At 37.0% G+C, this 70803-nt stretch overlaps 1 protein-coding gene across 1 annotated transcript; it reads left to right on the plus strand.

The window, feature by feature from the left end:
- Window positions 1-2667: 2667 nt before the first annotated feature.
- On the plus strand, window positions 2668-60581 carry SP3 (Sp3 transcription factor). The gene is made up of 7 exons (XM_045066938.1): window positions 2668-2806; window positions 3439-3587; window positions 4084-4206; window positions 11475-12834; window positions 49684-49876; window positions 55276-55472; window positions 58824-60581. Exons 1-7 carry the CDS (start codon window positions 2800-2802, stop codon window positions 59138-59140), a joined length of 2346 nt encoding a protein of 781 aa, XP_044922873.1. The 5' UTR covers window positions 2668-2799; the 3' UTR covers window positions 59141-60581.
- Window positions 60582-70803: the final 10222 nt, after the last annotated feature.

The raw sequence follows: 70803 nt of genomic DNA on the forward strand, positions 1-70803 counted from the left end.
TTGGAAAGGAGAAAGTATACATGATGCGAGCTTGGTGCTTCCCTTCCTGAGAGGCAGCTGCAGTTCTGGATTCTTATGTAATGTGGCAGTAGTTGCCACTGAGTCTGCCTTGGACTGAGAAAACGGCTATCTTTTCATTAGCACAAGCTGTACTTCAAGATTTGACTTCAGTACTGGAATAACTAAAAAAGGTGTTCTGTCCAGGGACTATCTTCATTTTCAGCATTAATACTCTTTAGTGTGGTCTGAGAGGGTCCTCTGAATTTGATTCTGTAGTAGTAGTACTTTTGGTACATGTATCTCTTAAGAGCATTGCATTAGAAGCAGAATAGTTAGCTGTGGTAGATTCTTTTCTTTTCTTTTTTTTTTTTTTAAGATTTATTTATTTGACAGAGAGAGATCACAAGTATGCAGAGAGGCAGCAGAGAGAGGGGGGGGAAGCAGGCTCCCCACTGAGCAGAGCCAGATGTGGGGCTGGATCCCAGGACCCTTGAGATCATGACCTGAGCCGAAGGCAGAGGCTAACCCACTGAGACACTGAGACTTCCCGGTAGATTATTTTCTTCTCAGAAAAATTAGATGAAGTGTTTTTGCATCTTGTCAGAATGGTTTATGGTACCAAAGAAGTTTGAAAAGGATTTCTTCATTCCATTTGTGAAGTATCTATGAGGAAATAAATTCCTGTGGCCAAATACTTTGCTCTCTATGGGTGCCTGGACTAAGACTTTGTAAGAGAGGCATGGAGATAGTATCTTAAGGCCCATAAAACACATCGCCGTTCCTGGAAAAACAGTTGATGAAAATGCCTGAAACCTCTCTTCTAGGGACAGAGCGATCCTCTATCCAACATATCTATGCCAGAAAAGTGATAACACTGTGCCTTCCCTTTCTCTCCCACTCATTTTCACTTCTGTCCTCTTCAAGCCTCCCATTCCTCACCTCTCCAAATCAGCTTTTTCTATGATGCTTTAATTTTCCTTTAAAGTTTAAGTGTAAAATTATACAGCATTTATGCTACTTACCTTTTATTCTATTTAAATATGAGATCAAAGTTCTTACTATTAGGCAAGATCAACCCCATTCTTGGGATCCAGAATTTCAAGCCTTGGTTTTTTTCTTTCATGTTTACGGTTTTTATTTCCTGGGGAAGTTCTGTCTTTTGTACAATTAAATGCCAAGTAACCACACAACATTTTTGATCCTATGTACATAGATCGCAAGCACTGAGGTGCAAATGTACTTAAGTGTCTCACAAATGGGCTAAGAATTCTTTTTAGTTAGCACACACAAAATCTAGTTCAGTTGCTTGGACTTTACAATGCAATTCCCCAGCACAACTTTATCACACAAAATACAATAATCACAATAATTGAAATGCAAATTTTTGAGTCAGCTTTCTAGTAAACAGGATTATTGTGGACAATATTTTCGCTTCTTCAATTTAACCTCTCTTGGCAATTAGATCTAAAGGTAATAGGCAGAAACGTCTCTGTTAGCAAAACACACACACACATAAAGCCTGAGCATTCCTCCCGGACAACAGCAAGGTATCAAGGATGAAAAGGGCAAAGGAGTGTTAAAGTAATCCAATATGTGAAACGAGATTTTAAAGAATAATTAAAATGTTTCAAGAAAAAAATAACTTCCCTGAGAATCACTAATTTAAAAAGCGTTGGCAGTTGTTGATGGGCTTTCTCAGATGTCGACTTGTTACCAAGGCGATCAAGAAGCAGGGAATAATATATGTTTGAGCAGCAAAATGATTGTGAATGGATTAAAAAAAAAAAGGATTCTGCCTCTTTGAATATATATACTTGCCACGTATTAAATGAAATATAAGTGCCCGCTTTGGTGCCACTGGCCAGAATGAAAGCTCTCCTCCAGTAAGTGAGGTGAACTGAGATTTTTGTTTTAAATGCCTGCCTCCAGGGTACGTACAAGTGGGAGACTGGTTGGAAACCTAGGGCTAAGGGGGATGGGAACGAGACGGTTCTGCCTGTGAATCTAAGAGCTGTTATGTGTGAGAGAAAATCCTCCTCCAGCCTCGGAGGGGGTGTCTCCCCCTATACCAGCTCCCTCCCCCCCGGGCTAGTGGGGCGGGTCTGGTTTGCTCCGTAGCTGCAGCGGCCGTAGCAGCAGCCCCGGGGCTGAGCGGCGGCGGCCTCCTGTTAGCGCAGGGAAGCGGCGGCTCCGAGAGCGCGAGGCCCTGGGGGAGATCCGGCGGAGGCTGCCGCCGAGATGGAGGAAGCGTCGAGTGGAACGGGAGCCGCCGGGGATGGATTTCCTCCCCAGCCCAGTCCCCTACAGCTTGGCTGGGCCTGCTCCAAGCACCTGCGAGGTGGAAGAGGCCTGCGTCTCGGGCCTGACAGCAGCCGGCGAACGAGGCGGGCACAGCGGGGTAACAGTTGAGCCGTAGCCGCTCTCGGGAACCTACGCCGCCACGGCCGCTTATTGTCTCTCCCCTTCCACCCGGGGGCAAACAGGAAGCGCGCCGGCAGGCCGAGCGACGGACGGGTATCCGGGCCAATGAGCACTGGCGACCGAGAGCGTGGTGGCGAATAAGCGCGGAGAAGAGAGGCGGGACTTCCGGGCGGGCTGTCACCCTCTTCCCCCCTTTTGGGCTGGAGGCTCCACCTTTTGTGTTTCCCGCACAGTCAATCAAAATAGGAAAAAAAAATCCCCGGACCGCTCCGGCCGTGTCCGCCGCCGCTTCCCGCATCCTCTCCCGCCGCCGCCGCCTTCGCTCCTCACCATGTGTAAGGCGGCGGGGAGCCCCGCCTGAGGTGCCCTAAACACACTATGACCGGTACGTAAAGCCGAGAGAGAGCAACCCTTGCTGCTGCCGCCGCCGCTGCCGCCGCCGCCGACCACAGCCAGCCCGGGGCCGCCGCCACCGCCGCCGGCTCCCGGCCCCGTGTGTGCGACCGAGTGTCTGTGAGAGGCAGAAAGCCGCACTCCCCTCCGCCTCCCTCCCCTCCCGGCCAGCCACCGTCCACCCCTTAAGCCCCAGCAACGCCGTGTCCCTGCCGGGCCCTGGGGCGGGCGGCCCGGTCCGCCGGGAGCGCATCCCCCCGTGTGCGGGCGCGGGCGGCGGGCGGGCGTGTGTGAGTGACTGACGGTGCGAGAGGAGCGAGCGCGAGTGAGAGCGAGCGGCGCGAAGGGAAAGGGGAGGAGAGGAGAGGAGAGGGGGCAGGGGCAGCGCGGGGAGGAGGAGGAGGAGGGAAAGAGGAGGAGGAGGAGGGTTACAGGCAGCGGCGGGCGGGGGCAGCAGCAGGAGGGGAGGAGGGATCCGCCGCCGCCGCCGCCGGGGGGCGGGTGGGGGAGGGGAAGGGGACTCGGTCCGGGCTTTCGGAGTAATTTCGCCTCGGCCCGCGGGCCCCCTCCCTCTCCTCCACCCGCCTTCCTCCCCACCCCCACCCCCCCGCGCTGTGCCTGCAGCTCCCGAAAAGCCCGTGAAACAAGAGGAAATGGCTGCCTTGGACGTGGACAGTGGCGGCGGCGGCGGCGGCAGCGGCGGCGGCCACGGCGAATATCTGCAGCAGCAGCAGCAGCACGGAAACGGCGCGGTGGCGGCGGCGGCGGCCCAGGTGAGGAGCGGCTGAGCCCCGGCCCGGCTCCCCCCTAGCGCCGCTTTCTCCTCCCCTCGCCTCTCCCCTCCCTCCGCGCCTCTCTCCTCCCCTCCCCCCGCCCCGGGAGCTGCCCGCCCGAGGCGCCAACGCTCCGACCCCGCCCGCGCTGCCCCTCCCGCCGTCTTTTTGTGAGTGTGTGTGTGTGAGTGTGTGAGAGAGTGTGAGCGAGCCAGCGTGTGCGCCCTCCCGGGGGTGGGTTCCGGGCGGAAGGTGGAGGCCCGGCGCGCAGCCCGCCGCCCGCCTTCCCGCGGACGGCGGAGTTGGTGTGCGTGCGAGCGGGAGGACGCGAGCCGGAGTCGAGAAGGAGGAGGAGGAGGAGGAGGAGAGCGCGGGCTGGCGCTCGCCGGGGCTCAGCCTGCGGGGACCGAGGCGCACTTCCTGTGCGAGCGGCGGCCCGGCCCTAACCGCCACCCCTCCCCCTGTCTCCCTCTCTGAACCCGCCCATCGGGGGTAGGACACTCAGCCGTCACCGCTCGCCCTGCTGGCCGCTACCTGCAGCAAGATAGGGCCGCCATCGCCGGGCGACGACGAGGAGGAGGCGGCTGCCGCAGCCGGGGCCCCCGCCGCCGCCGGAGCGGTAAGTCTCGCGCGCTCGGCCCGCCCCCGCCAAGGCCCTGCGCCCGCCATCCCGGGCCTGCGGCGCGCCCGCCAGCCCGAAAGGCCTCCTCGGCGCCCGCGCCTTCCGAGATCTGGACGGATCGCGCTGCCGGGGCGCCCTTTTGGGCTCCTTCGCATGCCTGTGTGGATCCGAGGCCAGCCCAGGCTTTCTCTAAATTGTCACTGCGGCGCCTCGATCCAAATGCACTACAAAATGAAGTCAGAGAGGGCGGGGGTAGAGGACTCCAAAATGGATGTTTGAGCAATTCATATCAGTGCTGAAAACTCCTTCGCTGAACACTACAGAATTTTCAAGCACAGCCTATCGGCCATAGATAGTATCAACTATAGAGGCAGTGTCTTTAGTTTCTAGTATCTTTGAACCTGGAGCTTTTTCTGCTGGAACTTACTAGGTCTTACTGATTTAATGCGTAAATTGCTAAAAAGAAACCAAAAAAGGAATGAAGGTTTACTCTTTGAATTACCCTTTTGTATGCAGCAGTGAACACTTTGTGAGTGCTTTTTTTAGAGGCCATTCTAAATTGTTGTATTTTAGTTTTTGCAGAAGACTCAAATTTGCAGGAGTTCTTCTTAAGTGGAATAAGTGAAACATTCGATTAGCGATCGTTGAAATTGGCGAAGTTACTAAAATGATGCATTGGCTTTTGAAATTGAGAATTAAATGCCAGTGTTAGAAACAAAAGTACGTGTAAGGAATTGTATTTACATGCATGCTAACGTATACCGTACTTACAGTTAAGTTTGGTTGGCAAAGCTGTATTTTCATCTTACTGCGATTACTGGTCTGATAAGGTTTGGTGGGATTCTGTTTGTAGGGTTTTTAGTTTGGGGGCGGGAGGCGGGGAGGAGCTGGTCAGTGTGTTGTATGAGGGCGTAACACAAAATTGATAGACAAAATTTTTAAGACTGTTAATTGTGATTTGTATCTGTGTGAATCATCGCTGTTGTGTTAAACATGTAGATGTGTTCACTTATTAAAATATTAAAAAGCTCTCCCAGTCACTTTTGGTTTCTTTTGAGGTGGATTATAGAATTGATTTGTGTAGTGGTATTTTGGTTGGTCACTATGGACAAAAAAGTATGATACTTGTTATAATCTGCAGGAAATTATAGGCATGTGAAGCTGATGTTAAGCTGTAAAATATTTGTAATTTTAGTGCTTCAAATTATACTGTAGAGGAATAGCTTTAATGTCTTAAAAGTATTCTTCAAAAGTACTGTGCTTTTGTAAGCTGATTAAAATATGAAAGTGTAAAATCACGTTTGTGAGAGGCATTGTTACTTCTAAACAAAACTAGCCCCACAGTGCCAAAACAAATTGTTTATCTTAAAAACACTGCTCAAGTAAAAGTGCAAAGCAGATTGCTTCTACTTGCCTTTTACAGTATTTTCAGTTAGGATGAGAAACTTCTTGTGACTGCAATTTAACAAGTTTATATAGCTCACTGATGGGGGCGGGGGATAAGTGAAGGAGGAAGTTATGGGTGAAAAATTTGTATGTGTACTTGTATATGTGAATCTCAGCCCTGGCAATAGAAAACACTGTCTCTGGTCTTATGCTACTGTGGTTATATACTTGTAGGGAGGTTGTTTCCATCCTCTTCAACTCCCTCTCAGCTACCAAATCTCTACTGACATCACATTTCCCACCAGATGAACCTGAACTAGAATCAGTAGGAGCCCTTTTTTTTGTACATTTGGTATGCATTAATAAAATTTTTCACTAAGTAGAATTAGTAAGATTGGCTTGATTATGTTTGCCTTAGCCACTGGGAAAATTAGTTTTCCAGTTTAAAAGTGAATTTCAGACGTGTACATCTTAAAAAATGAAAGAGATTTTAAGTGATTTTTATGGGCATTTTTTCTGTTTAAAAATGTGCTTAGATAATTTTATTGTAATCACTCAGAATTACTGGGAATCATAAGAGGTCTGGAGAGAAAGAGCTTTTTTGTAGTTGTGATTTATTTTATTTTATTTTGCAATTTTTATTTATAAAAAAGTTGAAGAAATAAAACTGAGTTATCTTCTGCCCTTCATCCAGCTTCCCCTAATGTAGTGCATTTGTCTAAACTAGGAAACTAACAGCAATACAGTATTATTAATTATGCTACAGACTTCATTCTTGTTTCACTTTTTCCCCCCACCAGTGCCCATTTTCTGTTCCAGGATCTAATCCAGGGTACTGCACTGCATATAGTGTCGTTGTGTTTAAAATCAAATAGAAATATGCATATAAATTCAACTTTGTGCTAGCTTAGTTTGGTATTTTAAGATTACAAGGGCATTGAAAAGCCAGTCAGCTGTACTGGAGATTTAAGTGTCTTGAATTTAGAATTAACTATAATATGATATGGGTTCTTTCTGGATCCTGGCCAAGAATGGTTAGCTCCAGTACTGTGCTAAAAATCATAAACCATTCTCACCTATAATGTCCCACAGCATGGACTCCCAAAGTTGGTTTGATGGCAAGACTCTTTTTTGTACTTTATTATTAAAAGTTGTAGAGTTAATTTTAGTAATCAGGAAATATAAGATGTAGAGTTTCATGCAATATTAGTTTATCTAATCTATATTGATGTGAATTTCTAAGTTATTAATTCGCTTATTTCATTTGTACCTTAAATTGTAATCAGTTAATTGGATAATTGTTTTTATTTGAAATTGGTTTTGAGTTCTTCATTGTTTCTTGAAGACTTAAAGAAACTTGAGTAATTGCCTGAGATTGGTTCTTAGTTTGTTTCTACCTTAGCTTCATACTTGTTTTTGTTTCCAGTAACACTCTGCCCTTGCCTTTTTCTGGCTTTCAAAAAGCCACTTGTGGGAACTGAGAAGTTAATAATCCTTTCTGAATGCTATGCAATAAGGGGTATGAATTTTTCTTTTTTCCTTTCCACAGGTATTATCTGAGAAGATAGCCTCTTTTTTTTTTCGTTCAACTGCCCCTCCCCCCCCTCCATTTTTATGCCTGGTTGCACAGGAGAATGCCCTTGTAATGAATTGCTATAGCAACGTCCCAGGGCTACTCTTGGTTTTGGTCCTTTTTACCCTGTTATCATGTGTTTATGTACAGAAGGACACTTAAGAGTACCTTCAGTTTCAACTTTTTAGAACAATGCCAACTTCCTTGTCAAATGGTGTTTTGTTAGTTGTCTGGTAAGAATATTAGAATTCCTGAAAGAAACACTGGTTGATTTTTCTTGAGGGTTATCTTGAACCTGAACCAAATACTAGTTCTTGCCTGGGTTATATGTTTTTATGTCTCTCTTCTTTTATTTCTATAGTGTTTCCATAGCCTAACATCAAATATTTTTATAACTGTTCTTTGGTCTCAGATGATTTTCTGAGTCATCTCTTTTAGTGGTGTGCTGCTGATAAAATTTCTCTTACAAATGAAAGGGGATTGATCAGTTCTGTCATTTTCTTTGCAATGATTTTAAACTAAATACTTTTAAGTATTCACTCAATAAATATTTACTGGTCTTTATGCCAAAAGTTGTACTAGGCATGCAGATCATTCTCTGTTCTCATAATCTTACTAATCATAATGTTATCTTAGGATTGTATAGTGCTTTATAGTTTGTAAAGCATAACGCTTTCTTCTGGTTCTTATGACGCCACTAGGTAATAATTTCCCCATTTTTAACATAAAAATGAGTCCTGCTCTAGATCACACACAATTCCACAGTTTTAGCTAGGACTAGAAGTCAGTTCTGAATCTTTTCCTTTCTAGTGTAATGCATGCCCCTCCCCCAAGCATAATGGTAAAAATCATGAAGTCTGATAGTTTTCTGACTTGGTGTTTTCTTTCCAGTTCCATTAAAAAATTTAATACTTAGTAAATTTTTTAAAACAGTAAATTTATTTCATTTAAAAGATCCTTTTTGTTGCCTTTTTTGCTTTAAATTGTTTGTTGCTGTTTTTCCTCCCCTGGGTTTGTGCTTTATAAATATTTCTTGTGTATGCATTTCACCTTAGGTTTATTCAAAAAAGTTCAAATACATCATGCTGTCTTAGGTTTGAGGATTTCCCTTCAATTAATGGCCTGCATTGTTGGGAAAAGTGATACCACAGTTTATTTTTATTTAACTTCTGGAGAGGGGTTCTTGGGTAGTACTTAGTCAGATTTGTCATTTGAGTAGCTATATTTATTTTCACAGAATTTCTTGACTAAAAAGCTGTTCACTGGGGCGCCTGGGTGGCTCAGTGGGTTAAGCCTCTGCCTTCGGCTCAGGTCCTGATCCCACGGTCCTGGGATCAAACCCCGCCTCGGGCTCTCTGCTCAGCAGGGAGCCTGCTTACCCTCCTCTCTCTCTCTCTCTCTCTCTCTCTGCCTGCCTCTCTGCCTACTTGTGATCTCTCTCTCTGTCAAATAAATAAAATCCTAAAAAAAAAAAAAAAAAAAAAAGCTGTTCACTGATCGTTCAATATCTGCCCTTACTACCATTTTGCAAGAAAGTAATACTTTTAGATGCCACAAATTTGGCCTTTTTTTTAAGGATGAAGAAGGACAAAATGCCAGTATTGTAAAATGATTTATACCTGAAATACTGTATCCTTTGGTATATGTTGAGGAATTGTAAATTTTAGTGCTGGTCCAAAAAAAAAAAAAAAATTCAACAGTCAGTTCTCCAGAGGTAAACAGCAACCTTAGGAAAATTAAGATTGGATTTTTAGACATTATACTTTAGTGTAGATTTCAGTATCAAGTATAGATATAAATATCTTTATTTAAAGTGCTAAGAGACTGAAGTGAAATATGAATTACTGTTCTCATATTGGGATGAGATGAAGATGATTTAGGCTTGTAATTCCTGAACCAAATAGAAGTTGAAGAATGACATAGAACTTTAATGACTGGTCTTTTCTTTAGTAATTTAAGTTTGATAAGTTTAAATGTTTGTATTTAAAAGATGATTATTTTAGTTCAAGCCTACACATTTGTACAGAGTTCCACAGTTTATCTGTCTTTAGTCTCTTCCGCCTTTCTTTCAGTCTCCATCACAGGGCCTTAGTTTATAAAACACAGACCGGATTGCACCACTCACTTGCCTAAAAACCTTTTACAGCTTTCATTTACTATCTGTAGGATGAAGTCCAAACTCCTGAGCACAGTCTTCAAAGCCATTAACTACAGGCGTTGATAAAATATCTAGTCTTGTTCCCCCTTACTTTATTCTATGAATCTGAGTCTTTTCTGGATCCTGTCGAATTCCAAACTACACCTTCTTTAGTTTCCTTTTGTCTGTGGCTATTGTTTTTATACATTCATTAATGCCTCTCTCTCTCTTTCCTAGCTTCCTACGGTGAAGTCATAAATTTTATTCTAAGATTACTTTATCTCTGTGCGAAACCTTTTTTTTTTTTCCCCCATCTCTGTGTTCCTAAAAAGCATTTTGATCATATGGCTAGTGCACACCACTGTTCACATAGTCATAGCATGTATGTGTGTATCTGCTTGGATGAATTGGGAATCATTTGAAATAGAAATTGTTTATTTCGTGAGCATACTCATATGTTCATTTCTACTTGGCAAATATGTGCAAATCTTCTTGAATCATTAAACTGTGGTTCTTCCATTGAACTACATGCTTTTCAACCATGCATCTGCATGAAAATTAGGTAGTTTCTTTAAGAAACTCTTCAAATATTGTAGAACCAGAAGATTTTTATTGAATTTTGTGGAATGGTTCCTACTTGGAGAACAGTGTATGTCTTAACCATTTTGTGTGGTCATACACCTACTTTGAGAATGTGATGAAATCCTAGATTATCCCTCTGTCTCCCAATTCCACTTTCTCAAAAAGTTGATACATTTATTTAGAGGATTCAGAGGTCCTTTGAAGCCTAGGTGTAGGTCCTAGGTTGAGAATGCTGACTGAATATGCTTAAGTTTTCATTGTGTAGTGATATGCAGAGTCACAGGAAGTTGCCTATAGATCTAGAAGGAAGTGGCATAGAAATAGCTTTATTTTGAGGGTGAGTAATTCATATAGGATCTCATTCTCCGTATCTTTATCCTTGGTCTTAGTGGGAGACAAGTTTAGTATAGAATTAAAGGCCTGGCTTCTGGAGTTAGACTTGGCCTAGTTTTAAATCCAACTATCTTGGCCATTTGAGACCTGTGTGATTTTGGTTCTCAGTTATTTCATTTGTGAAATGAAGATAGTAATAACACCTACCTTATGGGATTGTTGTAAGGAGTAAATGATATAAATCACTGTCATGGTACTTGGCATTAAAAGAATGGCTCTGGTGTTTTCACTCTTAGAAATTGTTGTATTAGATTTTATTGCTTTCTACTTTCCTTTGTTGGTATTTTTCCACTGTTGCCTAATCCATAAAATACGGGTATGATAACTTAGAATTCTGTCACATCACAGAATGCATAATGTATATGTCTATCATTGTACTGCAAATTTAAATAGAGTAGTAGGTAAAACCATCGTCTATATCCTCCAGCTTTTTAGAGTCTAGAAAAACCTTTCAGATGGAGTGACTTTGCCATGTGGTCATAGTTTAATAATCTTTCCTCATTAAAATTTTTTAAGGTCCCTCTCTCACTCACTCTCTCTCTTTTTTTTTTTTTGGTAGTTCATGGGAAAAGTAAAGAATTTGATGCCTTGCTAATGGAATAGCCTTAGCCAAGAGTTTACTATGGAGGACATTAATGTATGCCATAAAAGAGTAGCTTTTGACTTAAGGTGTACAGCAATAATACAAATACCGACTTTTCTAACTCAGATGACTTGATAACACTGTACTAGTTATGTTTATTTTTTTATACAAATATAATGTACCTAATTAGTGATACGTATTTAAGTAGGTTGTATATATATATTTTTAACTCTCCAGTGTTCGAGATAATACTTGATTTGAGCTGTCCATATCTTTTCTAGCCACTTATACTTCTGTTGATTTAACCGTATGGATTAGAGATCATAGATGAGGAATTAGAAGATCAGTTGGTAAAACAAAGATTACTCTGATTGAAATTTTTTTCCTGCTCAAATAGCATGGGTTATCTTTGCGGTAACTAACAAAATTGGAAATAATGATTATTGTAGTTTATGTAGTACTGCTTCAGTATTTGAAGTCTGCTATGTAATTAAGAGAACTTTTAACTTCAGGTAGTAGAATTTTTGTCAGTTTTTAGATTTTTTTTTAGGACTGGTTTAAATATGCCACAAATAATATATCATGTAACATTTTTTGTTTTCTTTATCCAGACAGGTGATTTGGCTTCTGCGCAGTTAGGAGGAGCACCAAACCGATGGGAGGTTTTGTCAGCCACACCTACAACTATAAAAGATGAAGCTGGTAATCTAGTACAGATTCCAGGTGCTGCTACTTCAAGTGGGCAGTATGTCCTTCCCCTTCAGAATTTGCAGAATCAACAAATATTTTCAGTTGCACCAGGATCAGATTCATCAAATGGTACAGTGTCCAATGTTCAATATCAAGTAATACCACAGATTCAGTCAACAGATGGTCAGCAGGTTCAGATTGGCTTCACAGGCTCTTCAGATAATGGGGGTATAAATCAAGAAAGTGGCCAAATTCAGATCATTCCTGGCTCTAATCAGACCTTGCTTGCCTCTGGAACACCTCCTGCTAATATCCAGAATCTCATACCACAGACTGGTCAAGTCCAGGTTCAGGGAGTTGCAATTGGTGGTTCATCTTTTCCTGGCCAAACCCAAGTAGTTGCTAATGTGCCTCTTGGTCTGCCAGGAAATATTACCTTTGTACCAATCAATAGTGTCGATCTAGATTCTTTGGGACTCTCGGGCAGTTCTCAGACAATGACTGCAGGCATTAATGCCGATGGACATTTGATAAACACAGGACAAGCTATGGATAGTTCAGACAATTCAGAAAGGACTGGTGAGCGGGTTTCTCCTGATATTAATGAAACTAATACTGATACAGATTTATTTGTGCCAACATCATCTTCATCACAATTGCCTGTTACTATAGATAGTACAGGTATATTACAACAAAACACAAATAGCTTGACTACTTCTAGTGGGCAAGTCCATTCTTCAGATCTTCAGGGAAATTATATCCAGTCGTCTGTTTCTGAAGAGACACAGGCTCAGAATATTCAGGTTTCTACAGCACAGCCTGTTGTACAACATCTACAACTTCCAGAGTCTCAGCAGCCAACCAGTCAAGCCCAAATTGTGCAAGGTATTACACCACAGACAATCCATGGTGTGCAAGCCAGTGGTCAGAATATATCACAACAGGCTTTGCAAAATCTTCAGTTGCAGCTGAATCCTGGAACCTTTTTAATTCAGGCACAGACAGTGACCCCTTCTGGACAGATAACTTGGCAAACATTTCAAGTACAAGGGGTCCAGAACTTGCAGAATTTGCAAATACAGAATACTGCTGCCCAACAAATAACTTTGACGCCTGTTCAGACACTCACGCTTGGTCAAGTTGCAGCAGGTGGAGCCTTGACTTCAACTCCAGTTAGTCTAAGCACTGGTCAGTTGCCAAATCTACAGACAGTTACAGTAAACTCTATAGATTCTACTGGTATACAGCTCCACCCAGGAGAGAATGCTGACAGTCCTGCAGGTGAGTCTTAAGTCATGTCATGCCATAGATAAGTGATTTATTGACATGTAGGGATATTTTTAAATATTTTTAAGGTGTTTTCAATACATCTGGCTATCTTTACAGGTGATGATACATTTCCCCATGTTTGTATGAAAAGTAGACATTATGAAGTCTTCCAGATTGTTCTTGAAAGTTTTAAAGTCAAGGATTCATTTCTCCATTTTGCCATAAATTACGTTTGTAGTTTTCCCTTCATTTTATATGTTTTCATATCTGATTGGTATTGTTAAGCATTACGAAATTTTTATTTGGCAGGTGTTGTAAATTAAACACTTTTGCATTATATTTGGGGAGTCAGATTGGCATGGTGAAAACATGGCACTGGGAGCCAAGACTATTTATGTTGTCTGACCCACTAGCTAGCTGTGTGATTGTGGCCAGATTCCTTTTTTCTTGCAAACTTGGTTTTCTCATTATATAAAATGGGATTTTGGACTAGGTAACTGTATCGTAGGGTACTTTCCAGACCTAAAATTCTTTGATTCTGTGAGAGTTTATTTCTGTAAGTGTATAGTGAATATTAAATTTAACTGTGCTAGATATATTGTTATTGATAGTATGGGTAGAAATTTCAGAAGTCTACTCTTTGAATGTTGGCAGAAATTAAATAATATAGTTTAAAAGAGATGGTATCATCATTACCTTAATGTTCATTTAGATAACATGTTGTGAATGTTTTGTTGTGCACTAAATTCTTAGTTTTATCCTTCTTTGTATTTGGGTTCTTGTGATGACTGTGTTATTATTATAATCTTCCATTGAGTCCCAAGATTCCAAGCTCTTATATTTGGACCCTCAAATTTGATTTATCGAAGTAATTCCTGTCACAGTAGAGATTACGTTTTTTCTTTGGAGAAATTTGTCATCTATCCTTAGAAAATTGGCATTGTTCTAAAGTCTCAGATCTGTACTTGGCAAGCCTTTAATTGCATTTGAGCCTTCTGAAGCAATGGTTTAGAGCACCCATTTTCAAAGCATGGTCTGTGGGCTCCTGGTGGATCCCGGAGACCCTCTCAGAGATCCTTGATGTCAGATTACTTTTCTTAATACTAAAGTTATTTGCCTTTTTCATTGCATTGATGTTTACACAAAATGGCTTGTTCCTTAGCAAAAATGAGATTAGTGGCACCAAACTATTTTGCTAGTTGTTGTGGTCTTCATGATCATGTATTTGTAGTTAAAAAAGAAAAATACTGTTTTCACTTAAGAATAACTTTGATGAACTAGTCAAAATAGTTATTTTTACTAAATCTTGACCCTTGAGTGCTGCATTTCCTTTTCTAAAAATTAGCTTTACTGAAATATATTCACATACCATAAAATTCACACTTTGAAGTACATAATTCAGTGGGTTTTTTAAATGTAGTTATAGACTTGTACAACGATCACCACTATCAAATTTTAGAGTTTTTTCACAAAAAAACTCAAGCCTATCAGCAGTCACTCCTCATTACCTCCTTCCCCTAATCCCTGGTAACCACTAACCTGTTTTCTGTCTCTTTGGATTTGCCTATTCTGGACTTGCCTATAATTTCATATCAGTGGAATAATACATTTTGTGGCTTTTTGTGTCTGACTTCCTTCATTTAGTATAATATTTTCAAGGTTTATCTGTGTGGTCGCCTGTGTCAGTATTTCATTCCTTTTTTTGTGGCTGAGTAATACTCCACAGTGAGGTAAATGAAGAAAATGCAGTATATATATCCAGTTGAGGAACAGTGTTTGTCCTTTTTGGCTATTAAGAATGCTGTGATTATTTGTGGACAGTTTTTGTGTGGGCATGATTTTGCTTCTTGTGAGTATATACTAAGGAGTGGAATTGCTGGGTTGTATGGTAACTGTTGACATTATTAGGGACTGCCAGAATTTTTCAAAAGGGACTACACCATTGAGTGTTCCAATTTCTCTACATTCCTACCAACCTTTACAATTGTCTTTCTTTTTGATTATAGCCATCCTAATGGGTGTGAAGTGGTATCTCACTGTATTTTTGATATGCTGTTCTCGCTACTTGTCTTTGCAATATTCTTTGTGATAAAATGGGAAGTACGCTTTTATTTATTTATTAAAAAGGATTTTATTTATTTATTTGTCAGAGAGAGAGAGAGAGGAATGAGAGTGAGCACAAGCAGACAGAGTGGTAGGCAGAGGGAGAAGCAGGCTCCCGGCTGAGCAAGGAGCCCGATGTGGGACTCGATCCCAGGACGCTGGGATCATGACCTGAGCCGAAGGCAGCCGCTTAACCAGCTGAGCCACCCAGGCGTCCCTGGGAAGTATGCTTTAATAAAGCATTTCTGCTATATGACAAAGTAAGATGATTGTTTTAAGAAAAAATTTTTGGTTGTACAGTTGTGGAAGTTGCAAGGTGAATTATACGCTGTTTTCATGAAAGGCTGTTTTTAACTTGAAAGAAAAACTGACAAACTGGTTATTGAGAGATTTGTGTATTTAAGAGCAAATATTTTCTCAAAAAAAAAAATTAAGTGAGCTGGTTACTTAAAGGAAAAAGCCTTTTTTTTTAATTTGCTACCAATGATAAGATTTGGGTTTTCCAGTAAAAATTAGAATTTTGGAAAACTCAAAACTGCTACTATGAATTTGAGCTTTTACTAATAAAATACTTTTCTGATGAGATGGATAGTGATATTAATAAACAGGATTTTTTGGGGAGTGTACTGTATTATAAAGAAATGTACCAACATTTGGAAGATCTATATGATAACTCAGTGAACCAGTAGTTGTCAAATATCAGTTCATAGTACAAAATCATGCAGGGGTAAAAAGATCCATTCAGAGTTTGAGATAGACCAATAGCAAGTGTGTGGAAAGTTTATCAATATGGTTTCAGGTTTTACGTTGCAACTGACCTATAAAGAAACTGCCACTTGTGAAGTTTGATATATAGTATCAAAGAATGCTGAAAGGCAATAAAATTACCTCTTTTCCAACCATGTATATTTGTAGGAGTAGTTATTCTTTCTCGCTTCACCCCAAACCTCATGCTGCAAACAGAATGCAGAGGCAAAATATGAGACTCCAGTTGTGTTCTTTTAACTAGACATTTTAGAAGAGTTCTGCAAAAATGCAAAACATGCTCTTTCTTCTCATTAAGATTTTGTTTTATATTTTTGGAAAATAGTTTTTCATAGAACGTTAATTTATGTTAACATGCAATGGGTTTATTCTTGAAACAGAAAATTATAGTTTCTCATTATTTTTAATATGGTAGATACTAAATATGTAATCTATATGAACAAAAGCCTTTGGAGACCTCAGTAATATTTAAGAGTTTAGAAGGAGTTTTGAGACCAAAAAGTTGGAGAATACTGATAGAATGGCATATTTCTGAAGATATAGCTGGTAGCTTTTTAAGCTTGTACAAAATTAATGTTATGGAGATCTATACATATTAAAAAAAATCCTAGGAGATTTATTTGTGATTTTTGTAGATTTATGAATTAGATTGTTAAAAAGCACCAAATCTTCAGTACAGTAGTTTATTTCTAAAATACTATCAAAATAGCAACATTATATGAATTAGATACAAAATGGAATTTAAATTTTTTTTGAATTTTACTTTACAAATTTAATATAGTTTTGTTTTGTGTTTTAGAGAGAGAGAGAGCGAGTGGGCTTGGGGCAGAGGGACGAGAGAGAATCTTAAGTAGGTGCCACATCCAGTGCAGAGCCAAGGTGGCGCTTGATCTCATGATCCTGAGATCATGACCTGAGCTGAAATCCAAGAGTCAGATGCTTAACCAACTGAACCAACCAATGCCCTTAAGATGGACTTTTTAAAGTGGTAATTTAGTATTAAATGGTGATAAGGAAGGGTAAAATAAGGATGTTCTCTGGGAGACCATTAAATGTGAATTTCATCCCAGTTTTAAAGGACTAGGGAAAAAAATTGAGAAAATAAAAGTTAAGGAGAATGAGAACAAATGCTGCAAAGTACACAACAGCATGTTTAATAATGAAACCCAGGAAATTTTAATTTTGGGAAGATTTGGTAATAGGAAAACTGCCCTTGATGTACTGTCTTTTTAAATTGGCAAGAAGCAAGATAAATTACTTTAAGATGTATCTCACCTGAAAATAAGAATAAAAATTTTTTGTCTGTGTTAGAGCATAGTATGCGCAGGGAAAAGGCTTAACACTTTTACATCATTGGTTTGAATTTTGTATTTGATAAGCATGGAAATAATGTAGTACTTTTCATAATAAATGAGAAGACCCAGATTTTTTACTGGGACTCTGGAATTTCTTTGACTTTTTGCTTTTCTTAAGCTCCCCTTCAAACAAAAATGACCTCTGCTTCAGCTTGTTTAAGGCAGTGAGTCTGACTCTGGACCCCTCCTTGCCTTGGGTATGTTTAGTGCTTCTGACCCCTGAGAAACCAGATCCCCATTTTCCTTGGGAGGTAGAGCAGCACATCATGCCCCAAGCATGTCCCACTCACTGTTAATATTTGTTTGTTTGTTTTTTTCACTGAGAAGATGCATGTAGATTTAGAGAACTTCTGTTTTTGAAGTTTTACTTTGTCTACCATTGCTGTGTGGTAGGAAGAGACAAAGTATGAATTTGTCTATCTTTCCAAAGCTTTTTTTTTTTTTTTTTAAGATTTTATTTATTTATTTGACAGAGAGACAGATCACAAGTATGCAGAGAGGCAGGCAGGCAGAGAGAGAGGAGGAAGCAGGCTCCCCGCTGAGCAGAGAGCCGGATGTGGGGCTCCATCTCAGGACCCTGGGATCATGATCTGAGCCGAAGGCAGAGGCTTTAACCCACTGAGCCACCCAGGCGCCCCTCCAAAGCTTTTTCTAGTCAGAAAATTTCCCCAAAGTTCAAATCAGGACTTATTCAGTCTCTCAAATTTTAGTCCTTTGCAAGTTTTTGTTTTATATGAGTATAAGTTTGTCCTTTAAGACTAGGAATATTTAAAATTCAGTCAGGTGTTTTATGGAAATCATTACTTCTTTAGAGCAAAAAACCTGACGTTTGGTTGTGGACTAATTGGTAGCTGCGCTTTTTAAAATTAACAGTGAAAGGAAGCATTACAAAAAGTTGGATTTTGGGGGTGCCTGGGTGGCTTAGTCATTAAGTGTCTGCCTTCAGCTCAGGTCACGATCCTAGGGTCCTGGCATCCAGCCCAGCATCAGGCTCCCTGCTCAATGGGAAGCTTGCTTCTCCCTCTCTTACTCCCCCTGCTGGTGTTCCCTCTTTCTGTGTCTGTCAAATAAACAAATATTTTTTTAAAAAGTTTGATTTTTTAAATCTCTTGTAGTTAATTTAAATATTCAAGAGCAAAAGGGAGAGAGATGTGTCAGCTACTATATAGGTGTTTTTAGATATATCATCTGATGTAATTCTTTCTTGCAGTAATCCTATTACCATTCTGACATTTGGGTAGGGAAGGAAACTGGCCCAGAGCTTTTCACAACAGCCTTTAAAGGGTTGTGATTGGTTGGGTCTTTTTTTCTTGTTGTTGTTTGTTTTTCTGGTTTTTCTGGTGGTTGTTTTTCTATGCTATACTGACTTGATGTTCTGCAATTTAATTTATACCAGGTTTTTTTTTTTTTTTTTCTCACTTTCTGGAGAAAGATACTAACTAGCCTTATGTATTTTTTTCATGGTAAGTGGAGGGACTGTCTTCTGGAACATCTTTATTGGCGATTCTAATAAAATAAACGTATTGGTTTTTGGTTTTGTCTAAGAAATCACTTGTCAGAACTGGCTGATAATAGGAATGTACAAATACTGCTAAAAGGCCAAACCTAATGGTTGAAAAGCAGAGTGTATGGTGAAAATGCTGTATTTTTAGAGCTAAAGAAAGAATGGGAGAAAATGAATGCCATCCATGATGACTCAAAGTGATTGGTAGATCTTTTAGCCTTCTTACACAAATAGGGGACCAATCTAGCTATTGTTTTATGTAGACCTCAAAGTTTTATTATTAAATACAACCTGAGAACCTTTTAGTTAGGTATTGTATAGTATATCCTGCTTTGTTTTAATTCTTAGTTCTATGTTTGGGAATCTGTACACTGTGTATGCCATGTTCTTTCACTAAATTAAATTTTTTTTCTAAAAATTTCTAAAATTTTTATTTCAGAGCTTGAGAAAATCATTTTCTGATTTTCGCAATAGTATTTTTTTGTTCATTCAATTTTAGTGTAACCATAATTGTGTATTTTCTGTACTTTATTAACGTTCACTTTATCTGGTTATAAAGTAAAAGATGTTTGTTACGGAAAATAAAAACATGAAAATTTTAATGGAGAAAGTGGAAATCTCTATAATCTCTCAGGAATCAAAGTTGGTGTCATATGTTTTTAATACTGTAATTAATTATATTGCCTCTACAGTCTTATCCTGTTTACTTTTTACCTTTTTTTTTTTTTTAATAGGATGAACATACCAGCTAAGTATCTAGGTCAGGAATTATAGCCTATTTAATAATCTGTTAATAGAGATAAAAGTAACCCAATATGAGGAAGAGCCAAGGATCAGTCAGGTTCACTGTTTAAAACCAAGCTGGAGTAGTGCTCCCTTGTGTTAAAGGGGAGCTTAAAAAAAAAAAATGGTGCTGCTTTATGTTACTCAAAGGTATGGCTTAAATGAGGCTTACACTTACAGATGAGAAGAGAACGCAGGGAAGTAGGACAGGAACACAACTTGTGATTGGCATGTGAACCAGTCTGAAGCATTGAATTCTTAGCTCAGTGTCTGGATTTGTGATATCTCCAGTATTTTCTCTAAAGCCAGTATAAAACCTGGGTCTGCACTGGGGCTAGAGAGACTTGATAGAAGAAGCACTTGTAAAAATTCCAGACATGGAGCTGTAATACAGAGGAAAAGTTTACTCAAGTCTGAAAACCAAAATTCCAAAATACGTGATAAACATAAAATCTATGAAAGATAGCCAATAAAATCAACAATTTGGAAATGAATTAATGTTGTATTAAAGAACAAGGTATGGAAGGGTTTAATCATTATGTTTTTGATTGTCAATCAGATAAAGCTGTAGCATTTTTTAAAAAGAACTTGTAAAGCAAGGGTAGGTATGTAAAAGAAACAATCAGAAATCCTAGAAATGAGAAACATTTGTTTCGAAAACACACATTGGTGAACATTTTGGTATTTCTGAAATCGGGAGTACACTTTACAATCCATGGCATGTCAATGTTTAATTGACAGTGCTTTTTCTTTTTTTACTTGTAATTGTGTGTCTTGTCAGCATTGTTTTAGAGGAAATAGAGAAATTTGTGGAGGAGTAAAAGGAAGGAGGAAACAGGACAACTTTAGGCTAGACCTAGAAAAAGAGTGAGTCAATAGTAATATACTAAGGAATTTGCCCAAAATACAGCATAGAGATAATGAATGAGTAGTTAAGAGACTTGAAAGATAGATTGAGAGCCACCAACGTAGAAATTTTAGAAAAAGAGACTAGAGTGAATGGCACGACAGGTAGTATTTGTTGAGATAATGGATGAGAATTTTGTGTTGAAGAAATACAGTTTGCAGATGAAAATCTTACTTCTAAGTATTAAGATAAACAGAAATAAATTCACCCCTAAAATTAGGGAGAAAGGTAATCTTAAATTTAGCAGAAAGAAAAGACAGATTATTTACAAAGAGATTCCAGACCTACAAATCTGTCATCAGCCACACGCACAGATCCCAAAAGATGATTTAGTAATATCTTCACAGTACCAGCAGGAAATAACCAGCAGCCAAGAATTCATTGTGCAATTAAACTTCTACTCAAGGGTTAGGGTGTAGTGAAGACATTTTAATTCAAGGCCTGAAAGTTTACTATTTCAAAGACCCTTACTAAACTAACTACTGAAGGATTAAGTGGAAAAATGTTTCCAGAGGAAATGAATGGGAAATGAGGAAATAATAGTGATCAGAGAAGTGGCTAAAAAATTAAGTTTATTTTTTAATTTTTAAAAAGATTTTATTTATTAGATAGAGTGTGAGCAGGGGGGAAGGGCAGAGGGAGAGGTAGAAACCCGAAGGACCCTGAGATCATCCTGAGCCAAAGGGCAAGACACTTAACTGAGCCACCCAGGCACTCAGAATTAATCTGTTTCACTGACAATAAAATACTTGTAACTTTAAAAGTTGTAGAAAATTTAAAAAATACATAAAAGTAGAAAAATGTATAATGAACCTTAATGTAATTACCTCCCAGCTTCAACATTTATTAGTATTCTGTCATTCTTGTTTCCTCTGTTTCTGCCATTTAAAATTTTATTCTTGGTGGAGTATTTTATTTATTTATTTTTGATGATTGTATTTCTTAGAGGGTGTGTGTGCATGTGAGGGGAGAGGAGGCTGGTAGAGGGGAAGGGAGAAGAAGAAGGAAAGGGAGAGGATCTCAAGCAGACTCCTTGCCAAGCACTGCCTCCATGGGGTTCAGTCCCACGACCCTGAGATCAACCTACTGAACCACACATGGGTCCCTCTTGCTGGAGCATTTTAAAGTAGAATTTCAGAATTGTATAATTTTACCCAGAAATACTGATGGAATGTTCAGTGTGTGGTTTGGGAGCCCCTGGGGCCCTTTTTTTGTGAGGTCATAGCTGTTTTCATAATACTACTAAGGTATTATTTGCCTTTTTTACTGTTGTGTTTTCCTGAGGCTACACAATGTGTGATAACACAACAGATTGAACAAAGCGGCTGATAGGAGGATCTAAGTTGTTTACTAATAATCTAGATATTAAAAGAGATTTGCAAAAACTTCCTATTGTTTTTACTTTTTGAAAATCTATTCTCCATTAAAATGTTACTTATGATACTATTTGAATGTTATTTTAAATTTAGTAAATACAGCTTTAAAATTTTCCGTTTTGATTCCTAATATGGTAATATGTATATATATATCTACTTACGTAAACAAAGCCCTTTGAAGTGTTCAAATATTTAAACAAGTTTTCCCATTTTTTATAAAGGCATAATTTACATGCAGTAAAATTCGTCGTTTTTAATGCATAATTCTCTACATTTTGACAACCACGTGCAGTTATATAATCACCGCCATACTCAGGATACAGTATCATTTCATCATTCCTTCCAGTTCCCATGAGCCACTTCGTAGTTCGCCACTCTCCCTTACCCTGTCCTCTGGCAAATAGGTATAATTCACACAACAAAAGTTCCTTGACATCCTCAGCAATTTTTAAGTTAAAGTGATCATGAGTTTTGAAGAGTTAAATGTTTGAGACCTGCTCTGATGAATAAGGATTTTTAAAAATAGAAACACAGTACCATTATTTACTATACCCTATATTTCTAGTAATCTTTTAATACTACCCAGTATCCTCTCAGTGTTTAGTTTTCCCCAATTGATTAAAAAAAGTCTTAATAATTGAAGGGGATTAAGAGGTACAGACTTCCAGTTGCAAAATAAGTCATAGAGATGAAAGTACAGCATAGGGAGTATAAAATAGTAATATTGTAATAACGTATGGTGTCAGATGGTACTAATTGTGGTGAGCATTGAGTATTGTATGGAATTGTCAGATCAATATGTTGTATACCTAAAACTAATATAACACTGTCAATTATACTTCAGTTACAAATTTTAAAAAACTTTAAAGGCCTTTAAATACTTGAATTAGTTTGTTCAAATTAGGATTTAAACAGGGACTGTATATTTTATTGGTTGGTGTGCCTCTAGCTCTCTGCTTTTCAACTAATGTTTTACCAGCTTTTCATTGTCATTTGGATTCATTATTTCATTTAGGTTTGTAAAATGGTGGTTTTTCTAAATTCTGAATCCTTTTGTGTTACAGCTTTGAATCTTCCAGCAAAAACTTTACCTCATTAGCTATTTGGTTATCCAAAAGTACAGTTTGTACAAGAAAGGCAGGATAAACTATTAAATTCATTCCTTTTATTTATGTTTTTGGAATGAGTTGTTATCCTGGCTTCTATCAGAGAGTCTTCTTATTTTTTTGGAATATCATTATGAACTCCTCTTATCAATTGTGTTTTAATATATAGCAGTTCTTCTTGGTAGTTAATGTTTATATTGTTGAAGAAGAAATGGAATGCTAAAGATGAAAACAGAGGAATCCAGGTGTGGGTAAAAGTCTTCTTCATTTTTAGAGTAGTCTTAATAGAGAAACAGTTTGGGTTTTGTATTTTGTTTTTTGTTTTTGGCAGAAATTTAAATTTTGATTTAAGTATCAAGAGAATAAAAATGCAATTTTTAACTTGTAGATTGGGGCAGGAGGTTGAAAATTATCAGTGCAATAGAAAATAGAAAAGGAGAAGAAAAGTGGCAAGGAAAAAAAATCATAGATACAGAAATTCAGGACAGTTCTGAAAAGGAAACAGGAAAAAGGTACTAGTAATACCATAGCCAGTTAAGTTGGTAAATTATTTGCTAGTATTCTGCTATATAATCTTCCAGTCTTTTTTCTGTGTATATTATATACTATTAAATGTCATGATAAAATTGAGGTTATATACGTTACAACTATGTAGCTTTTTTCCAAACAATGTATTGTGTGTATTTTCCCACAGTAATTTTCTACATGATTATTTGGTTTAATTATTAAGTATTTTTGTATGGATGTTTCATGATTTAACTAATCCTCTGTTGTCAGGTGTTGAGGTTCTCATTTTTTCTGTTACATAGAAATCTTTGCTCACATTTCTAGTTACTTCTTAAGCAGAAGTACTAGAAGTGAAATTGTTATTAGGTTAAAGAATGTTAATTGTTTAAGGCTTTTCTATATTTTGCATAAATGCTCTTCCACCAGAGTTGTAGGAGTATCAGGTTTTCCATACTTTATTCATACTGGTATATTGTTTTATCAAATGGGCAAAAGTTTTGGAGAAAATAAATGGAATCTAATGCGTTCATTTATTATTGGTGAACTTGAACATTTTTGCCTGTTTATTGGCTGTTTCTGTTTTATGTCATGTGATTTCATGGGTTTTTATATGTTTTGCCCCCATTAATTTGTAACTTTTTTTTTCTTTAAGACATTTTTATATGTTAAGGTCATTAATCTTTTGTTACCACAAATATTTTCTCCATTTGTTTGCCTTTAAGTTTGGGCATGCTGAGTTTTGGGTACATGTAAGTTCTTACTAAATTTTTTTTTAAAGATTTATTTGTTTGAGAGCAAACAAGCTCAGGCAGGGGAAGGAGATGGGGAGCTGTTGATCAGGGAGCCCAACACAGGGCTTGATCTCATGACCCTGAGATCATGACCTGAACTGAAACCAAGAGCCAGATAGTTAACTAACTGAGCCACCCAGGCCCCCCTTAACTAGATTTTCTTTGAGCAAAAAATTTAGAAACGTTGAAGCATAGTTTTCAAGGTTGTTTGTATTGATATATGGTCATCTGATAGAATTTAAGTGTTTCTGCAAGATATTGGGAATTCAGATTTATAATTTTTATATCTAGAAAAATACCTAGAATATATTATATACCTTTCAAATAAAATCACCTTTAATGTATGTTTTTGGTAACACTTTTTATTTTCTTAGTATTCTATGATAATACAGCACTCACACATCCATGAGTAATTCTTTGAAGATGATACTTAAGGCAATCTCCTATATCTTTAACATTGGTAAATATAATAGCAGTATTGTTCTGATGTAATTATAAAGTTTATGTTTTTTATTTTTTTATTTTTTTAAGGATTTTATTTATTTATTTGACAGAGAGAGATCACAAGTAGATGGAGAGGCAGGTAGAGAGAGAGAGAGAGGGAAGCAGGCTCCCTGCTGAGCAGAGAGCCCGATGCGGGACTCGATCCCAGGACCCTGAGATCATGACCCGAGCTGAAGGCAGCGGCTTAACCCCCTGAGCCACCCAGGCGCCCCGTAATTATAAAGTTTAAATCATGTATTATAGAGGTCAACTAATTGAACTCATTAGATATATTTTGTTTTATTTTTTTTGAGAGTATACATGCACATGCACATAGACAGGGATAGGGAGAAAATCTCAAGCAGGTTTCACACTTGGGGGAGCTGGATGTGGGGCTTGATCTCATGACCCTAAGATTATGACCTGAGCCAAAATCAAAAGTCAGAAGCCTAATGGACTGAGCCATGCAGATACTCCTCATGAGATGCATCTTTAACAAATGGCTGCTCATGTCTATTTTTAAATATTTATTTTTTAAATAGTATAGCCAATCTTAGTAACTGAAATTATTCCATAACATAGCCAGCAGTAATAATGCAAGTTAGAATTCTGGATATAACAGAATGTGTGATTTTTGTTAGTATGCTTTCATTGATACCTTGATCTGTAGTGTCATATTTTATTTTATTTAAAGATTTTATTTATTTGTTTGACAGAGAGAGATCACAAGTAGGCAGAGGCAGAGAGAGAGAAAGAGAGAGAGAGAGAGAGAGAGAGGAAAGCAGGCACCCCGCTGAGCAGAGAGCCCGATGCGGGGCTGGATCCCAGGACCCTGGGATCATGACCTGAGCCGAAGGCAGTGGCTTAACCCACTGAGCCACCCAGGTACCCTATAGTGTCATATTTTAATCTAAGAGATTAACTTTATTAAAGCCAGCCTCTAAAATACTTGGTTATTTTAGTGGTTCTTGGAATAGTTTTTGTATTCAGCTTTATTTTATGAGGGTATTTGACTTGTGGTGCTTTTCATAAATCTCAAAAATTCTCCTCTGATAAATAGTAATGTTATCCTCCCAGCAACCTAGATAAGAGCCGTAGAGCAGTCTGTCATCATTCATTCAGTCAACAGATGCTTGAGGGTGTGCTGAAGTATTCCAAGTAATGTTTTTAAGGTTCTTGCAGTAGTAAAGAGACAGTCTTCACACTCATGAATTTTGTGTTTCAGTGGATGAAGACAAATAGCAAACAGTAATTTTAGATAATTAGTGTTGTGAAGAAAATGAAGTGGCGTTATGGAGTTGTAGGGAACATGGAAGAACTATGGAGGATGGTGGTTATCTTAGGTAGGATGCTTAAGAAATACCTCTTTAAAAGGAGATGGAGTTGAAGTACAGATCTGAACATTAAGAAAGGAGCCTGTTACTGAGATCTAGAGGAAAGAGTATTCCTGGAAGAGGGAATGAATTAAGGTAGTTGGCGTTTAGTGAGTGAGAGGTGTTGGAAGATGAGATTGGAAGTAGGCAGGGGCCGGATGATATAGGCCATGGTAAGGCATTTGGATTTTTATTTAAGATATTCTTTATTTAGTTAAGATTATTTATTCCAGAGAGAGAGAGCTCTGTGGGGAGGGTTGGAGGGAGAGAGAGTCCTAAGCTGACTCCACACTAAACATGGAACCCACAGATGTGGGGCTTGATCTCATGACCCTGAGATCATGACCTGAGCCAGAAGCAGGAGTCATATGCTCAACTGACTATGCCACCGAGGTGCCCCTTAAAGATTTTATTTTTAAGTAATCTCAGGATGGGTCTCAAACTCACTTCTTCCAAGATCAAGAGTCCTATGCTCTACAAACTGAGCCAGCCAGACACCTATTTATGTTTTTAATAGGAAAACACTGGAGAATGTTGAGTATAGAAAAGATGCCATTTTATTTATGTTTTAAAAGATCACTCTGGCAGATCCTTGTGGCAGGTGGGGTGGGTGGGAGTTGGAATGGCAGAGGTCAGCACAAGGTTCGTGTAATAATTAGGCAAAAGAGGATACTGAATTTGGCTAGGCTTGTAATAAGGAAAGTCTGGGCGAGGGTAGGGTAAAGGGAGAATTAGGACTTCTGTTTTGGCTTTGTTAAATATGAAATGCTTATTAGATATTCAAGTGGATGGCCTAGGTAAACAGTTGGATACTCTGTTAGGCTAGAGATGAAATTTTGGGAGTCGTTAATGTATAGGTGTGACAGGATGAAATCTTATTTGGTGGCTGCATGATAAGCTCTGACAGGGAGCTTTAAAAAAATGCCAACAACTTGTGCTCACCTTCCTCCCAGTTCTAATTTAATTGCCATGCATGAGGTTGAGGAACGATCTATTTTAAAAGTCCCCAAGTGGTTTTGAGGTGCAGCTGGGTTGGAAATTAATAATGTAGTAGAGAAAGAATATAGCTAGAGAAGGGATTGGAAAATAGTGTCATTCTGAATGTCCAATTATTTTCCTAGATTTTTCTAATGTAATGTTGAGCACAGAATCAAAGGTAACAGGGCATATGAGGAGAAGATCAAACAGCATGAGGGAGAACCGGCAGACAACAGAAATAAGATTTTTTGAAACTCTAGATATAGAATTCTCCATAGACCAACACAAACTCTTTATTGTGGTCTAGGTCTATAGACCATCTTTAGCACTTTGTAACAGAGTGAGAGACTATAACAATAATGACATGGCAGGTTTGTAAAAGAACCAAATAGAAATTCAGTAACTGAAACTTACAACAGCCAAAATTGAGGGAAATCCTTCGAGCTGAATCCCATATATTTTAGCAGTTAGGGGGTGAGAATTAGAGGAGGTGCCAGCAAAGGAAATAGAATTAACTTCCAGGAGAGAGTGATACCCAGGAAGCCAAGAGAATAAACTGCTTAAGAATGGAGGAGAGAGTTCTTAACTTTTCAGATATTGTGGAGGGTATATAAAGTACAGAGAAATGGGATTCTGATTGTTGGTGACAGGTGGTTTCAATGGAGTGACTGAAAAGGAGATTAAGGGAAGAGGAAGTACTGATAGTAATTACAGACTAATTTTTTAAGGTTTTTTTCTGTTAAGAAGAATTTTGAAATAGGAGATGGTAGGTGGAGGTGGACTTGAGGTCGAGACATTCTTGAGAATGTCTCAATAAAGAGTGAGAAATTGATGATGCAGAAAGAAGGTATAATAAAGGAAAATTTTTAAGAGGGCAAGTAAGATGAAATATAGGACCCAAGAAATATAGGACCCAAGTATAGGGGCTGGCCACTGATGAAAGTAGGGATAATCATGTTTTAACACAAAGGGTGTAAGATAGAGCTTTGGAGATGAAGATGTGTTGGTAGGAAGATAAATTAATTTTTGTTATATTGCTTCTGATTTCCTTTTGTAGTAAGAAACAAGCTTAGATGGGTGAGGAGGTCAGGTGATAGAAATTTAAGAAGGAAGAAGATACGAAATGGTTATCTGAGAGAATTAGAAAGTAAAATTACTGATGAAATGAAGAATTGCAGGGTTTACTGGGTGCCCACTTGAGTAATTAGCACAATTGTTTTTTTTTTTTTTCCTCCAGTACTTTTAGCAGCTTGGATGCTGGTGCAGGGTTAACTCTTCTCTGTTTCCCTATAGAAAGTTCTAAGTCCTTTTGGTTTTATCTCTGCCATATTTTTGTGATCTATTCTTCGCCATTCTCATATTGTTAGTCTGGCTTTTACTGTTCTAGGCTATGGTTTATAACATTTAATCTTTTTCCATACCTCAGTCTTTCCCCAGTGCATTTAAAGTCCTTTTAAAAAAACAATGTGTTTCTTGAATAAGCAGAACTGGCATAAGGCACAAATTCAGAAAGTGTAAAAGGATAATTATTGAAAAGTTCTTTTCCTTCCCTCCTTATTTTAACCCCTTAGTTCCCTACATTAGAGGTAGCCATCATTACCAGGTTGGTTTTTTTTTTTTTAAGTTTATTATTGAAGTATTGATGATACCTTTCTTCCCTGCAGTGCATGGAATATCTGTAGTGGAATGATACATGTACAAACATTAATATATATATATATATATATATATATATATATTCTCTACCATTCTTGGAATTATACCATGCTATCCCCATGCTTCTGCATTTGAAATTTTTATGTTGGATCTCTTCATACCACAAATATAAAGCTCTCACATTCTTAGCAATGGAAACAACAGTATTCTTTTGAACAAATATGCTTGTCATTCATTTATTAAGATCCTTATTGATGGGTATTTATTTTCAGTCATACTTCAGTAATATTGCTGTGAATATCTATTCATATCTATCTATATATATATATTCTTTTTTCTCTTAGAGAAAGTATGTATATCTGAAAGATATATATCTAAAAGCAAAATTCTGGAGTAGAGATTTTAGTATTTGGATTTTAAGTCTTGGAAGATACTGGAAAATGGTTCTAATATATTCTTTATTTACGTAAGTTCTCTTCTCTAAACAGAGGTCATGCTGTTGATTTCCTTAAAATCTTCACTGACTTCTCTATTACCTTTTTTTTTTTTTAATTTCAGCAGTATTGTGGTATAATTGATAATGTAAAATTGTATTCCATTGCCTTTAAATTGAAGTCAGTTGAGTTCACACAGACACTTAAGAGAGTTTGTGCTGGGCCAGATGTTGGGGATAAAAGATGTACTAAAGTTTCGTAATCTAATAGGTTAGACCAGTTTCTTAGTATCCACATCACTGATGTTTTGGGCCTAATGATTGATTGTTGTAGGGGTCTCCTGGGCATTTAATTTTTAATTAAAAAATTTTTTTTATATGTTTAAAAGATTTTATTTATTTACTTGTGAGAGAGAGCACAAGCAGGGTGAGTGGAGAAGCAGGCTCCTTACTGAACAAGAATCCCCATGTGGGACTCATCCCCAGACCCTGGGATGATGACCTGAGCTGAAGGCAGACGCTTAACCCACTGAGCCACCCAGGCGGCCCTCCCTTGTGCATTTTAGGATATTTAGTAGCATCCCTCACCTCTGTTTACTCGATGTGAGTTAGCACTCCCTTCCGTATAGTCATGACAATAAAAAATGGCTTCAGACATTGTCAAAGGTCTTTGAGAACCATTGGGTTAGCAGATGTGTAGAAGACTGTAATACTACATGGTAATGGTATACTACTACTAAACTACAGTACTTCAGGAGCAGGGAGGAGTAAACCTGGTTGACATCTTTGAAGATTTTGCTTAGGTGCTACCTTGTCCCATAGCCTTTTGTGACTCCTGCCTCCTTTAAATTATTGCTTGTTTACTACCATCTTCTTTTGGAATTCAGCAGTCATTTCTTAATCATTTTTTTTCCCCAGTGTAGAATGCATCTTTATTTTTTTTTTAAATTTCAAATTCCCACTAATTTCTTACTCATTTCTATCTGCTTTTATTGAGAATGAATAAATGAAGAAATATCAGTAGTAGATACAGAATAAACAGATTTCTGTGGTAATATATAAGGTAAATTTTACCTGTTTGCTTCTGAAATAATTAACTATGTTCAGATATTTGGGATGCAAGATACTTGCTTATTTCATACCACTCTGAGTTGTGTAATTTTGTTAAACTTGTAGCTTTTCAGAGACTTGACATTTAGAATTATGTTTCAGAAACCAACCTATAAACCTGTGGGCGGGGGGAGCTAAGAGAAGCAAGGAATTTTAGATTTAGTTGTGACTGAGTATAAGGGAGTTTAGAAGAAATAAGTGACTGCCTGAAGCTGAAGTCCCTTTTTTAAAAACAAAACAAAACAAAACACTATAGGTTTTGTGTATTTTAAGAATAACACGATGCAAGATTTTAAAAATATAAGTTCTCTATCTTTGAGCAATACTTACTGAAGTATTTGTGGATGAAATGTTATACCTGGGATTTGTTTCAAAATAATATGGAGGTAGTGTGGATAGAGAAAAACCGAATTGTCCCAGAGTTGATTGTTGAAATTGGGTGATGGGTACATTGGGGTTTATTACCTTGTTCTAATTCTGTATATATTGGAGTATTCTTTACTAAAAAGCTTTGGGAAATGTAGGTCTTGTTCTCTCCTGTTTTTATTTAGGGAATGTTACGGATGACTAAGTTGTTTTTTGATAGTTTGCTTTTGGATTGCTAAGTTTCTAAAAAAGAAATTTAATATGTAACATGGGACTTAATTTGGGTGTCAGAAATCCTGTGATGTTTGGATTACTGAGCCTTGTTCGTAATAACAGCTTGGACAGGGAGTGAGAAATACTTAGTTGTTTCATAAGTGTCACACTATTTCAGTTATACAGGAATAAAATGCTAGACATTTCAAGAAGCAAATCCACAAGATTTGGTGATTAGCTATTGGAAATAAAGGATTAGTGCTTTTTTTGTTTGTTTGTTTGTTTGTTTTTAAAAAGGTCATGTTGTTGACAAGAGTTGGGAAGGGAAACTGATCTGGGGGAAGCAAAGTTTTATTTTTTTTATTTTTTTTAATTTTTGTTTTTTGTAGATTTTATTTGAGAGACAGAACAATCAGGGGGAGAGGCAGAGGAGAGGGAGGAGCAGATCCCTGCTGAGCAAGGAGTTCTGTGGTGTGGGGGACTATATAACCCAGCACTCCAGGATCATGACCTGAAAAGGCAGACACTGTTAGAACCAGCTGAGCCACCCAGGCACAGTGGGAAAGCAGTTTTAATGGATTGAATTTGTAATTTTAGGTTGAAATGACTGTTGGTAGTAGAGATGAAGAACTGGAATTCTATAGAGGTGATGGACATGAAGTCATGAGAGTAGATAAAACTGAACAAGAGAGTTACTTATTTATTTATTTATTTAAAAAAAGGTGTTTGGGAGATTTTTAGGGATGGGGAGTATAAATTAGCTGCTTGTTAGCATCAATAAAACCTGTAGAAAACCACGTGTATTTTCTACCATTTCTAGGACATTCTTGTAGGATTATAAAATTTTAGTGGGCGAGGGGCGCCTGGGTGGCTCAGTGGGTTAAATGTCTGCCTTCGGCTCAGATCATGATCCTGGGGTCCTGGGATTGAGCCCCACGTTGTGCTTTTTGCTTGATGGGGTGGGTGGGTGCGGGGAGCCTGCTTCTCCTTCCCCCTCTGCCACTTCTCTCTCTCTCTCTCTCTCAAATAAATTAAAAAAAAAAAAAAAGTTTTAGCGGGTGATAATTTCTTTGGTTAGCAGAAAGATAAACATTTATGTCTCTCCTGATTTCTGGCATCAGATAATTTAGTTTGGATTCCATAGATTTGATTTCAGATGTTTTATGGTTTGGGATTTAGCATTGTTTATTTTCCCTCAGAAAAGCATCCACCTAGATTGCTTATCAGTTCTGTTATCCCCTTTGCTTTACTTTAAAAGAGCTTATTTTATTCTACACTCTTAATAAAAAACACCAGACTTCAAAGATTTTGTAAAGAGGAACTAAATTTTATATGAAATCAGTCCACATATATACAAAGTACAATTATTTCCTAAGCAAAATTTGCTGTCTTACTTACATAAGCCCCTCCTTGTGATGATTTTTATAGCCTATCACATATAACTAACTCACTGTGATACTCTTTAGTTCCCACCATTTCATCTAATCCAGCCATTATCTTGGGGCCTAAAATACGCTAAAACTCCTTCTTTGGATGCTTATGTGAAGTTAGAATAGAATTTAGTAAGTGTTTATCTGTTGGAAGAAGAGGGTTTTAGCCTTAAACCTGTGAAAATAAAACGTTGGGCTTGAAATAGTAATACCTTATATTTTGGTTAAATAAATAGACACTTGATTTTTACGTTACAGTGTTAATGGCAGCAAGTTAACTCACAAAGATGATAAGGAAATCTTTTTGAAAAATGGTAAAAATATCCTGAGTTTCAAATAACATTATTTGTCTCCTTATTTTTCTTTCACCCCATTTTTGAGGAATTTGGCATTTCCTCTCCCATTTAATTTTTTTTCAGCCTGTACTTGTTTCAGCAGCCATAATCACTTAGGCTTGGTACAAGAAGTTAAAGAAGATTTAAAGTACTTGTTTGCCAAAATGAAGTAAAGGGAATAGTATTTGAGTTCTAGTCATATCCTTTCAGTTGCTTTTACCAGGTTCAGAAACCTTGTTGAAGAAAAAGTTATGTTCCACAACTCTATGTATGATACATAACTATATGTATCCTATTTAGGGTTCGAGTTTTAACTAGCTAGTTGTAGAAGTAGTTTACTACTTTATTTTTTTGCATTTTGAAGTAGGTCTGTATTGGCAAAAAAGAAAAAATTCAGATTCCTTAAAGATGTAATTTGGAAATGTTTAAAATTTGATTTAAAAAAAAAAAAATGGGTATGGGGCCAAGTGGGTGGCTCAGTTGGTTGAATGTCTGCCTTTGGCTCAGGTCATGATCCTGGAGTCCAGGGATTGAATCCTGCATTGGGCTCCCTGCTCAGCGGGGAGTCTGCTTCTCCTTCTGATCTTTCCCCTCTCTTGTTCTCTCTTTCTGTTTCTCTCTCTCTGAAATAAATAAATAAAATTAAAAATAAAAATAAATACAATCCAAAAAATGGATATGGTAGTCATTAGTGCTACCTACCTAATATTTTTGATTTTCTTTCTGGGTATACCCAAGTTGGGTATAGCCATTTGGCTTACTTTGGCTGATGAAATATACCAAAGTGACTACTCTACTAGACTTAAACCCAAAGTGAGGAAAGCATGCAGTATAACCTCAGCTGACTTACGTTGGACGTGAATAAAAAGATAAATCACTGAAATTTCAGGGCTTGCTTGCTTGCTACTACAACTTAATTTTGCCCTATATTTGTAATATAATATTTCTAGTTCCCTGATGCAGTTAAGCACTTAAATTGTGGCTAGACTGAATTCATATGTGAATAAGTGTAAAATACAAAGTGGATTTGAAGATTTAGTATGGAAGAAAACTGAGAATGTAAAATACCTCAATTTCTATACTGCTTACAGGTTGAAATGTAATTTTGGGGGTATATTGAAATATTAAAATTAATTCCACTGTTGTAAGTTTTTTTATGTGGCTTTCAGAAAATTTAGAATTATATCTGTGATTTGTATTATGTTTCTGTTGGGCAGCACCTGTGTAGCCTATACTGACTAAAATCAAAGTTGATAAGTAGGGTATGCAATAGTATGCCATAACAGAAAATCCTCAAATATGGTTGTTTTGGTTTGGGGATTAGGCAGCAAGGAAACTGATTATTAGAGACTGGAAAGATGCAGTGCAGAGATGCATCTGGTAAAACTTGCCTGCTGTAACTTGCATTTTTAGCTTTAGGGGATAAAGTTGGACAATGATTTTATTTTAACTGCCCTTGGCTACATTTGACGAGATACACATGGAGGAAGTGAGGTAGGAGATGATTGGCTGGTTTGCAAATAGGAGTGAGAATCTATATAGAGGCCAGAAATTTGGGGATTTGTAGGACTGGAAGAAGCAGTTACTTTTCACCTTCAATCAGTAAGAGATGAACTGAGAAGACTTTGAGAAGATAATTAAAACTGTCTAGTGGCAAGGATCCAAACAAAGTTATGACCATCATTCGATTGTTAAAATATCCGAATGGATTAATGTGACTCAGAGTGATGGTCTGCTAATTCATTTTGTGCAGGGTAAAGAGACTAAAGTTATGGATTCCCTACAAAAGCCAGGTAAAGGTAATCCCAAGGTACTCACACTTAAGCAGAGAGACGTAGACACAGTCTCATGTAACAGGAAAGTGAAGAAATCTAGTCATTCTGAGAGATGTATTTAGGAAAAAAAGCTGTAGTCTCTATATTGGCACTTGGAAATGGCTAAAATCAAATAGATAAGAAGTATCTTAAGTTTTTCAGGGAGTTGTGTAGCCAAAGAAACCAGAAGAATGAAAAAAGGTGTGAAAAAAAATGGTAACTAATTGAGATTTAATGTTCTTGGTCCCTGCCCTCTAACCTTCTACCAGCAGGCTGAGAATTCTGCTTAGCTGAGGAGGCACACCCTGTCTACTTTACTTGTGGTGAGGAGGATAACAGACATGGGAAAACCTCCTGGAGGGCAGAGCTTAAGAAGCACAGAGAACACTATCTGAAAACTCCTCCCAGTGAGCAGTCAGAGTGTACCTGGTCCTCTGTTCAGCAGGGTTTATGAGTTACCATGAACCCTACTGACTGTTGTGTCTTCTGTACCTCTTCTTTTGAACAGGAGTGTTTTTTAATATTTATACTCACCTCGTTCTTACCTCATTTTTTATGGTTACTATTACCATATATATATATATATATATATAAAATATATATATATATCTCATTGTGTATTCTGTGTGTGGGCAGACATCTGGACGTAATAGTTTATTTCCCTGTCATCTACAGATCCTGATCTTTGAGCTTGATGCTTACTAGATGGGAGGTTTGGGTTATCTTCTGCAGGGAGGGTACAGGTGTATTCCATTTACAGGAAGGAGAATAAATTGATTGTTTGACCAGCAAGGGATCTTGGGAGTCGGATTCTTCATAAATAGTCCAATTCTTTTCTCTTGCCTTTGCCTGTCATTTTGTAGTCAGTCATGGCCATGTGATCTGTTATGGCCAGTAAAATGTGAATGGAAGTTTAAAAGCAGGATGTGATTTACTACATTCCCTTTTATACTTCCATGTCAAGGCAGTCTTGGAAGCATGTATTGGCTAGAGTTTAGGTTCCTAAAGGACTGATGAGCAGATCCCCCTCTGCCAACCTGAACTGGACATGTAAACTTAGTGAGAAATAATCAATTTTGTTGTGTTAAGCCATTGAGATTTTGGGATTCTTTGTTACTATAGCACAGCCTTACTAGTCATGCTTGATGTGTTAGGTTATAATTTTAGTCACAGTAGGTGCTCATTAAATGTTTGAATTGAAGACATTAGAATTTGAAGGAATTACACAAAAGAAAGTGTACAAAGTCTAAAGCTGCTGAGATATGTAGCTTTTTGGTTTTTATTTATTATAATAGCCAAGCCCATGCAGTTGACTTAAGTGCCCTTGACTGTAAGTGCCCTCTTACATAGGTGATATGGCAAAGAGATTATATAGGTAGAAGACAAAGGAAAACATAGAAAACAATGAAACTTGTAATATACTACTAAAAATAACTGTTCAAAGTTATGCATATGTGGTATGATTTCCTATTTCTGATTATAGCAACTCAAATTAAGATAGTTGAAAATACAAAGAAAGTATTATAAACAATCCTCGGGGGAAAATAGGCATTTCTTTTTTTTTATTCTTAAGGATTTGTTTATTTTTAGTGAGAGGGCACGAATGGGTGGGTGCAGAGGGAGAGAATCCCCAAGCAGATCCTCCACTAAGCATGGAGCTTGATCCCATGATCCATGAGATCATGACCTAAGCTGAAACCAAGGTTGGATGCTTAGCCAACTGAGCCACACTGGTGCCCCAAAACAGGGATTTCTAAAACAGTTGAGGAAAGGGAATCTTTTGTTTAAATGGAGTTTTTTTCTTTTTCTTTTGTTTTCTTTCTTTCTTTCTTTTTTTTTTTTTTGAGTGGGACGGGGGGAAAAAAACCCTAAACCATTCGTTTTTCTGCCCATATAGTGATATCCACATTAGGTTTAGACCAGTGGTGAGTAGACATCCTTAAGTGAAGTCTCAGTAGAACCCCAGTATATAAAACTGACTTTATGGGGCTGCTCTAATTTATATATCTTCAATGCCAATGAACTTAAAGTTTATCATGTGCTTTAAGGATAGTTTGAAAGCCCCTGTGCTGTAGTAGGTATAGGCACTGTGGTGTATTTTGGGGGGTTTGGGTTTCTTAGGAGAAGCCTCAGATTCTTTAGGCTTAATTTTTCCAGTATTCATACACAATTTTTAACAATCCTGGCTGATTTCCAGGTTTCAAACTGGCTTAGAACATAGACAGTAGAAAGGATGGTCGGTATGTGGCTTGGGACACGGAGAGAGTTGATACAGCTAGAGTTGGGAAGGAGGCAAAAAACCTGAATAGATACAAAAAACCCCCAAAATTGGAATTCTGGACTTACTTTAGTGCAGTGTTCCAGAGGTTGTCTAATACCATAAATTATTTTTAATAATGAATTGGAATCATTAAACAAAGATTAAATTACATTTTCAGGTGCCTGCTAAAGAAAGTAGGTAAGTGTGTAATTAATTCTGGAGAGATTTCCATTCAAAGTATGGTAGGTATCCTGTAGTTACCTCATAAACTACCATTCTAAACAGCTCATGCCCTGAAGGTTTTGAATTTTATAAGTTTTTGATGTTATTTTTAAAATGATGTGCAAATAATTAAACATTGAAGTAATAATAATACTCTTTTCCAATGTTTAATTTAAAAAAGAGTTTTTATAGTTAAAACTTAATGAAAAGAGCCTCCAGGGTATTTAAATTTGAGAAAATGAATTTATATTATGCTATATGTCAGTGCTGTTGTATTTAAAGAGGTTATTTTTTTTTTTTTTTTTTTTTTTTAAGAGGAGAGGTGGGGGCAAAGGGAGAAGGAGACATAGAATCTTAAGCAGGCTCAGGGCTCAGTGTCATGACCTGAACTGAAATCAAGAGTCCATCGCCAACCTGATTCCCCCATAATGATTGTTTTTTTAAAAAAAAGGAATATTTTAAGAGATAATTGCAAACCATGTAATTTGGAAGAGTTTTCTTGCAACGTGAAATGAGATTGGGTTAGTAATAAAACCAATACAGAGCTTTTTTTTTTTTAAACATTCTTTTTAAGATTTTATTTATTTATTTGACAGAGAGAGCATGTGTGCACAAGCAGGGGGAGCAGTAGGGAGAGGGAGAGGGAGAAACTCTCTGCTAGGCAGAGAGCCCGATGGCTCAAAAAGATATTTTGAGCCAAAGGCAGACACTTAACCATCTGAGCCTCCCAGGTGCCCCTGTTCTTTTGCATTCTTGATGAGTAATGTAAAAACAAAAAACAAAACGAAACAAAATTGTGTGTGTGTGTGTGTGTGTGTGTGTGTGTGTGTGTGTATGAACATGGAAGAAGATACGCTTATTGGGTAGGTGGCATAAAAACTGAGAATATGATTTGCCAGGTGAGGTTAAAAAATACATATATAACTTACGGTTCGCTGTTTTTATATATAACCTCCCCCTTTTACTAGACTGAAGAAAAAGATAAAAAAAAACATGTATTTGAGAGTGAGAGTACGAGTAGAGGAGGGGCAAAGGGAGGAATCTCAAGCAGGCTCCCCACTGGGCATTGGGCAAGGAGCCCCATGGGGCTTAATCTTACCCCCCCATCCCTGACAAGATAATGACTTGAGCTGAATTCACAAGTTGGATGCTTAACCGACTGAGCCACCCAGTTGCCCAGAAAAAGGTATTTTTTAAAGTGTAATTTTGTCCTTAACTACTTAGACTAGGAAGGTGTTCCCCTTCTATCAGGGATAGAATATTTAGATTAGGTGGTGAGGAGGTAAACTTCTGTAGGATCCAGTTTGTTATGGTCAGTTTGTTTTGAATGAAGAGCAATGTTAAATCTCCCAGTTTAATTAGTATTATTCATAATATGTGATTTCAGTTCATCTTTAGTTGTATCCAAAAACCAAATCTACTTTTAGGATGAATGTTTTGGTACTCTTGAGATTTGAATAATGACAGTTGTGACCACTCCTTGTAACAAGTCACTTTCTTGTTGTTTCTTATTAGTCAAGGATTATTGGGAACTATTACCCTTTTTGGTATTTTAACCTGGGGAAGTGGTGGAGAACAGCTTTTTTTTTAAACTTTGGAGTAACTTTAAAGTAGTCTTTTCTTAACCTGAAGGACAGAGGAAAACTAGTCTCTAAAACTTACAGGGGAAGGGATGAGCCTTAGGAAGGAATACTGTCTGCAGTAATGTATGATGTGTTCCTTTATGGTCATTCTCAGTTTCTTATCTGTGACATTGAAGATTTTATCTGTGAGGTTCTTAAAATGAAGTCCTCTATGGTGGGAAGCAGCAGGGAGATTTTTCCAGATTTTTTTTTTATTGTGGTAAAAAGCACATAACATTAAATTTACCATCTTGACATATTTAAGTGTACAGTTCTCTAGTGTTTAAGTATACTCACACTGTTATGTAACAGATGTCTAGAACTTTTCATCTTACAAAACTGAAATTCTGTATCCATTTCCCCTTTCAACTTCCTAGCTCTTAGCAACCACCTTTCTACTTTGTTTCTGTAATTTTGACTACTTTGGATACTTCATATTAGAAGAATCATACAACACTTGTTCTTTTGTGAATGACTTATTTACTTTAGTATATAATGTTCTAAAATTTCATCCATGTTGTAGCATGTAACGGGATTTCCTTCTTTTTTAAGACTGTACAGTATTCCACACTGTTATAAATACACAACATTTTCTTTATCCTACCCAGATTTTAAGTCACATTAATTTGATTTAATCAAACTGTGGTTAAAGTTACATATTCATATGTTGGGAGGCTAACTTAAGCTGCTATTCCTGGACACTAACCCTGGTAGAGAACCGATTTTTAGCAGTGTTTGCAGTATGTTTCGTATAATTCTTTCTTATGTCCTGGCTCTATCCATCTTTTAATTATGTGCCTTCTAACTTCTTCAAACTATTAACCTTGTTTTCTTATGTAGAAAGTAAGGGAATATATATTAAGTGCTTACAAGTAAATTAAAAAAAATTTTTTTTATTAACATATAATGTATTATTTGCCCTAGGGGTACAGGACTGTGAATCATCAGGCTTACACACTTCACAGCACTCACCTTAGCACATACCTTCCCCAAGGTGCATAACCCAGCCACCCTCTCCATACCCCTTTTCCCCTGGCAACCCTTGGTTTGTTTTGTGAGATTAAGAGTCTCTTATGGTTTGTCTCCCTCCCGATCCCATCGTTTCATTTTTTCCTTCCCTACCTCCTAAGCCCCCGACTTTGCCTCTCAAATTCCTCATATCAGGGAGATCATATGATAATTGTCTTTCTCTTATTGACTTACTTTGCTCAGCATAGTATCCTCTAGTTCCATCCATGTTGTTGCAAATGGCGAGATTTCATCTGATGGCTCCATAGTATTCCATTTTACACACACACACACACCCCACATCTTCTTTATTCATTCATCTGGGTTTTTTTTAAAAGATTTTATTTATTTGACAGAGATCACAGATAGGCAGAGAAGCAGAGAGAGAGAGAGAGAGAGAGGGGAGGAAGCAGGCTTCCTGCTGAGCAGAAAGCCTGATATGGGGCTTGATCCCAGGACCCTGGAATCATGACCTGAGCTGAAGGCAGAGGCTTTAACCCACTAAGCCACCCAGGCACCCCTATCCCTTCATGTGTTAATGGACATCTAAGTTCTTTCTATAGTTCTGACAAGTAAATCTTAAGTGCTGGTTATTATCATCATCATCTGATAGAACACTGCTCCCTTAACAGAGACTTAAAGTTAATATTTTATTACAGTGTATTAATTTTAAGTCATGTGACCTTTTTCTTATATATTTGTGGTGTGGCTATAAAATGAGGTCTTCTATAAGGCATATTAGAAAGTCAGTTATTTCTAGTAGTGTTTATATCCATGTGTGTATATTCTGTAAAAGGTTTGTATTGTCTAGATTTACTAGGGTGAATAATCCTGTTGTATAATCTCCAATCAGGTAGAAAGGCTTTGAAGATAATTTGGAAACCTGCTCTAAAAAAATAGAAGGGAGACTTTAAAAAAGATCAGTTGAGATGAAATTAAAGGTGAATTTTAAATAGGGAGAAGGGAGCAGTCATAGAATACTAACAATCCAAATCTGTTTGTGGGAAAGAGATTGCTTCCTGTACATATATTTTGTTTAAAATAGGTAGAGGAATAAAATTTGGTTTTATAACTATCCCCTAAAGTGTTAACTTCTTTTGATTATGCTAGCGAAGTTGTATTTATAAGAATGCATGTCTATAATTGAAAACTATCTCTTTGAAAGAAAAATAGGGAAAAAAAGGCTTGGTAGCTCTGACATGTCCTTAGGAATTTGAATAGCTATGAAAGTGAAAATCTAATTAAAAATAATATATGAGATCTTGTAGGATTATCCTATAATTCTGTTTAGGTGATTTTTTTTTTTAATGGCAGGTGAAACTGATTAAAGGGAAAATGTAAAATAAACTTTAGAATCAAATGAAGTAATTTCATCAGGGCTTAAAAAATTGAAGGCAGAGAATATGAAAGCCTTTGATAAGACCAACAAAATCCTAATGATATGCTATTGATAAAGGAGAATATCTCATTTTATCAACAGTACTGTAATTCATATTTATCTAGTGTTATTTAAATTAAATATGCATATTCCAGACTTGATAAGCCAGTTAAGAATGTATCTTAAATATTCTATTAGCTCTATTGATAAAAAATTAGCCAGTTAGTCTTCGGAGGAAGCAGTTAGCATTTTCTGGTAATATTTTTAATAGAAATCTAGGCATGCCCTGAGTTATTAATGCTTAACTAATATTGATTATACAGATTACTGTTGGTGCCTTCCATTAATTCCACGTCAGCTGTGTTTGTGTTAACATATGCTAAGCCTGCTCATTCCTTCTCTTTTTACATGCTTTTAGCATGCTGCTGCATATTGCTGTTTATATATGCTTGAGTTAGATGGATTTACATATTCTGGTTTTAACTGAGTAACCTTCATAGTGGACTTTAATATCAATGTAAAGAAACCATGGATTGACTAGAGGAAAAAAAAAAAAAAATGGAAGTATCACCGAACAACAAGAAAATGGCAGAGTAATCACTTTCTGTCTGGTTTTGATAACATTGAATCTTGCCCTAAATACTTTGTTGTGGCATATTACCTAATATTGATCTATTGTAATTTATAATAAATTGAAATTGTTTATCTTCTATTGTATTTGTGTGTTTCACAATATTTTATAATCCGTTAGAGTGTACATGCTTAATTAATATTAGTGGGATACATGTTCACAGCTTTACTAATAGTGCCGTACAGTCAGAAAGATTTGGAGACCACTGGCTGGCTTTATCTTCCTAACACACAAAAGCAGCCAAACTCTTTAAAGTTAACAGTGCTATTTAGTGGTGGCTATGGGAAGTTAGTTTCATCTAAACCCTCGTTATACTTCTCTACCCCAGGAGATTTTGTTTCTATCACATTCTTTCTCCCATTTTGGTATTTCTGTACTTAAAGTGTATTAACATTTTCATCTGTATCATTCTTTCAGTTTTGTGTTTGTCAATAGGGTATGCAAGAAAATTAGTCTGTGTAACCATATCACGTGAGTATGTATCTGTGTTGTATGTATTTCGTCGTTTAAAGTCCCTGTTTTCTCTCTTTTCCTTCAAGTCTTGCCCAGATACATAGGTAAATTTTTTTCATTTCTGTATCCCTTTGTTTTATTAGGGTAGGCCTTGAAAACAACCATAATCATGAGATAGTACTGTCATGTACCAGGCCAGATGAAAAGGAAATTTAAACATTTTGAGGTAGAGAGTAAATATAATTAAAAAATACTGTTTATAAAAGTTCTTAAATGTGTATGCAAATCTATTCTATATGCATTGCTTAAATTTTTTTGCATTTAAACTTGGCTTTCCTTATGTACCCAAAGTCACATTTAAATAAGCATACTCATTTTTTGTATTGCTAGTGTATATTTTATATGTATTGCCACTAGACATGTTAAATCTGCCTTTGTCGGCTAGTTTAGGAATTTCAGTGAAATTTTTATAATGCTTGCTTTCCCAACATAACTCTTGGGAAGTGTTGTATATACTTGTTTCCAATTCACTTTCCTTTTTAAAAAAAAAAAAAAGATTTTATTTATTTGAGAGAGAGAATGAGGGAGAGTATGAGACGGGAAAGGGCAGAGGGAGAAGCAGACCCCCTGCTGAGCAGGGAGCCCAGTGCGGGGCTTGATCCCAGAACTCCAGGATCATGACCTGAGCTGAAGGCTCACTCAACCAACTGAGCGACCCAGGCGCCCCTCATCTTCCATTCTTTTGGATCTATTCTAGGCAGGGCTGTGTCCTAACTTCTTTGCTGCAACAGCTTTTGTCAGGGTCACTTGTGATTACTATTACTACATTTTTACACCCAAAGTCATTTCTTAGTCTTCATTTTACTTGACTTTTTCAAGCATTGACACCTCTGATTATGTTATTTCTTGAAATGATTGCATCCCTTGCTTTTGAACACTAGTTTCCTCCTGTCTCACTGGCTGGTTCTTCTTAATCTCTTTTACTTCTTAACTTTGAAGTATCCTAGAGTTTCCTCCTATCTGTACTCTATTCCAGGTCACTCTCAATAACCAAGTATACATACGCTGATGATGTCCAAATTTATAATTGTGGGCCATACTTTTACCTGAATTCCAGAACCATCAACTGCCTGAGTAGCATCATCATTTGGTTATTTCTTCAGCACCTCTTAACTTTTGTATTAAAAAATGGGACCCTGATTGGCACTCCTCTCCCACAATTTTTTCTTCTTCTAGTCTACCCTATTTCAGTGAATGACACAGTCCTTACTATTTCCTCATTAATGCCTTAGTTTTAAGCCACTATCATTTTTTGCTTTAATAATTATGTAGTAGCTTCCTAATTTTTTTTTTTAAAGATTTTATTTATTTATTTGTCAGAGAGAGTGAGCACAGGCAGACAGAGAGGCAGGCAGAGGCAGAGGGAGAAGCAGGCTCCCTGCCGAGCAAGGAGCCCGACGTGGGTGGGACTCAATCCCAGGACGCTGGGATCATGACTCGAGCCGAAGGCAGCCGCCCAACCAACTGAGCCACCCAGGCGTCCCAATAGCTTCCTAATTTAATTAGTCTCTCTACTTCTGCCTTTGCCTCCCAAAAGGTTCTTCAGTGTAGTAGCTAGAGTGATCTTGAATTTATTTTAATAAAAATATAATTTAAAATATATTACCGCTCAACTCGTAATCCCTTGGTGGCTTCCCTCACTCTAAATGAAATGTAAAGTCCTTATAGTGGCCTTGTGAGGTAATATACAATATGTAACATCATATATAATATTAACTCCCCCATATGTTTACCTTTGTGATCTTACCACTTAAACTGTACTTTATCCATAGTCATTTCATTCTAGGCACACAAGCCTCTTTGCTTTTCTCTGAATATACCAAGCATACATCCAACTTGCTTTTCCTTCTACCCAGAATACTTTCCTCCACCTTGATCCTTTGCCTCTAGGCAGTTTTCTCTGACTACTCTAAAACAGCTAGCACCTCACTCCTTCTACTTCCTGCCTCTTTCTACCATTTTTTCCGTAACACTATCACCTAAAATACTGTGTATTTGTTCTGTCTTCTTCCAGCTTAAAAAGGAAACTTGATAAAGGTATGAACATTCTTGGTAACTGTTTTATCCTTAGAACCTACAGTAGTAACTGGCACATTGTCATCATTCACATACTTACTGAGTGAATAACATGATATTCTAAATTTCAGTTTATGGACTGTTTGGAGCACACTTTTTTTTTTTTTAATTAAAAAAATTTTTTATTCTCACCATTGCACATAACCTTTCCAAATGTCCATCACCCAGCCACTCCATCCCCCCATCCCCTTCCCCTCCAGCAATCCTCGGTTTGTTTCCTGAAATTAAAGAGTCTCTTATGGTTTGTCTCCTTCTCTGGTTTCATCTTATTTCATTTTTTCCCCTTCCTTCCACTATGATCCTCTCTTGTTTCTCAAGTTCCTCATATCGGTGAGATCATATGATAATTGTCCTTCTCTGATTGACTTATTTTGCTTAGCGTAGTACCCTCTAGTTCCATCCACATCATTGTAAATGGCAAGATTCCTTTTGATGGCTGCATAGTACTCCATTGTATGTGTGCGCGTGCGTGCGCGCGCACGCACACACACACACACACTCACTCCATCGTCTTTATCCATTCATCTGTTGATTGACATCTAGGCTCTTTCCATAATTTGGCTATTGTGGACATTGCTGCTATAAACATTTGGGTGCATGTGCCCCTTTGGATCACTATATTTATGTCTTTAGGGTAAATACTCAGTATGGAGCACACTCATTTTAAGGGTTTTGTTTTGTTTTAAATTCCTATGTTGGGGAAAGGTGTTAAAATTGATTATATAGGTGCTCAAGATGAAGCCACAACAAAAGAAGTTGACTGATCCAGAATTCCTAAGTAATCTCCTATAGATCACGTTAAAAAATTATTTAAAATGAGGGCTCCTGGGTGGCTCAGTGGGGTAAAGCCTATGCCTTCAGCTCAGGTCATGATCCCAGGGGGTCCTGGGATCGAGCCCCACATTGGGCTCTCTGCTCAGCAGGGAGCCTGCTTCTTCCTCCTCTCTCTCTCTCTCTGTCTGCTTCTCTGTCTACTTGTGATCTCTGTCAAATAAATAAATAAATCTTTAAAAAATATTTAGAATAATACTTACATATAATTGAATATACGTATATTGAGTATGTAAAATCATATGTGTATAAGTTGATGAATTTCCATGAAATGAACACTTAGGAACAATTACCACCCAAATCAAGAGAATACGATACTACCAACAACCCAGCAGTCTCCCTGTACCCAGTCATTACCCCTTTTGAAACGTAGTCAGTCACCAAACAATAATTTTACCTGTTGTTTTGAGCTTTAAATAAATGGAATTTTGAGAGAGAGAGAAAGCATGTGCATGTGAGCCTTTTGTTTAAAATTATATTTGTGACATTCATTTCTGTTGCATATAGGTTGTTAATTTTCATTGTTTTAACATATTTTGTTGTATGAACGAATATATTATTTATTTTCCATTCCAATACTAGGGGATATTGGAATTGTTTCATTTTAGGGTGAATTTTACTTTTGGTGTTATGTGTACATTTTTGTTGGAGTAAAATTGCTTGAGAATCAAGAGTATAGATAGATTTAGAAAATATGGTCAAAAGATTTTCCAAAGTTATACTGATTTACACACCCACCAGTAGTGTGGGAGAGTTTCACTTCCACTGCTTTTCTAGCACTCGGCCTGGTCTGTTTTGAATTTTAGCCGTCTTGGTGGTATGTAGGATATCTCATTGTGATATTTTTTATTTTCCTCATACGTAATAATAATAGGAACAATTTCATATTTGTGTGGGCCATTTTAATGGATTATTATTTCCCCTTCTTCTGAGTCTTTATAAATTGTTGATTTCTAAGAAAAGTAGGCACCACATGTAGGACATTAATAGAGCACAGTAAAAAATATATTTCTAACATTTACACTAAGATATTGAGGAAGGTGTAACCTTGACCACCTAGTACTGGAGACTTATTTTTAAGGTGTCTGTAATTCACCTGGTATGCAGTTGGCAAAGGGGAATTATTTTAGATTTATTGGATTAATTAATATTATCATTAAGATTCTAAAATACCCCAGATTGTGTATGAGCAAGTGAAGTGATTAACATTTGGTGTAACAGTTCTTGGGCAATTCATCTATTATTTTTAGTGAGCACTTTGTGGTCTTGTCCCCATGAAATGACTCTTAATCTTATAAAAATCTTCTCTTCATGTATTATTTGCAGATAGAAAGAACATAGAAAAGTAGAGGGCAGAGTCTTTCCAGGTAGATTATTACCTATATTGGAAGTTCCTCCTTAGGGAAGGTTTATTCATTTAGTTAGAATGTATTTTCTGAGCACCTTGGAGTGAAGCATTCATTATCTAAAGGGATATATGTATGAGCCAATAAATATAACTCTACATGTATAAGGGAGATGGTATTTGAACTAGCTTTGAAGAATAAATGGAAGTTAGTTAGGGGGAAAAAAAAAAAGGAAAGAACTAGAAAACAGTCTAGGCAAGATACACACACACTTAAGAGAGTGACCTTGAGAAAGGGCATATATTTTGAAAATGATGAGAATTTTATTGTTTTTAATATTGAAGTTGGAAGAGCTGGTTGAAGCCAGATTGAGAACATTCTTAAATATCAAATTAATGAGTTTGGTCTTTATACTGTAGAAAATAGAGAATTAGTATAAGTATGGTTATTAGGGAAGTGATGCCATTAGATTTTTATTTAGGAAGAAAATTCTAGAAATTGTGGAGAAGATGAATTGACAAAAGAGGGAGAGCAGAGGCTGGGAATGGACTGACAGGAGTCACCTAGAGTTGATTGAGCAATTAGGTGGCTTGTAATGCTGTAAAACTAAGGGGATGCAAGGAGAAAGTTTGTTGGGTACACCAGATGTGTTCAATTTATATGTTAAGTTTTATGTGCCTGGGTTGTATTTGGAGTCCGTAGAAAGAAAACTAAACTGTGAATATTCATGTCGATGACACATTGTTTAAATATATTTTGTAGGTTCTAGTAAGAGAATTAGCAAAAGGAGCAGGAATGTGCTATAATACCCTCATCCCCTCAATCAAGTTGTATTTCATTCTTGCCCTCTCTTATCAGTTGCTTTTTAAATTTTCTTTATGTCTGTAAATCTTTTCTTCTCTCTAGACTCCTTTATCCATTCTTGATATTAATATTTTAATCCTTCTTTACCTCCTGTCTTGTCACAATAATGTAAGACAAGCAGCTTTAAAAACATCTGAGGGGCACCTACATGGCTCAGTGGGTTAAAGCCTCTGCCTTCGGCTCAGGTCATGATCCCAAGGTCCTGGGATCAAGCCCCGCATAGGGCTCTCTGCTCAGCAGGAGGCCTGCTTCCCTCTTTTTCTCTGCCTGCCTCTCTGCCTACTTGAGACCTCTCTTTGTCAAAAAAATCTTAAAAAAAAAAAAAAACTGATAAAATTCCTCATTTTTATGGACTTCATACTTAAATGCAACTTTGGATATGTGATATTCATATACATGTCTTTTATTTAACTCATAAAGCTAGTGTACTATGCAGTATTTATGTACTTAACTATTTTGTCATAGTGATGCAAATGGATACCTGATTTTAAAGGAACAGATGCCGGTACTCATTTATTTTGTGTATTTGGAGGAATTTTGTACATAGTCACATTCTTCATCCTTTCACTGAGAAAAGAGAAACCAGTTTTCCCCTAATTTCCAGCTGTCGAAAATCTGTCTGGGTCTGGAGTCTAACACAGTTCATGGCACATAGTAGCTAATTATTTACTGGACGAATGAATGTGCTTTTTATCTTACCTCATGTAATAGAGGAAATTGTGGCTGTGCTCCATCAGTTAAACCTGTAAGTGCTGTGGCTCATCATCCCCTCCTCACATTTCAGGGACTTCAGTCCTCTTTGTTCAACCTGTCTGTCTGTAATGGATCTTTCTTCATAAGTATTTAAACATGGTCAGGTTTTTCCTGTCTCTAAAAACAAAACACTCCTCCCCTTAACTCTCCTTTTTGGTCCCATTAAGCTACTGCCATGTTTTTGTCTCTCAAATCATACTTCTTGAAAAACTTATCTATACTTACTATTAAACACTTTCTCACTTCTTGCCCATGTTCTTAGTTTAGTTTCTTGATTTATCTGCAGTATTTTATGTTGACTACTTTCTTCCTTGAAATACATTCTTTCCTTCCTTTGATGTAGCACATTTTCCTGGATACTAATTTCCTTTGCAGGTTCTTCCTCTTCTACCTGTTCCTTAAATGTTTGTCTTCCTCATAAGCTACTTTTTTTTCTCATCCTATTAATAGTAGTGAAGTGATCTCCACTGTAGTGGAGTGAATCAAAAGTAGTGGAGTGATCAAAGAAGTGACCTACTTCTTTGGATGGACTCCATCACAGTATCTATACTGAGAAATTTTTTTAAAGATTTTTGTTTATTTTAGAGAGAGCAAGTGTGTACAGTGGGGAAAGGGCAGAGAGAGAGAGGGGGAAAGAGAATCTCCAGCAGACTCCCCACTGAGCGGGGAGCCTGATGCAGGATTGTCTCATGATCCTGAGATCATGACCTGAGCCAAAACTATGAGGACTGAGCCACCCAGTGCCCCTGTACTGGTAATTTCTATATCTCTAGTACTTGCCTCTTTTTTTGAGCTCCAGAGTTGTAGGTCCAACTTCTTTACTTGTATGTCTTATAAACAGTTCAGACTCCATGGACTCATTCATTTTCCTTTACCTCTTCTTGGACCTTCTCCAGTATTCCTGTCTTAGTGAATGGTACCACTATCCTCTCTGTTGCCCAGGCCAGACTCCCCTTTCTTCCTACTTTTCTCCCTGATTCTTAGTTGTGGTTATTCTGATAAACTAGTTTTAAACTGTTGGAGGCATTTTCTTGATTGTTGAGTATATATTCAGTTTTCATTAGTTTAAATTCAGGAATTTCTAGGCACATTTGGTGTTTTTAAGGCTATTTTTGCCCCAATTATTAGTGAGTGATACAGATCTAAAATAATAAGTTTTTAATATTTTTAGTTTACATAAATCAAGATAATCTATAAGAATTTGTTTTACTAAAGATGGTTATACTCAGTATTTGTTCTAAATCCTTTATTTCTTTAAAAAAGTTTTCTGAGATGAAAAAGCTCTAATGGTATCGTATCATTATCAATATAAATAAAGATGATTGGGTCTGCTGAGAAAATGACATAACTTGCTGCCATGTCCACTCTTCCTTACCATTCCATCCTCATTTCATTTCCCAGTCTGGTTTGTAATAAAACTCCTTGAAAATAGAAACCATCTCTCATATTTCTGTCCCCTCTTCACAGTGATATTATGGCCATTTTAGATATTTTAGTAATGATTGACTTAATTTAAACCGACTCAAATGAATGACCCCTGCTTTTGCATTCACATAGTACCTATAGATAGGGATAATTAATTAATACAGGTTATGAAAAAGAGATTTAAGGCATTAGAATCTGTTCTAATCTGAATTGACTGTTGGATTTATTGACTAGTTGATTAATTTATTATTGAAGTTTCAGAATTGATTCAGCTTCCTTAAAAAAAGTTACTCGATTTTCTTAATCTTTTAAAAAGCAAGCTCACATGCTGGCTTTATTCCCTTTTTTGGCTGAATTATTTGATATTTAGAATAAAATAGAAATAGTTTTAAAACAATAAGTCACAATAAGGACCAATGGTTATATTCCCACAAACAGGAGTTTTGACTTTTTACATAGTATTCACTTTACCTTTGAGAGGCCCAGATCTCATGGTTTTGGGGCCAGTGGGCTGCTTCTCATCTGTATTTGCTTTTTTCTTTAGATATTAGGATCAAGGAAGAAGAACCTGATCCTGAAGAGTGGCAGCTCAGTGGCGATTCTACATTGAATACCAATGATCTAACACACTTAAGAGTACAGGTGGTAGATGAAGAAGGGGACCAACAACATCAAGAAGGAAAAAGACTTCGGAGGGTAGCTTGCACCTGTCCCAACTGTAAAGAAGGTGGTGGGAGGTATGCACACATGAAACATACCTTTTTTTTTTTCCTTTAAGTCTGCTAATAACATCACCCTAATTTTTGAAATACTGCATGCTACATCACTTAATTATGGGAAATTATTCATTACATGATCATTTTGTGTGTATGTCTGTATGAGTGTGGCAGAGTTAGAACAAATATATGATAGAATTATCAGATCTAAATGCCTTTTTAAAAACTTAAGTTATTTAATTTGCCTTAAAAAAAGTAGCAGATGCCATTTAATAGGCCCATATCAGAAATTAGCCTGTTTGCAAAACAGCAATGAGATTTGCCTAAATACAGATAAAGTTGATTTTTAGCTTGAGAATAGCAGTTATATAAAAATAAGAAGTTCAGAAATAGTTGATAAGCATAAACATTTTCTATATTCAACAGAAATGAATAATAAACCTAATGATGGAATTTTTTTTAAAAAGTGGCACTGTAGTATTTTAATTCAGTGCTTTAAAAAAATGAATGTTAAGACAGAATAACATGATGGGAAAAACTAAAAAAAGATCACTGATTATATTAAATGTGGATGGATTAAGCTTAATAATGAAGAACTTGAAACTCAGATCATATCTAAAAAAACAAAATCCAGCTTTAATGTTGATTATAAGGAACATCTCAAATAAATTGGCACAGGAATGTTGAAGATAAAGGCATGGAAAAAGATCTATTAGGCAAATGTTAACAAGAAAACTTGGATAGCACTGTTACTATTAGGCAATGAAGGATTAAGGTAAAAATAGTCAAATGAATAAATAAGGGTAGGCTTCTTAATAATAACAAAGTTTTCACCATAACTTTGAAATACATAGAGCAGAAATTTATAGAATGTTGTAAAGACATGGAGATCAAATCCCTAGTCTTAGTGAAAAACCTTAATATCTCTCAGAAACCCTGCTTAAATAATACTATTAATTCAGTTAATGAACTTGATCTATTAGAAATAGCCTTTCTATTTGTCTTTGGGTTGTTGCTATTTGTTGATTTGCACATTGGCCAGTCCATTCACAGTGATGGTAATAATGACTAATAACTGCTAACTTTGGGAGTTTTAGACAGTCTCATAATTGAGGCACAGAGAGATTAAATGACTTTCAAGAGCAACATGCAAGTGGGCTTTGGACCCAATGTCTTATTCCAGAACCTTAACCACTATACTTAATTGCCTCACAAGTGGATTAGCTTCTGCATCTGATCCTTAGGTATATGTATGTATTGGTAATTATTTTAATTGTTTGAAATATTATTTATTCTTTGAAATGTTTTGGTCAGTTTAAATAAGTAAATGTGGAATTTTGGTTAGATGATAACTTTTCTGAAATTTACTCTCATATTTAGAATAATTTCCAAGATAAATAGTTCATGAAAGTCAAATCTAATTGAGGGTCAGAGTCTGGCCAGTGTTTTACTGTTCATTTTATTAAAAATGAAAATCCTTTAGATTGGTTTTTATTAAACTAAAATATGCTCATAAAACTTGAGAAACACTGAATTTTATATTAAAAGAATACCAAACTTCTATCCATAATCAAGAAAACCATTATAACATTTTTTTATATATCTTTCACACTTTATGTATCTTTTAAAGTAGAATCATCTTATTCTTTCTGTTTTACATGTCCGCTCTTATTTTGAAAATTTTTGTGACCATATTTCCAAGACTGTATAGAGTCTACAGTCAATTTTTTAATGGCTCTTCTGTTACTGTATGGATGCATAAGAATTTAACATCTTTTTTGAGAGTTTGTTATTGTCATGCCAATCCTGACACATACATTTTTGCACATTTGCCTGATTACTACATCAGTGTAAGTTGACAGAAATGAAATTGTTGGATCAGAGGGAATTGTCTTTCTATCTGTATCAACTTACATTCCTTCCCATGGTGTATGAAAGTATCTGCTTTCCCACACCCTTGCTAATAATGGATTTCACATTTTTAAATAACCTCTTAAAGTCTGACAGATGAAAAATAATTCCTCGTTATTGTTTCATTTAGTATATTTTTTGTTATGTTGTGAGATTCATTTTTTGGTATGTTATTTTAACATTTAAAAATTTCTTTTGTGAATTATTTGTCTTTTGTTAATCTGTTAACCAACTTGCGTGTTTAACTGTCATATATGCAGATACTTTTTTTCCTAGTTTTACACTGTCTTTCAACTTTGTCAGTGGTTTGCATAATGCATTGTTAACACAAGTAAAAGAAGAGTTCCATCACTTAAATTTTGCAAACTTTGTTTTATGCACAAAATTTTTAGTTGGTCAGTTTTTATGAAATACCTTATAAGGAGACTTAACTTTTTTCTCCCCTAGAACTTTTGTGAGTTTGTTTTTTTAAAAAACTTACTTATTCTAAGCAATCAAAGTTGAAGTTCTTAAGAAAAAACTCTATTATTTCTTAGAGCTCATTTGAACAGACTTCAGCTAGCATACATGACAGGCACAATTGTATCATTGGCAGTTGCTGCTTCTTATTAACAGACGCATAGCATATAGTAAATGTAGCATATTTCAGAGTGTTCTGCAAAGGGGAAATAGCAGTACTTTAAAAATTTTAGAATATTGGCCTTTTCCCCTCAGCCATATTCTTTATATGTATATATACACATATATATGTGTATGTCTAAATATATATATATGTGTATATATGTATATGTATGTATATATATATATATGTATGTATGTATGTATAAAGTGGCATCTCCAGAGGACAAAAGGTGTAAAATATAATTAATATATTTTCTATTTATATTATAAAATATAAAATATTTAAAAATGATATTCTTCTGTTCATTTAACCAGTATTTATTAAGCAGAACCAGCCTTTAGAAACCTTTTACTCTAGTGGGAGAGACAATTTTAATAAAGTAAAGTCAAGTCTAAAGGCATTATTGTTATGTGGGTTTTGTGTGGATTAAACATCAATCCATATTTAAAAAATTTTCTTCTTTGTCAGCATTTCAGTTGGTGTCTCATTTCTCCCATCCCAAGCAAAAGAAAGTATTTGATGTACTTACCTTTTCTTAATTCCCATACTGAGAATTAGCTTTATTTATTCTGCGTCACTCTGTCTTGGCATTGTTAAATTACTGAGAACAAGTTTAGGCAATCAGGAATAGAAACTTAAAATTGTTTTTTCTAGATTATATAGTAGGTTTTAGTGGTCTGATTATGCAAATCAAGAAGAAAACTTACAGCCATATCTGTTGTTACCTTTTTATTTGTTGAGAAAATCAGTTCTCTTCCTTTGTATCATATGGCATAAATCCATATTTAGCATATCTAGATTTTCTTGAATAAAATTTCCTTTTTAAATAGAAACTTGGACCCGGGTATTGGGCTTTTCCTTTACATTACATATATTTGTGTGTGTCCCTGTCCCCATTTTTTTTTTTCCTTAGATGCCAATCCCATTTTCAAATAGTATTTCTGTTTTCTTATGATTCAGTTGAAAATAACTTTCCTGGGAGTGTTGGTTCTTGGAGAACCCAGATTCATTACTGTAATTTGTTACAATCTTGTGCTTTGTTGTGCTCTTAAGCTAAATTTTGCTAAGTTAGTAAAATAGCACTTTTGAGTTTATAAAAGCACATCAATTCACTCAAGTGGTATGCTTAGCATTGAGGCAAGAAGCCATGGGTACAAGAGTGAAGTGAATTGGGTTCTCTGTGAAATTGCTATGGTGAACACAATATGTAAAATTGTTTTGTACACCAATAATCACAAACATTGCTCTTTTTCTTAGGGCTGTTTGGGAATAAAATAAATTTTAAAAGCTAAATTAAATGGAAATACTGGCTTTGGTTAATACTTTGGCAGGTGAGCCAGAAAAACCTGTTTCACTCAACTCAGCTCTTGGAAGAGAGTTGTAGAAATTGGGGGTGGACTGGAGCAGAAACTAGAATTGTGTTAGATTATGACATCCTTGCCCTTAAGACAACAGCATGACTCCTCCTTGTCTTTACTTATGCTATTCCTCTGCCTGGAATGCCTTCCCTCCTTTCTATCTAAATCCTACCCACCTCTTCCACGAAGCCTTCTCTAACTACTGGAGCCCACATTGATGTCTCCCTGTTCAGAACACCTATGGCATCTAACAGCCAGCACTGCACCGTTTAGCACTGTTTGTCCTATGGCAATTTCACATGCTACTGAGTGTGAGTACATTAAAATATAAATGTGGGGAAATATGCATTTTTCCAGTAAAATTTGAAAAACGATAGGTATAATATATAAAGGAGGATTTGCAGGCTTATGGAAAGTTTATAGGCTATACCTAGACTGAGATTGGGGGAGGAGGGGAAGTCGGGGGTCTTAAATGTACCTTTTTTAAATCTCAGAGAAATATTGCAAAGTGTATATGATTTTGACAGTCAGTGAGTCTAAAATGTCATGTTTTATAAACTCATTTATTTTTATTCGGTAAATAGCCTAATTTGTTTTGTTTTGTTTTAGAGCTTGAGTAACGACATTTTCTGTGCGGTTTAATACTTACTTGAGTATCAGTTCTGGAATCAAGAAAGTTTTCTTCTTGCTTAGGCCAAAATACTTGTGTTCATTCATCTAATAAGCACATATCCCCCAAACCTTGTTCTTGGTATCAAATACTAAAATGTAACAAATGTCAAATTTTGCACTGTGGAGAACTGTATTTTTATTCTATCACTGATGTGTAATAAGGGGTATCTTTGCATGGTTAATATGGAGGGAATTTTAATTGTAAAGATAATTTTGATTTATATTTATTTCATACAGTGCTAAGGGAGTTGAGACAATAGCTTTGTCTAGATTTTTTCCTTTGATTTTTCCCCAAGTCAGTGTATTCTCAGGGTGTGGCTATACAAATATATGAATAAATATGCTTAAGTTATGTTAAAGTCTGTTTAGGTGCCTATTGTTTTTTTAATTGTACCTGTGATGAGTTATGCAGTCATTTCTTGGTTTTAATTTAATTTTTAAGTTAGCTGACATCATGACTTTGAATAGACCATTTAGTTTCTTATATTAACTAATTTAATGTGGATTGGGCCTATGCATCAAGTTTGTGAATGGTTCTGACAGAATAATAGCTTTATTTATGAATTCTGTATGAAATGTCCTTTTAAATTATGTAATTCTTGAGCATATTTACATTTAGACAGCATTAATCACATTAATTCTGAAGTAAAATTAGTATGTAATACTTACATGTTTGAGACATGTAAGTTTTTATTAAATTGATTTTAAATAGTCTTGGTTTCTGATTGACCTCATGGTGATGTCTTCTATTTGAAATTCAACACAGGAATATATGATATGGTAATGTTTGTTTGGTATGGTAATGTTTATTTGGATATTTTCATATAAAGTTATATTATTCTTTGTGTGTTTTTTAGAGGTACCAATCTTGGGAAAAAGAAGCAACACATTTGTCATATACCAGGATGTGGTAAAGTCTATGGGAAGACCTCACATCTGAGAGCTCATCTGCGTTGGCATTCTGGGGAGCGCCCTTTTGTTTGTAACTGGATGTTCTGTGGTAAAAGATTTACTCGAAGTGATGAATTACAGAGGCACAGAAGAACACACACAGGTTACTAACATTTAATTTTAAACAGACAAAAATGGCTACATGCTTATGGCTACGTACTACCTTGAAGGTTTTTTTTAAAGAGCATACCTTACTGATATGGATCATTTTTTTTTTTTTTTAAATAAAGATTTTATATATTTATGTAACAGACTGAGATCACAGGCAGGGAGAGAGGGGGAAGCAGGCTTCCTGCTGAGCAGAGAGCCCAATGTGATGCGGGGCTCAATCCCTGGACCCTGGGATCATGACCTGAGCTGAAGGCAGAGGCTTTAACCCACTGAGCCACCCAGGTGCCCCATGATCTAGATCTTTTAAAATATGATCAGTTACATCCAGTTTTTATCTTCAGCAACACCAATTTAAAAAACAATAATTCTGGGCTCCTGTGTGGCTAATTCGTTAAGCATCTGCCTTTGTTTGCCTCAGGTCATGATCCCAGGGTTCTGGCACCAAGCCCCACGTCGGGCTCCCTGCTCAGTGTGGAGCCTCCTTTTCCCCCTTCCTCCGCTTGCCACTCCCCTTACTTGTGCGCTCGCTTGCTCTCTCTCTCTCTGTCAAATAAATAAAATCTAAAAGAAAAGAAAAAAACAGTAATTCCAAATAAGCCTACATGGCTTACCTTGTAAAATAACATTTTACTTTATGTGGACTCAGGCTAGCTTTTTCCCCCTTTCTTAGTTCACTTTTTTTTGTTTTGCTTTAACATTGTTGAATGTCTTAAGCCACATTTATGTTATTCTTGTTTATTATGTTAACAATTTAAAGATTTATTTATTTATTTTCGAGAGTAGGAAGGGTCAGAGGGAGACAGAGAGAGGGTCTTAAGCAGACTCCTCTCTGAGCACAGAGCCAGACTTGGGCTCAGTGCAGAGTCAGCTGTAGGGCGGATCTCGTGACCCTGAAGTCATGACCTGACCTGAAACCAAGAGTTGGCCACTTAACTGGCTGCACCACTCAGGTGCCCCTCTGCTTTTACTCAACCTTTCTTAAATTCTTCTTCTTCAGTACTACAATAAAGAATAAATCCTTTTTTTTTCCTGACAAAATCATTTCACCTTTTCTCGTTTTAATATCTGTGAAGTAAGCAAAAAATATTGCATTGAGGAATAACCAGGGTGTTATTGATGGAAAGACTCTCTTTGATTTGTTTTATACCATATGTGTGGTTATATGAAATGAGACTAGGGATGACCCAAACTAAACCTCAAGTTAATATATCTTAGAAATAGTTTTCTCCTTCTACCTTGTAATGGTAAAGGTGTTTATCAGTCTATGCTCAACACTGAAGGATTGAAAAATACATACTTACAGTCACTAGAGAGCTTAGAAGGAAGAAGCGTGGTAAAAAGAAAGATAGTATTGGTTTTGAAGTCACCCAGATCTGGATTCAAATCTAGATTCTCTGTTAGATTAGGCAAATATGCTGTCTCTGACTCAGCTTTCACACCTCCTACATTGTTTTTAAATATATAAAACAACCTGCCAAGTATGTAGTAGTTAGTATATATATTACATGTTCTACTTGTTTTATTTTCTGTCTCACTTGTTAGGTAGGTAGATGAGTTTATTAAACTGTTTGAAACTGCAACAAATAATGTAAGAAAGTAGATAAAGTATGCTCAGAGGCAGAGATCATTATTGCTTGGGATAGTAAGGCATTGTTGGGCAGTGGGCTGGGATAGTAGACTTTAAGATGGCCTGATAACAGAATTTTCCTCTGTGGAATTTGATCAGCAGGTTATAAAAAGGAATAATGTAAAGGAAAAGAAGTCTGATCAAATGAATGTGGGAAACACTTGGTTAAACAGGGTCACTACATGTACCTTCGAGGTAGCACCTCTTAGGACCTTTAATTGAACGTTAACAAGACAGGATCTCTAAGTGGGGAGAGATGTAGTATGCGTAGCATTTCCCACCCTCCTCTGATTGTTGTGCCATTTTCCATGGAACATCTTTCAGGATTGATTCCAAGAGAAACTTTGGGAAATAATTTCGCAGAAGAATAGAATGGTATGTGAATAGAAGAGGTAAAAGACCATTTGCCATAAGTGAAAATGAGATTCTATATAGCACATTTCTATTAATAAGTGGATTGAGCCATATAGAGGGCGTTTTAAGTTAGGCAATAGAGAATTTAAACTATTTATTTATCTGCAAGTTATTACCATACCACTTAGTATAATGGAGTTTTACACCGTAATACAAGTTGGCATTTAAAGATTTGTCTGGCATTGATTTATTGGATTGGAGAGGGAATGAGTTAAGATGTCGTCAGAGCATAGATCAGACGTGAAGTCTGGTGAGGACCTACTTAGGGTAGAGGTGCTAGAACGAGATAGGTTAGAATTTTGAAATAAATTAATTAAGAAAATTGTAAGACTTGTTTATTGAATGATTTCTCTCTGGATTCCTTTTAGATTGGCCTTTTGGTTTCTGTCTTTCAGTAATTCTCTTACACAGTAGGTCTTTGACTTTTTAATTAGATTTTCAGGCTGTTTTTTGTATTTAAAAAATCTATTTTATTCATGCTGGGAAGTAAATTTAGTCATCAGGGTCCTAAATTAACTTTACTGTCATGATATGTTAGGCTTGCTCTTGACTAGTCCAGCTAAAGTCAAGTCATCTAGCTATCTCCATTATTCCTGGGATTACTCATTCTTAATGGACCTCAAGCTTGTGTTTTTGCTTTAATCTAGAAGTACTCTGTGTAGTTACTTGAATTCACATTTAAGAGTTGAAGGTTTAGTATCATGGATTTAACATGTTAATATCTTAAATATAGCTTAAAACAGTATGCTCTTGGAATGTCTGGGTGGCTGCCTTCACCTCAGGTCAGGATCCCAGGTTCTGGGGATCGAGTCCTGCAACCAGCCATCCTTGCTCGTTAGGAAGCCTACTTCTCTGTCCGCCTGCTCTGCCTGCCCTGCCCCCTGCTTGCATTCTCTTTCTCTGAAAATTGAATAAAATCTTAAAAACAAGAACAAAACCAAAAAAATAGTCTACTCTTTAAAGAAGTATGGTCCGATGGTCGTTTGTTAGCTGTATGGTATCTTGTAACAGATGTTTCAAAACAAACTATTGGCATATTTGAAATATTAAAGTCTAATTGGAGTATCAGTTTATAATGTTTGAAGATTGCTTTTCATTGAAAAGTAAAGATGACAGATTTATTTTGAGGAAAAATAATCTAGGAGAGAAATCTTGAAAAGGCAGCTAACAAAACTAATGCAGTTTTAATTAACTTTCCTTCCTGTCCCTAGCTGTCAAGTTAGGTGGGCTTGCTTTCTCAGCAGAGGATCAGTATATTACTGTTGAATTTAAAAAATTGAGTAACAATTTTTTTTTTAACAGGTGAGAAGAAATTTGTTTGTCCAGAATGTTCAAAACGCTTTATGAGAAGTGACCACCTTGCCAAACATATTAAAACACATCAGAATAAAAAAGGTATTCACTCTAGCAGTACAGTGCTGGCATCTGTGGAAGCTGCACGAGATGATACTTTGATTACTGCAGGAGGAACAACACTTATCCTTGCAAATATTCAACAAGGTTCTGTTTCAGGGATAGGAACTGTTAATACTTCCACCACCAGCAATCAAGATATCCTTACCAACACTGAAATACCTTTACAGCTTGTCACAGTTTCTGGAAATGAGACAATGGAGTAAATATTACACAAATACTTATTCATTGTGGTTATTTTTATACAGTAGTGAGAAGAATATTGTTCCTAAGTTCTTAGATATCTTTTTATTGATGTGCAAAAATTTTTGGATTGACAGTAACTTGGTTATACATGACACTGAAATGCCTTACTTTGTATGATATTCCATAGTATATTAAAAATGGTAAAATTGCATGGGTTTTGTAGGTACTTTTGGAATCTAGAAGAAATGAAATTTTACCAAGTTATATAAAGAGAAAATTGAATTTAACAATGCGAATGGTAGTCTAACCAAATGCATCAATCCTGTGTGGTTTAGTGTAAAAATGAGAACATGTTGGTATTTATCTATTGTAAGATAAAAAAAGTTGGTGGGTGAAAGAAATCATGTTATGATAAAAAAAAATTTTTGTAATTTTCTTGATGACTGGAATTTTTATTATGCATAACTGACAAATCAAGTTTCCAAGCAAATGTTACATAGTGTAGGCTTTACTTAGCTTATCAATTTGTCATTTTGAAGCTAATTATTTTAATTAGGTTAACTATGTACAATATTTTAAGCATTACTCTTGTAAGATTTTGAAAACTACATTTTAACATGGAATTCTAGGGATAGTCACCTTTTAAATCCTGTTGAAAAGCCATGTTTAAGATTTAATTTGCCAAAATAATGTCTTGTTAATATTCTTTCAATAACGAAGTTGGGCAATATAACCAATGTTTAAAAAAAAAAGTTTAAAATGTATAGGTTGAGGCATTTGGGTGGTAAGAAAATGTTACAGTGAATTATCCCTTTTCTTGAATATTGGAGGACCAAAAAAATAAGGTGTATTGCGTCTTAGCAGTGATTTTTTTATCCAATCTTGTTTCCAAAAACCATATGTCTGCCAGGGCCTTAAAAGCCATCATGTAAATTACCAGTAAAGTATAACATATGCAAACATAACAAAATCACTTCCATAGTGACGATACTCCAACCATATGGATATTAGTCATAGAAAACTAGAGGTTTATGATATTTTTTTAAGTCTCTCTCTCTCTCTTTTTTTTTTTTTTTTGTCTAGGTAGTCAGTCTGCACTTAAATATCAACCATTTTCCTTTTTTGCTTCTTCCCTTTAAATTTATATGTATCCAGTACATTTAATTGAGAAATGTATGTTTTTTATTATGCTGTATTTTCTTTTTATTTTTTAATTATTGTTTATATTTTCAATTATTAAAAAAATGTACAAAATAAAGTTTCATTGCTGGTCTTGTAAGAGCTATACAATTTTCCTAAATGTATACCTATAACTGCAGCAGTTCACCTATTTCAAAAATTTGGAATTCTGTTCATTTGTTATTCTTAAGACCACCTCAAATTTAAAGGCTACCTTATTGTACGTTTAAAGTGTATTATAACAGTGTGGTAGTTAATAAAACACTATTTTTTTTCTTTTGAGTTTGTTGTATTCCTATGTATTTAAAATATTTGCAGTGGTATGGGGTAAGAAAAATCTGGTTTATTTTCTTCATCTTAGCCTTTTATTCACAGATTCTTGATTTCAAACACTAAAATTATTGTGAGCAGGTATATTTACTTGGAAAGGTAAGAGTAGAGGCACTAGCAAATTACTAATTTTTCACCTGAGAATGATTTAATTATTAAGTAAAACTTTCAAAAAGCATCTTTTAACTCTTAAGTTCACACTGATTCATGTTAGTTGTAATAGTATCATTTTGCAAACCTTGATTTTTGTTTCCCCTTTTAAAGCAGTGCAGAATATTTTGATTTATTAAAAACTTGAATTTACATGACAATTCTTGAAAATGGTAACATGTTTTGGTAAACCATGGCAAGAACTATTTGAAGGTTATGTTTTGGGTTTGTGTATGTCTAATGATAAAGCAGAGTAAGAGGAAGGGAGAAGTTAACTAACTGTATCTTAGATATTCTAAAATTAAAAGTCCAGTTACTTTGCACATGTGTACAGTGAAGGTAGAGATTAAGATTTCCATTGTCTTGTTTTCCAGGCCCAATCTAACACTGTCAGTAATATCTTTGAATGCATGGGACAGCTCTAGATACACATAAAAACACAGGCAAAGTTTTCCTAAATATGAGACTTTAGCTTGTGATGTGCAATAGGAAGTATTACTTGAATTATAGAAACTAATGGAATGTACAATTATTTTGACTTTACAAGGATTAGAATTTGAATCTTTAAACTCCAGGTAATATTTAGAATTTTTTCATTATTGAGGATGTGTGAAGAAGATTATGTGAAAGGGTTGTTCACTTGAGCAAAATATCCATTAAGTCAGGAGATTAAAAATCTTTTTAGAGTGTGATAGAAGAGATGATTTAAAATAATACTGAAATTTTATGGTATGTTTATAGAGTGTTTTTGATCCATGAGCTTCCGTGCATATTTTATCAGTTCTTAGAGCATGAATACAATGAAGAAAGTAAGTAGTTCCAAAAATTATTTAAGTAAGTTTTTGGATTTTAGAGTGCCCACTAGGAATATGTCAGTGAGCTTTGAATCTTTGCCTAAGCAAAAAATCAGTATTCAGCCTCAGCCTAGGTGATTTCAAATATTTCTATTTTTGTAAATAAAAATGCTGAATATATTGATACATTGATTTTTTTCTAGTTACAGAATCCTAGTATTGAGTATATTAATGCAAGGATACACTTGAATAGGTGCTTCATCAGTTGCTTTGCTTTCATGAAGGCTAGAGTGCGTATGCAGTGTACTCACATAAAATTCCTGTTTATCAGAATATACTCATCTAGTAAACTAGATGTCTATACTCTGAATACCTTAAAGAAAGTATCACTTAAGATTTCTGTATCTTGAGACTTGATGACTTTGAGAAGTAATTCAGTTAACCAAAAAGCACATTAAACTTTAAAGGAATACACATACCTATTGCAAAAAGTCAGGTGCCCTGTAAGTGACTGAGCAAAACAGTGGAAAAAATGCTTAAGATATATCAAAGTAGTGAAAATGCTTAAATAGTGAAAATACATGTATGCATAAATTGAAGGCATGTCAGACATAATTCGTAGAAAATAATGCTTAGCCAATATTGTTTATGATAAAATGCTGGGAACATTGAAAAACATCCACAGGTCTCCCTGCATTCTTGACCTACTAAACTCTGCATTTCTGGGGATGGAGAATATATATGTGTTTTGTAATCACTCGTTAAGTGGCTCTGATAAACACTCCTGAATTAAAATCACTTAAAAAGAGCAAGCATCTTAGTATCTTAATTGTTCAGATCCTAATACTATTCTCATGATCCCGAAGTGTTTGTTTTATTAAAAATCTTGTAGTCAATATTTTTTTTTAAAATTTGTGATTATTATTACTAATAACATTAGGTTTAAAATATGTAAGTTGATGTGTTGGTTGTGCTACCCTATCAGACAATGTGGTTTTTAGTTTTAATTAAGTTGTTAAGAATTGTTTTCAGTGTAAAAGAACTATTTGTTTCACTAAATAGTATGTTTAAAACTTTTTGTCATAAATGAGTAGTAAGTCTTTTTGTTGTCTGATAATGAGCACAAAACAAGTTGGTTGATATCTTGGGAACAAGATTTGGTATTTTAGTGAAATCACCTCCCTTAGTGTTGGAGACACAAAGATACTGATTTAGTCCTTTGTTTGGACAGATTTGTATATAATCAAATACATTGTGGTAAATATATACTAGCAGCAGATGCAAAGTGCTCTAGAAATGTAGAGGAGGGAAATTCTGCATGGAGAAATCTGGGAAAGTCGGGCAGAGAAATGGCATCTGCAAAGGTACAGTATGGTTTGTTATGGATGGTAGGCGAATTTGTGAGAGTTGGAGGAGGGTGGTCAAATTGCAAAGGAGTTGAGAATTTAATCTTTACCAGTGATTCCTAAACTTTTCAGAATCCTAGGTCTTAGAAGAATGCACATTAGCTCTCATTCAAATCCAGGTTGTTCAAACACTACATGCGGATGTTTGATCTAAAGTCTGAACCTTGGAACACGGTTGTGCTTACGGAACTGGGGGAGAAAGAGGAATCATCAAGGAGGCTGTGAGAAACCATAGAAGGTGTCACGGCAGTGGTGAACATTAAGTGCAATGAAGAGGTTAAGTCAGATGAAAAGCAAGAAAAGACTATTGGTTTTGGCAATGTGGAGTTGCCTGCTGATCTTTGTAAGCAGTTGATGAGAGTATTTGGGTAAAAGACTGGTTGAGGGCACAGGAGAAGAGGCTTTGGGGACAAGAAGTATAGCATATTTTGTTAACATTTGGTGGTAAAGACTAGAAGGGGTCAGGAAAGAAAACTGTTCAAGTTTCTCATTATAAAAGTACATTTTTATATAGATAAATATTAAAATAAGACTAAAAATTTAAGTGACCTTGAAGCTGGAGTTGGAATTTTTGAATGGCTATATATGCTGTCATATATTACCATTTTATCACTATATTTAAAGGCAGTTTTTTGGTGTTAAAAATGCTGAGTGGGAGGTCTGTTTCCGTCAGCCTTTTCCCACTCCCCTTCCTTTCCTTATCTTCTTTTCATCCTCCATAAAAAGGGGATAACTAACAGTGGTATCCCTCATAGGATTGTTGTGAGGATTAAAATGTAAGCATTTAACATAGTGTCTTCTGGCTTATAGCAGCAACTCATTTTTTTTCCTCCTCCACATCTGTTACTAACTGAAGACTTTGTTTTTCTGTAGTAAGGGGTCCAGTGTTTGGGGGTTTCCATTGTTTGACTATGGTTCATGCATTGATTTCCTCCAGAAAGGGGGTTTTTTAAATGAAAAAAAAAAAAGTGAAAAAACTACAGAATCTAAATTGTTGGTGGACAATGCGCGATGTGATGTGGCAACAGAAAGGGTGGAAATAAGCAAAGAATGAAGCACAGAAAAGTGTCCTCTTAAACTACACCCTGATGTAGAATTCTATCCCTATTTTAACATTTCTTTGCCAAAGAATCTTTGGTTCATTTTGAAAGAATTGAGCATTCAGTGGTTCCAACCTTAAGAAATGCCGCTTATTTCTCCAAGATAAGTCTAAGCCTCCAGTAGACAACAGAAATAAAGGAAATGTTACAGTAGATAACCTTTGGGATATCTGCCCAACTTTTGTGCCATTTTTTGAGGATTACTTCCGCTACCTTCAGGAAGGAGCTATTCAGAGGATTGGACAAGGGTTGGAAATCTGGTCAAATGTGAGCCAAATAGGTGATTTCTTCTGAGAATTTGGAATTGGAAAATGGATGTCCTGGGAAGCTGCATTTGGAACATGGATATAGCAAAGATGAGAGACCATACAACTAGAAGGAAAAGATGATCGGAACAGCTTCCTTGATTGCGGATCACTTAACGTTTTTGATTCAATGTTTTGTGTCTGTCTGCATTGCCTGCTCCTGGGTTCCATAAGTTACCCTTAAAACCTTATAGGGAGCCTCCCCCACTTCCACTCTTAGTCCTTAAGTTTGGGAGACAATTACTTGCTACAAAATGCCAACTAAAACATCTATCTAACAGCGATACAATTCCTTCTTGCATAAAATACAGTGGTCTGAAATAGTTGATGACTTGGTCCTGTATAAATACCACAAAAAATGATCGTAGTGCCAGATGAGTCAGGTTTCGATGAGGGAGAACTTAGTTCAGAACCTGAGTGAGTGAGAAGGGGTGAGCCTTGAAGGGCCAGTAAAATGGATCCAAGGGGACTGATGAAAAGGCCTGAAAGTCCACCTGCAGTCTGAGAACTCTTCTATGAAAGGGCTGTGTACTTGGGGCTAAGGGATACCGGTTTTCTTGCCAATGCCAGCTTTGTTGTTAATGTCCCACACTGTATGTTCTTCCCTGTCTATTTGCATTATGCAGATTCAGGTTCAGTCTGGGCCTCACTTTTAATTGTGTGTCCCCAACTACCGAGTCTTCCTTACACCTAAATCCCTTAAAAATCTTCAGTTAGTTGCATCTGTCCCATTTTTACTCTTGGTAAATTCCTGTGGCTTTTTCGTCTTGAATCATTTAATAAAAGTGAAACTTTTCACATTGTAACACAGTGCACAGATTTTGGACTTAGACATTCCCGGGTTTATGCCCTGGCTCTGCGGCTTACTAGCTGTGTGATCTTGGACTCTATCACTCCACTCGCAGCCTCGGCTTTCCAATCTGTAAAATAATAGTAGCATTATCTGCATAAGGGTGATGGAGGAGATGAAACAAATGAGCGCATGTAAACCACTTTTCACAATGCCTGACACATAGCTAAGTACTAAGTAAATGTAAGCCCTGGAGGAATCAATACTGTTCCTACACTTGGAAATAATTATCGACGTCTTGTATTAATGTGTTTATCCACTTTGATCTAGTTAGTTGCCTGTGAGTTGTCTGTCATTATTCGTATTGTGCCTTTTTATTATAAAGCATTTCAAACATACAGAAATATGGAAAACAATATAAATGAATACCCGTGTATCCACCATCCTGCTTTTACAGTTTTAGTATTTTACACACTTTTGCTTGTTCCTTTAAAAAAAAGTTATAGTTACAGTGAAATCTAAAGAGCCTTATCTCCTTCCATGTCTTTCCCTTCACCTACAAAGGTAACTGCTGCTCTCAGTTTTTCTGTTTATCAGAATGATACCATGAATGGTTTTATATGCTTGTATATATGCATATCTAGGATTATCTTCATGTTTTTGAAGCTTTATATAAATGGTATCATACTGTAGATTATTATGAGACCTGTTTTTTCATTCATGTTGAGATGTACCCTTGTGAACACCTGTTTCTCTATTCATTGAAAATGTTATAGTTCATTGAATAAGTGTATCACAGTTTCTCCTTTTTTGTGTTGATGCGCAAGTTTCAGTTATTTTAAGATTTTTCCCTATAAACAATGCTGCAGTGAAATACTCGATATGTTTCCTTGTGCACTTGTGTGAGTGTTTGAGGTATGTATCATGAACATCAATCACTGGTCAATAGAATATTCTTCAAGTGATCAATATTGCCAAATGATCTGTACAGGGTACATACCAAATTAAGCCCTACCAGCAGTGTGTAGGAGTTCACGTTTTCCCATACCCTCTCTAACCGTTGGCCTTGGCGGATATTTTGTCCGATGAAGAACCACACAATTTTATTTTGAAATTTGGCAACATGATTTTTGGGAGAAAAGTAAGTGTAAGAAGTTAAAAAGGAACTGGAAAAAGCCAGGTATATATAAAGAAATTGATACCAGTAGGCATAAGCAGACATTTGTCAAGTGTAGCAAAACAACGTGTGGTTTTCTTATGGGTTCCACCTTTTAAACTCTCATTCAGCCCTTGCCCTGTATGCTACTCCCCACAGCCTCTCACTGTAGAGGTCTCTACACAGTAGACCACCCTCTTGGATTGAATATTGTAAAGAAGGCTCTAGCCCAGCTCTCTTCCATGGTGTTCCTGTCATCTGGGGCTGGGAGTATAAGCTGTTACTGCACTGGGGCCTCCTGACTGCCCTGTTTCTCCAGTTCTTCCCCTGCATCCCTACCCCCACTCCCGATAGAGTGGCCTTAGTTGATTGGTCTGTCAGCTGCATAAGCCAACCTCAAATTGGGGAAACCCTTTCTTGCAGACCCCCAGTATTGCCATATATCCACATGATGGGTGTGAAGTAACTCATGATTTTGATTCTCATTTCCCTGTATTCTGGTGAGGTTGAGCCTATTTTCACTAAGTTTACAATCCATGTTCCCTCTGAAGGGAATTGCCTATTTGAGTCCTTTATCCTTTTGCCTTTCTGGTTATTTACATTTTTGCATTGATTTTCAAAACATTTTTAGTGAATTCCAGGTATGTATTATTTTAGAGATACAGGGGCTAATAAGATCTTTTCCCAAGATGAGGCTTGTCTTTTAGCTTTATGGTGTTTTGTGTGTAAGTTGTTGCTTTGTAAGAGTTTTATTTACTGAAAATCTTAGGATTTTGTTTTTCAGTTTAGCTTATTAATCCAATTTAAAGGTATTTCTCATTATGGTGTGACGTCTAATATTTTCCTACGAATGTCTTGGCACATTCGTGAATAGCCCAACCTTTCCCCCACTAATTGCAATGCTACTTCTGTCATTTATCAAGTTTCCATTTGTGTGTGGATCTACTCCTTCAGTCCTTTCTTCCCTGTGCTGGGATCGTACCATCCGTGCCGTGCCTTCCACATCTCTATATCTGGGAGGGCAAGTCTCTGCTCACCCCTAAGCTGTCCTTTCAGATAGTCTTGACTATTCACGAGCCCCGGCTTTTCGTGTGGGTTTAGGATTAAATTGTCAAGTCCTGTTGAAGAATCATGTTAGGATTTTTACTGGAATCATGTTTAATGTACATATTAATTTGGAGGAAGAATGTTATGTTCCTCTCCACGGCGAGTCTGTATCTTCACTTTAAAGCTCTTTTTATGAACTTTTCTCTTTGAAAGGTCTTAAACATCTTTCTACTTTTTTTTTTTTTCCTAAGCAGCTTCATTTTTGTTTGTTTTGTTTTTAGTTTTTGCTGTGGGGACAGGTTTTTTTCTTTTTAAGTTCAATATGTGAATTGGTTAATACTGGCCCATATGCATGCTATTGAATTTTGTAAACTGATTTGAACAATCCTACCTAATTTTCTGGCTACTTCTAATAGTTGTCCTATGGATTCTGTAAGATTTTTTTATGGTGATAGTCCTATTGACTTCAAATAAGAAAAGTTTTGTCTCTTATTTCCAATTCTGACACCTCTAATTTTTAAAAATACTGCATTGCATTGGTAACTTAGTTTAACTAGACATCTCTGCCCTGTTTCAGGCTACCATTTACTTTTCTTTTCCACGTGTAATCTTATTTGATCCTTGGGCTATGTGCTCGGCACTTGGGATAAAAGGATGATTGATTTAAACTGTCCTAAAGGATAACAGAGAGGCTGATGACATTCTGACTGCAATGGCCTTTCTGACTTTTAAAAAAATTCTATCATTCATGTTATTTTCTGTACTTTTCCCATTATAACAACATATTCCCTTTATTTCAAAGTTAGGGGAAAACTTTTATTTTTCTCCTTAAACTTTATCCTCCAAGAGCTCCAGCATAACCCTGCTAAGTGTCCACAGCTGTGACATCTGGAACATCGTATCCCAAGTATGTAAGAGCCTGAGTGTAGGCCCTCTGCCTGCTTGGCACAGAGTTATGTGCACAAGGGCACCTAATAAACCTTTTATGACATTCAAAGAAAGAATATAGAGGCTTACGTGCTCAGGCTCTAGCGTTAAGCTCAAGACTTGCTTGATATGCCAAATTCGGGATGGAGGAAAAAAACAGAAGTTTGCTTATGAGGGTCTGTCTTTCTGGCTCAAGTCTCCTCAAGTCGACCTTAATCCTGGAGACAATGAGTCAACCCTGAAACAGAAAAACTAGAAACCACGAGGCAGCAACATACACATGCAAACAACTTTCTAGTCACAGTTCTGGAGAAAGGAAAAACTAATATTCTGCCCCTAAAATCATTGTATGGCCGATGACATACACTGGAAGGAGCCGTAGGTATAAACACCACCCAGAACCAGGGGGCTCGTATTATCTGGGCTCCTTTCTGCTGGACTATTCCTTCTTCGGTTGGCAAAGAATAAAGGGACAGTTGTTGGTATTTCTTGAGTCCCAGAATTTGAACTGCGGACACAGGGAAGAGAGTCTTGGGGGAAGGTGAATAGTGAAGAGGAGTGTGCAGGAAAATTATGGAATGGGGCTCAGCCTTCAGTGTTGACACTGGGTGTCCTCTGCCATTGCTCACAGAAGCCATTGGCTTGCTGTTTCTCTAGAGTCTCAATCTTATTCGAAGATGGCATTCTGGATTCTGATCCATTGTGATCAGACCTTCTGTGTCCTTGAGGCTTTCCCCCACAACTTGAAAGCTGCAAACTTAAGTTTCTCCTCGGTTTTGCTCTGCAAGGGGGGAAGAACATTGTCCCTATGCAAACAGTCATAAAATTAGCAGGGTTGTGCTGTGGCTCTTGTCAAGCTGCTGGACAGTCAGACCTCCAGCCGCAGAAGGACCTCAGCCTGCTCGTCCCTGATCCCTAAACATTAGCAGCACCATGTTGCTAATTTCCTTGTTTTTGCCAGATGGGCAGCGAGGGTGAGTGACGTCGGGGTGTGGCTTATCTCCTCACCGATCACCGGCTGCACACCTTCACGGTCAGCTTCTTGAAAGAGCTGTCCACATTTTCTCCACCTCCTCTTCTCTGTTTACTCTTATCTGCTTTCTGCCCCATCACTCCTCTGACAAGCTTTGGAAAAGGTTGATATTGACCTCCACGTCATAACCACGTAACACTGAAACATTCACATCCCACTTGACCTCCAGAGTGCTGAGCATCTTTTTCCTTGAAATCCATGGCCTTCCTGCGTTTCCTTCTACCTCTTTCTACTTCTCTTCCCCTTTGCTAGCTTTTCTTCTTCTACCTGACACTCAAATATTGGGTTTTCTCAGGGCCTGATCGAGCTGAATTCTCTCCCTATTTTGCACTCTTACTGGATGATCTTGTTCATGCTGGTGATCTCCCTCTGCTCCAAGCATGGACAGCAACCAAGTTTTCTATCCCTGCTCTGCTCGTCGCTTGAATTGCAGCCAAGATATTGAACTCTCCATTTGCCGCCTCTGTTGGAAATTTCATAGGTACCTCAAAATGTTTATGTTCAAAACTCCTTTTCTGAATGTCTGCCCCTAATCGTGGACCGTCAGTGCCTGTCTTAATGAAGAGCGTCCTCCTGTGGGCCCAGATGCTCATTCCAGGAAAGGGAAATCGAGCCTTGACCGCCCCATCCCTCTCACCCCATACCCAGCCTGTAGACCTCCTGCGTCTTTCGGAACCACGCATCCCTCCACACCGCCTCTGCCCACGTCGCAGCCAGCAGCCAGCATTTTCTGCTTTATTCCACATTAGAGGAAACCCTCTGATTTGAGTTCCCCATAGCCACTCTTCTTGACCCCTCACTAGTCCGCTCTCCAAAACAGCAGCCTAGAGTGACTTTTCAAAAAATGCCAGTCTTCTTAAGACTCTCTACTGGCCTTCAGATGGCATCCTGAGTCTACGCCGTGGCTGCTGCCGACTTTCACCAGCCTCCTCAGCGGGTCTGTCCCTCATCCGCCGCCTTCTGGCCACTGTGCCTTCTCACCCTTCCCCAGGTATCTCAGGCTCCTTCTGGCCCGGTTCTGGCTTTGCGGAGTCTGTCAAGGCAGCATGACACCTCTGGGCCGCTCTAGGGGCTTTTGCCTCAGGGGCCCCTTCATAAATTTTCTGAAGAATTATATCTCATAATAATACTGGTACACAGATAAATATAATCCAGGTTGTATTTGTTTCTTTTTCTCTCAAGATAAAATTCACATAAATTCACCATTTAAAAATGTGCAATTCAGTGACATTTAAATTCACATAAATTCACCATTTAAAAATGTGCAATTCAGTGACATTTAATATGGTCCCAAAGTTGTGTAGTCACCACCTCTATCTGGTTCCAAAACACTGTCTGAAAAAGTAACCCTGTACCTAGTGAGCACGTACTCTCCATAAACCCCTTCACCCAGTCCTTCGAGAACCACCCATGTGCTTTCTGTCCTCATGGATCTCTCTCTTCTGGATACTTCGGGTAAGAGGAAT

This window comes from Mustela putorius, unplaced genomic scaffold (assembly GCF_011764305.1).
Source record: "Mustela putorius furo isolate JIRA1106 unplaced genomic scaffold, ASM1176430v1.1 tig00003869_pilon_pilon_pilon, whole genome shotgun sequence".
Taxonomy (NCBI): domain Eukaryota; kingdom Metazoa; phylum Chordata; class Mammalia; order Carnivora; family Mustelidae; genus Mustela; species Mustela putorius.

Excerpts from the sequence above, each read along its gene's own strand:
- SP3 (XM_045066938.1), top strand. Across the intron at positions 4,207-11,474 it reads CCCCCGCCGCCGCCGGAGCG|ACAGGTGATTTGGCTTCTGC; the intron begins GTAAGTCTCGCG and ends TTCTTTATCCAG. Across the intron at positions 55,473-58,823 it reads GCACAGAAGAACACACACAG|GTGAGAAGAAATTTGTTTGT; the intron begins GTTACTAACATT and ends TTTTTTTAACAG.